This window comes from Lygodium microphyllum, chromosome 25 (assembly GCF_053477565.2).
Source record: "Lygodium microphyllum isolate KBCC chromosome 25, Lygodium_microphyllum_v1.1.10, whole genome shotgun sequence".
Lineage (NCBI taxonomy): Eukaryota > Viridiplantae > Streptophyta > Polypodiopsida > Schizaeales > Lygodiaceae > Lygodium > Lygodium microphyllum.
In genome coordinates, this window is record NC_141159.1 from 69,027,885 (window position 1) to 69,099,973 (window position 72,089).

At 37.5% G+C, this 72,089-nt stretch overlaps 2 protein-coding genes across 2 annotated transcripts; both read right to left on the minus strand.

The window, feature by feature from the left end:
• Positions 1 to 39,457: 39,457 nt before the first annotated feature.
• Positions 39,458 to 40,252, minus strand: LOC148014343 (uncharacterized). The gene has a single exon (XM_087666542.1). It carries the CDS (start codon positions 40,250 to 40,252, stop codon positions 39,458 to 39,460), a length of 795 nt encoding a protein of 264 aa, XP_087522668.1.
• Positions 40,253 to 68,644: 28,392 nt separating this feature from the next.
• Positions 68,645 to 71,600, minus strand: LOC148014344 (ras-related protein RABA1f-like). The gene is made up of 2 exons (XM_087667362.1): positions 71,191 to 71,600; positions 68,645 to 69,561 (listed from the first exon to the last, which is right to left on the minus strand). The coding sequence occupies exons 1-2, from the start codon at positions 71,406 to 71,408 to the stop codon at positions 69,129 to 69,131; spliced, it is 651 nt and encodes a 216-aa protein (XP_087523488.1). The 5' UTR covers positions 71,409 to 71,600; the 3' UTR covers positions 68,645 to 69,128.
• Positions 71,601 to 72,089: the final 489 nt, after the last annotated feature.

Below are 72,089 nucleotides of genomic sequence, written 5' to 3' on the forward strand. Positions count from 1 at the left end.
TCATTACAAGGGCTGAATTTGAAGAACGGAAAGAGGACCCAACTATATACATGATTTGAAGAACTTCAGAAGCAAATGGAGCCATAGAATCTTCAACAAATAGTTCCAGAAGAAAGTAGACAGCTTGCTGAATAAACAGTCCCTGCTGGACCAAATCTGCCATAACTTTTGATAGAAGTGTCCAAATGAGATGTACCACATATCAAAACGAAGCTCTTGAAGAGTACTTTAAGCTCATGTAGATAGCTCAATTCTAAAAATGAAGTACGATAAAAACTGTTCTAAAACAGTGTGCTGTCCTGAACCAGTCTGCATCAATACTAGCTCCATAAGCAATAGGCTTCAGCCACCAATGTATCCCTCAAGTATGGATACTCATCCAATATTGAATCAGGTCTCCAAGAAGCCTCTTCAGAGGATAAACCTCTCCATTTAATCAAATATTCCACAATAGAACGTGATCGAAGCTTCTTTTCATGCTGACCTATAACAGCCTCTGGGATGTACTGAACAAAACCATCTTCATCAATAGGTGGCAGCTCATCAACTAAATCCACTGGATCACCATAATAAGGCTTGAGCTGACTAACATGGAAGACGTTATGAATCTTTGTAGAAGAGGGAAGCTCTAGTCTGTATGCCAAATCTCCAATCCGCTTAAGGATCATGTAAGGGCCATAAAATCTGTGGGCAAGCTTATTACTGGATCCATCTTTCAATGTAGAGTACTTAGATTTGGGCACCTTCAACAAAACCAGCTCTCCTTCCTGAAACTCTAAAGGCTTCCTCTTCTCATCAGCATACATCTTCATCTGATCTTGAGCCTTCCTTAGATTCACCTTGCATTGCTGAAGAAGGATCTGCATTCTTTCCAACTCTTCCTTTCCATGAGGGTTGATCTTTTCATTAAAAATGACTGCGGGTAAGGGCACCTTGTAACCATACAAAGCCTCAAAGGGTGAAACTCCTATGCTCGCATGAGTGGAATTGTTATAAGCAAACTCAGCCAGGTGTAACCAAGAATCCCATGAGGTTTGGACATCATAACAAAAATGGCGAAGATAAGTCTCCAACCATTTATTAACTCTCTCTGTCTGTCCATCAGTTTGGGGATGATAAGCCGTAGATGGAGCCAACTTAGTACCCATAGATATAAATACCGCTTGCCAAAAGTTACTCATAAACTTTGAGTCTCTATCATGGACAATCACCTGCGGTAATCCATGTAATCTGAAAATATGCTCCATAAACTGGTTGGCCACTTGAGAAGCAGTAAACTGAATTTTTGTTGGGATAGAATGAGCTGCTTTGGTGAGTCTGTCAACCATCATATAAATACTATTCCACCCCTTCTTGGTAGTAGGTAAGCTAGTGATAAAGTCCATAGTAATATGAGTCCATTTACCCGTAGGAATAGGCAATGGCTGCAACAAACCTCCTGGCTTATGGGTGCTATCGTTATTTTGCTGACAAGGCATACACTTCATAACGAAGTCCTTGACATCTTTCCACACTCCTTTCCAATAAAAGCTCTTGCTGATCCTGTCATAAGTCTTGAAAACTCCCAAATGTCCAGCTAAAGGGGAAGAATGTAACTCCTCCATAATTTTCCGCTTGAAAGAAGAAGTAGAGGGAATAACAATCTTGCCCTTCCACCAAATAAGACCATTTTTAAGCTGGTAATGCGAGTTTTCTTCCATAAGACCTTGCTGTAATTTCTGAAAGATTTGGCTGAATTCCTCATCTAAGAGATATGCCTCTTGTAGCTCTTCAATCCAATCACTATGTAGTTCTGTCATGGCTGACACTTTGCAAGCCCACATACGAGAAAGAGAATCAGCCACTATGTTATCTTTGCCCCTTGTATGAGTGATGTCAAAGTCATAATTTTGTAATATTGCTACCCATCATCGTTGCTTTGGAATGAGATTTGACTGAGTAAGGAAATACTTGAGTACCCGATGATCACTATGTACTCTGAATCGGCTGCCATATAAGTAATGGTGCCATTTCTTGATTGCATGCAGGATAGCCAACATTTCCTGATCATAAACATTCATGGCCATCTCGTTATCTGTAAGCTTACGACTTTCAAATGCAATTACTCCATGCTCCTGAAGCAAAATAGCCCCAATGCCACGGCCACTAGCATCACACTGTATAGTAAACTCTTTAGAGAAATCCGGGCATACAAGAATAGGAGCAGAAGTAAGTAATTCCTTTAACTGGTTGAAGCTGCTATCTGCAAGAGCATCCCAAAAGAAAGCCTCTTTCTTCAACCTGTCAGTTAAAGGGGCTGCAATTGCCGCATAATGCTTTATAAATCTGCGATAGAATGAAGATAGACCAAGAAATCCTCTAAGAGAGATAGTAGTAGTAGGCGTTGGCCAATCTTTTATGCATTGCACCTTCTTGGGATCAGCCTGTATTCCTTTTTCACTGACTATATGTCCCAAGTATTCCACTTCAGTCTGCATGAAAGAACACTTCTTCTCCTTAGCAAAAAGCCTATGATGTCTCAACACATCAAAAACCTTCCTCATATGTGACAAATGATCCTGTAAAGTCTTGCTATAGATCAAAATGTCGTCAAAGAACACCAGGACAAACTGAAAGAGGAAAGATTGCAGAATCTTATTCATCAGGCTTTGAAAGGTAGCTGGAGCGTTTGTAAGGCCGAATGGCATCACCAAGAAATGGTAGAGCCCACGATCAGTCCTAAAAGCAGTCTTAACTTCATCACCCTCTCTCATGCGAATCTGATGATACCCTGATCTCAAATCAATCTTCGTGAAGAATCGAGCCCCCTTAAGCTCATCAAGCAAATCATCTATCCTGGGTATAGGATACCTATTCTTCACTGTTATCTTATTGAGATCCCTGTAGTCAATGCACATTCTGAAAGATCCATCTTTCTTTTTGACTAACAAGACTGGGGATGCATAAGGTGAAGAACTTGGTTCAATGAATCCCATTTCAAGAAGCTCTTTGATTTGCTTGGCTACTTCCTCTCGTTCACATTTTGATAGTTTGTGAGGTGGCTTATTGATTGTCTTTGAGTTGGGTTCCAAATCAATGGGGTGATCCACCGCTCTCTTAGGAGGCAATGAAGTAGGTACTTCAAATAAATCTCTATACTCCTCAAGAAGAGCTGTCAAGGCTGGATGGTTTGCTGAATTATTGGGCTGATCCTGTGTTTCTTTGTTCAAATGCAATACAAATATCTGTGAGCGCTTCTTGTACTCTTTCTTGAGTTGTTGAATGGTGATAAGCTGAAAATCAGATCTACTAGGGATTCCTTGTAAATGGATGAGCTATCCATTAGAGAAATAATCCATATATAACTGTGAGAAATCCATAGTAATCCTGCCTAAGGTCATCAACCAATCACAACCAAGTACAATATCTATGGGCCCCATTTCCAAAGTGATCAGGTTTACTTTGACTTCAAAATTTTCAGCCATTTGCAAAGAAACCTGTGGGCAAATCTATGTGCTGGTTTTCTCTTCACCATTAGCCACTTGTACTCGAATGGGCTGCTGTAAGTCGGTGGAAACACAATTCAACTTGTACATAATAGATTTATTGACAAAACTGTGAGTACTGCCACTATCTATCAAGATGAACACTGGCTTTCCACATATGCTTCCCTTCATATAAAGTGTATTAGGGCTCTTAGATTCCGTCCAAGCATCCATAGAGATAGAACAATTAGTGGCAACAGGCAACTCATTACAAAATCCACCAGGATCAAATGGAATATCACCGCCTGGATCAAAAGGAAAAGAGTCAGATGGATCATAAAAGTACTCCTGTCCACCATCATCCTCGAAATCTTCATTTTCAGCATTGATTGTGACTGCATTAGCTTCATCTATGTCATTTTGAAAGTCCTCAAGAACTAGCATACTCTGAAACTTTGGCTTGGCATTTTTGTATACACACTTTGAAGCATGGTCAGGAGTATACTTTTCTCCACACTTGAAGCATAAGCCTTTGTCCTTTCTTTCCTTGTAAAGATCCATGGGAATATTTTTGGAATTTGTATTGGCTGAAGTGGACTTAGGCTTATTGTCACCTCGCTTAAATTCAACCTTTGGACTGTTTGCTGTCCTGAAATTACTTTGAAGCCTAGAAGCATTAAATGGAGGATAAGTTGGTACTCGTAAGCTCCCACTAGGCATATGATTGCTGCCATAAATGTTACCAACTTGCCCTTGCTTTAAAACAGTCCTTGGCTGTCCATAACTTGGCTGAAATGAAGATTCTTTCTTATACTTCCTTCCATAGCGCTCTGCAAGCTCAATAGCCTTGAAAAGTGAAGTAGGATTCTGCGCCATAACATCAGCTAAGGATGGTTCTAAACCATACATAAACTTGTGTAACTTGGCCTCATCACTGATGTTTTCCACATACATAGTCAAGTTGAGGAATTGGTTTGTATATTCTCTTACACTTAGGCCCCTTTGTTCCAAACCATACCATCTTCGTTCTAACTTCTCTTTTTCAAGAGGTGAAACAAAGACTTCAGCCATAAGTGCCTTGAAAGCTTCCCAATTCTCAATAAGTACATTCTCTTTCTTGATATACCTCCACCAAGTGTGGGCAAATCCTTCTAAGTGCAAGGAGGCAAAGTGTATCTTCATATCATCAGTTTTAGGAAATATGTCAAAATAGGACTCCATCTTAGAGGTCCATTCCTCTAATTCTAATGGTGAAGATGATTGGCCATTGAATTTGGATAAAACAATTTTGTCCTTGAATTCTCTATCATGAAAGGGTTGCTGTCCTAAAATTGGCTGATTAGGATTTCTAAGTACAGAACCCCCATATTGAGACTGAAATCTTCCAACAGGTGGCTGAGAATTACTATGTAATCTTCCTGTTGGCAAGGCACCCCTGGAATTCTGAGTATGCAGTCCAAAAACTTGAGTATTGGCTCCATTCAAACTGCCCAAATAGTCATCATACCTTTGTGAAGCTTCTCGTACTTCATACTGACTATTTGGTATACCTCTTCTTCCAATGATCCCATCTCCATGACCATTTTGGTTGGATGACTGAAGTGGGACTGAAGGGTCACTATTTGAACAAGCCTTCTTATTGGCTTCTTTTGATCCCGTTTGCGACTGCATTAATTGAGAAAATTTTGCAATAAGTTGAGCATTAGATTCTACTAATTTATCAATGGAAGCCTTGGTTTGGGTAGTTGATTCCATCAACTTCTCAATAGTAGACTTCGTTTGACCATGAGATAGAATCATCTGCTCCATTGCTGTCAAAATGGCCTCATGACGTTCCCTATGTCTTAGTTCATGGACACACAGAGTATCATTGAGTATACTGATCTCTCCTTGTTGTTGAAGCTCTTCAGGGTTCTCTTGAAGTGTGCTTTCCATCATAGAATCCCTGATTTGCTGTGCATAATCCTCATGGACCTTATTTTTGCCTTTATATCCTGCCATACTAGTGCAGTCCTGCAGTACCCCCTGTCAGTAAAACGGCTATAATTTTGGCTAGAAAACTCCGATTGCAGAAATTTTTTGTGCAAATCGAAGCTAACAATGCCCTCTTCGAGATGAGCTATAGCACGCTATAACATGTTTAGGAAAGAAAATTCTGTAACTGAATTTCAGAGTCTGAACTGTCCAGTCCTGCACCCTGTTTAGACTTGTAAGTGCCCTGTTTTGACCCTGTAATGCAAGAGAGCAACCTCAAATGGCTACCAAACCCTGCAAAGGGGTATATAGGACCTGTGGGTACCCTGTAGTACTTGCACCTGTGCTTCAATAATGAAGGGTGTACCTGTATCTACCTGTAAATACCCTGTGGGTGACCTGTAAATTCCCTGTTTTACCCTATTTTAGTCTAGTAGGTACTTGAGTCGTTGGAAAGTCTTCAATCTTCAATCCTCCACTCGCTGTACCTGTGTGAGGGATAAAATGGCAGGACAGGCTCCCTACACGGGCTCCGAATCACTGGGAGGTGGGCAAAGTTCCCCCCGGGTCGGTTGGTTGCACCCCTTCGGGATCTTCGATAGTGAGGGAGGGTCACCTCTCTTTTGTCCCACTATCTCCCCCGGCATCCACCTTTTTCCTCGGTGGGAATATCAACATGGCAGAGGCTAGTGTGCTAAGCAATCAGCATGATATGCAATTCAAAAATATCCATTCAGCCTTTCATGAGATGCAATTGATTGAGATAAGAAAACTTGAGATGGGAGAAGGGTTTTACCTATGCAATTCAGTGACTCACTGATTGCTAGTACTTACCCTTTTACAATTTTCCAATTTAGGTAAAAGAGAATCAACCAATCAATTGGATTAGAGTAAACAAAGGCACCAATCAATGTATTCAGTCAATAAGATTCAAGTGTTATGCTGAAATCTCGGATTGAGGCCTTTAATTCACTGATTGAAGCTAATATGCATTAGGCAAGCATTGCATTCATGAATAGATGAATTCAAGCAAAGGTTGGCTGGGCTGAAGCTTTCATGGTTGCCCATGGACTATTCATGTAGGGTTTCAAGAGAGTGAAAAGCTGAGAAATATAGCTCTATTTTGGAGTAAACACACTAGAACCTTGAAGGAATCACTGCCAATGATGAATTAGAAGCACCATAGCTGAAGATTGGCTGAGAACTGAAGAAGAACAGGGCTGGAAAAATCAACGCAAATTTCGGGCTGCTTCAACGCAAATTTCGGGCTGCTGTCCAGGCCACGTGGCAGCTTCAACAGGGCATGAAATGGTGCTCTACTTGTTGCATTTGATGTCTAGAGTGCCATTATGCAGGCCATTGTTGATGGAGAGTAAAGATCAGTGAGAAAAGAAGAGATCTCAGCCAGCAAACTCCATGAAAGCTTGGGCAGAGCTTGAAGAAAGAGGAAAGGAAGACCTCTTTTGAAAAGTAACTGTAGTTTAGTCTCTAACTAAGCCCGGTTAACCATCCTTTACCCTAGTTACCTCCTTTTTTGCATGAAATTTAATGACGTCCAATCATTTAAGCCTTTACCTGCCATATCTGACCTTGGATATCTCCAGATGTAGTCTTTTGCTAACTGTAGATGTCCTGCAGCACTCCACTAGTCACTGTCTTGTACCATTTTTTTTTGGTCTGAAATTGGTTTTGAAATAGGAAAATGAGACTGAAAATGGAAGAAAATAATGGATCAAAGACTGAAGCTCTGATATCACTTGTCAGAGAGAGAACCAGGGAGAGAGAAAGAGGAGAGAGAAAGATTGCAGAGGAGAGAGAAAGACTGTAGGGAGAGAGAGAATAAGAGTGACGAGGAGAGAGAAAGACTAGATTTGGAGGGAGAAAGACAGGAAAGATGAAGAAGCCATGGAAGCTTAGAACAAGAAGGGAGAGAAAGATTGTAAATGTATTGATTTGTTCAAAAGATGTGGAAAATTATAACTTCTCTCCTTATATACCAATGTCTGTGTGACATGGCATATTATTAACATTCTAACTATTCCCAGCTTCTTACAAATTGTCAAGTATGATATGTCATACATTCAATGACATATTTCAACCTATAATTTCAGATCTATAAAGCATTCCAAAACTAAATTCTCAACCCCTTTTAGTCATGCCAAATGCACAAAGTCCAAGGCATATACATTGCCAAACATATCATATACTTGTATGTGCCCAACACAAGCATTTCAGGGCTGAATACTTCACACAATTTCAGGCAGGTACATGGGCAGTTTCAGTCTATTTACAATGGTTTTTAGGTTCAAATGGGGGTTGCTCCTACTGTGATTAGCCCCGCCTATAATGATTGATTTGATTAGCTCCTTACTAAGCTACATAACCTTCATCATATCAACCCTTCAAGCTGTCCATTTATCCATTCTGGAGCAGGCACAGATATTCCCATGTTTTGGGAAGTATTCTTGGGAGAAATGGGCATGGATGAATTCGTAAATTGGCTTTATGACAAGTTTATTGATTTCTTGCCTTTATCCATGGGCTCCATTTTGTTGGCTTTTGTAGAGTAGCTGCTTGCAACTATTTCTATTTCCTTTTCTTCCTCTTTTTTATTTTGGACAATGAAGGCTTGGAATTAGAGATGGGTTGCTTACTGTCGTCAATGTTCTCTTTTTATTCCATATCCTCCTAGGACTTCTCTAGGTCATGTTGAGCAATATTGTTTGACTATGATGATTCAACTGCCTCTTCATTTGGAGGGTCTAGATTTTCAATCATTTCTCTTCTATTAGGTGCTTCATCCATTGGTGTTGGTAATTGCTCTTGCTTAATTGTTGGTTCTAGGGATTTGTCTTTGTCAATTATGGCTTTCTTATCATTACATATTTCAATCAATGTTGCTACCCTCATTGGTTCGTCTTCTGGTTTGGCTTTTTATTTAGGTTCAGTTTTTCATCATCAAGGGGGACATTTGGTTTTTGTATGGTAGGACAAAGGTGGCCCCAGAAGCGGTTTAGGTAACCATAACCAACTATTTTCAACATATTACCCTTTAGCATGTAGGAGGGACTTTGGAAACCATTGTTGCTTTGTGCTAGCTCTCTGTTAGCCTTTTTGTCTAACTATAAGCATTAGGCCTTTTCCTTCATTCCTAAGAGCCCATTGTTGATTGAATTTGGTAGCTATAGAGGTCATGCTAAATGGTTTTCTCTATTAGGATTTATTTGTATACTCTAGTAGTAATAGAAGGCATGCCTACTTTTGCATAATCAACTCAATGACGAAGTATAATGGTGAAGGGTAGGCAAGTGAATCTTGCACACATAGCTAGCTCCTACCGTGCTATGAATGGTATAGGCTAAATAAATGCTTTCCTGATCAAACATACAAGTCACCCATCATATGACCTTCTCATTGCTTGATGGATCTCACCCTTGTTGTATGGCCTAAGAAACTCCTCAAGCTTTTCTTTGCTTCCTGCACACACTATCTTTTTGAGTTAGGGGGTTTCTCCTTGCCTTTTCCTCAAGGTTCAATGAGATTACACTTGCTAAAAATGGTAATTATCCTCATGTTTGGGAGTATAAGATGTATCCATTGGTCTTACATAGTCAACATTGCATTTTATCACTCACTTGAAAGCTCTACGAAGGACTATTTCCTTTCTCACATCTTTATGGTTTGGGAGTACATGGAATAAGATGGTCAAGCTTTCAATTTGAATAGTTATGAGGATTTTGCACTTTCCTAGGAAAGAATATGATTTTCTTGCCACAGGGATCAAGGGTTGTGTTGGTTAGTGTAAGCTTTAGTTGAACTATTTTAGTCCATGCTTCATACGTTCAGATATCAAACTCTACTCCTAAGATAGGTAGGTGGTATTAGCTCATTGTCTTTTGGGTCTAAGTCTTTGATCTCTTTTGCTTGAATGTGAAAGTTCGAATCCCTAGTTGCATTATTAGATATGGTATGCACATTAGAATCATGGCTTATTCATGCATTGGAGCGTGTTCAAGGTGAGGATTTTTGCTTATTATCTTGACATTTATCCCTTGAGAGTTTTGTATCTTGCTCAAATTGAGTGGGGTACAAATAAGATGGGCAAGTATTCATGTGCAATCTATTTGGTCTCAATGGCCAGCAAGGCCCACTAGAGTTCTACGGTCTCTATCTTTCTCATTTAGGTGTGGGGTTCCCGTTTTTTCTAATGTTTTTGATCCCTATTTGTGTATTCAATGATTTTAAAGTCACCTAGGTAATTTTACTTTGAATCCTCTTGAATTTTCCTAGTCTATAAAGTCTAAGTCTAAGGCTATTTATGATCAACTTTTCCTAAGCACTTCCTTCTTCTGATTTCTTTCTCTCCAAACATTGTTCTTGGTGATTGTTAGTCCCTTGTGTGGCTATATATGTCTTAATATGGCTTCAATGTTTAATGGACTTTGATTCATAAGATTATCCTTGCACCAAGAAGAATTGTCCCTAACCCTATCTCAAGGTTTTAGCTGGGATCAATATCCTTATGGGGTTGTGATACCATGCCACCTAAGATGTTGCTATTTATTTTCTCAAGGTCAAGTAACAATGCCTAAAGGTACAATGCTTTGTACTTGGTCAATGAATGAGTGTAACTCACTTAAGTTCGACTCAAGAAGACAAGACGAGATGAGATCAATTGAGTCCACCCTAAAGTTAGAAATATGGCCCTTGGGTTTGTGACAACATTGAACTTGTCAATCTCAATGCACTTCTAAAATGTGGTTTTCAATCCACTCAATCCTCTCGGCACATGAGTCTTCTTAAGGAACCAATGAACACAATGTCTTATTGTTCATAATAGTTTCGGTACTCTTAGGCCTTTGACTACTCATACTGAATGTAGCTAGAGGCCAATTGAATTGGATGGACCTAGAGGCCAATTGAATTGGATGGACTAGGGCAATAGTCTTAAAAGCTTAGGGGACTCTCAGATGTTTGATGGCTTGGATTGAGCGTAGTTCCTTGAGCATAATGCCATCTCTCTCCCTCTCTCTTTCTCTCTCTCTAAAAATAATTATTCAATCATCTACTCTATTTCAAAAATCATCCACTAATTGTACAATGGGGTCTATACAAGTCTTGACTTATGTGTGGCTACAATGTTTTCATGGCAAAGAGCTCCATGCCAAGTATATGAACTTAGGCATGGCATGGCTCTTATGTCTCACCTTATGTTAGTGTTAACTCCCACATAAGGTAAGATTTAACACTATGACGACAATAAAATGTCTTTGGTGGATAAGGTTTATTTCATTTTACCCATTTGTTTATTTAGACCTATCCCCAAGCAATGATTAACTTTAGCCTTTACATATGCTTATGCATGTGGCATCTAAAGGAGACCTAGCCCTTTCCCTAAGCCCAAGACATGTTGAATTCCTCTTTATATATAAGGAGTGTCCCATATATCCTCCATATATCCATTCTATGTATGCTATCCATGCTACTCTTTCGTGCATGATGCTTCAATTGGTGTATGGAGACAATCTAATGCTTATGTTCAAGTTATCCTTGAGTGTGAAATTACCTTGATACCCATATATCCATGTTATGTATCCTATCCATGCTAATATTTCGTGCATGATGCTTTAATTGGTGTATGAAGACAATCTAATGCTTATGTTTAAGTTGTCATTTAGTGTGAAGCTACCTTAATACCCATGGCCACTTGAAAAATTTTAATGTGGTTTTTGAATTCATTTTATAAAATTCTTTATCCTCACAAAATTTTTCCTAAAAATTTGAATTGATATGGTAGTGCCTTGCAAGAAAGAACAACTTGTGATGATGTCAATTTTCTAACATATGGGGAAGTGCTAATTAATTGTTCTTGAATATTAATGAATGGATAATTCCATTCTCTTTTTGATGTAAAATGACATGAAAACCGAAATTCTTACCAAGCATTACATTCTTAACTCATTTCCTAATAATTTTGTTATTAAAGTGCATCATAGTGAAAATAATATTGGGTTGCCAACTACTTGTGATGGATTAACTTTATTTTGCACTTATTAATGTGTCCAAGAACTACTGATTATCTGTGTCTTTTGAATTGCAATTTACATTATAGCTAAGGATTCAATGTTACGAGGGTATTTTTATCCATAGTTGAGAAATTTGCATAAATATCATTTTGTTTCTAGATTTATACACATTTGTACATGCATACACACACAAATACATGTATAATATGTACCACTATATATACACAAATGTGCACATGATACATTTGCACAAAAACACACAAAGAAAAATATATGTGTCATTTGTACATGTTTAACTATGCACCCACATATACATGTATATAAGTAAACACGTCAAATTTTGGTCACATATATACATACATTTGTGTGCTGTACAAATATGCATGTATACATAGATAGATAATAAATAGATATGTTTCCATGTATTAGGGTTACCTAACCACCTATGTTTATAGTTTCATACATCATACATGTGCATACATATATACATAAATATATTAAAAAATACAATTACATGTAGAGATACATACTATATATGCATATGCATAAGCACACTGAAAAATACACTCATACTCATATACACATTCCAAATACCCATACGCTTTTATGAATTTAGAGATGTGTGCATTTTTAACATAGCCATTTTTGGACATATACTTTTAAATTTATATTGATCTACTTCGTAAAAGTGAAAAATATTTTTTGAATAAATACATTTTTGTTGATGTTGTTGTTGATGATTATAATATATATATATAGAGAGAGAGAGAGAGAGAGATAGAGAGAGAGAGAGAGAGAGAGAGAGAGAGAGAGAGAGAGAGAGAGAGAGAGAGAGAGAGAGAGAGAGAGAGAGAGAGAGAGAGAGAGAGAGAGAGAGAGAGAGAGAGAGAGCCCACTTCTAATTTAAGTTAGGGAGGTTAGTTTTTGGTAGTCATCTAAAACCTAGCCACCACCATCCATGCTAACTTTGAGCATGCAGATTTAGATGACTAGGCGTTCCCTAGGTCTACCTTGCATGTGAAACATTTGGCCTCATTCCATGAGACTTGCAGATTCATGAAGTCACAACTACGGTCTCTAGAAGCAATCTAATATCAAACTTAAAATGAATGCACTTTGCGAATCACCCAAGATCAAGGTAAGCAAGCACCGCACCTCATTCAATGAGAGTGAGAAATGAGGGGGAGCTAAGCATCAGCCCCTCTACCCATAAGGCATAGTCGCATACCAATCCCCTAAAATGGTACTTATTGGCTCTACAATTGACTTATAGGAGGTTCCACCTCACCATCCACCAAACCAGTGGGTGATTTTGTCTCAAGAAATCATCTCCACCTGCTTCCCATTGAGATGTATCTTAGTGTTCTAAACAAGGCATGCTACCATGTTGTTATAACATATAAAAATAGGTTCCTTGATTAATGTTTGCAGTTGGTTCCTTGTCACACCCTTAATTTACAAGTACAAAGTAATCCATTTGAAAACACTTGTCCTTGATTTTTATTCTCATATATACAATTGCTTCAAGAGCGAACCAACCCAAAACTGGGTTACCACTCTTGCCTTGTCCATCCCGGGACTTTCAACACTAAACCATATTATGCTTGTATAGATTTCCAACCCTATCTTAGGTCTGGGAGAGAGACTACAACTTTAACTAGAGCCTCACTAATTCTTGTGTGTTACATGGGTGAATCTTCCTATATGGAAGACTGAGATGTGCATAGTGGTGGTAAGCTGCATTATGAAGTGTACAATACTCTAGGTGGTGAAGAGTATTTAAGGTAGCCCTAGGGATGGCAATACACCTCATTCTCATTTGGTTGCTTAAGCCATGGATGTAGTTAGTATAACTTTATCATATTTAAGGGAAATCACAATCAATTACTAATTTATCTATTAAATAAAAATTTCAAGAATTTTAGATAATAATAGAACAAATAAAAATTTCCATGATTTTACAATCACAAAATTTACCTCATGTGTGTATATTTTGATTTTTGTGTGTATGAATGCACCTTATTTCTATCTTTCTACATGCACAGGGAATGTTATATTCCAATGTAGAACTTCTAAAATTGATGTTGTGGTGAGAGCATTTTTCAATGTTTCACGGGCATGCTACATTTTCTAGTCCATTAAAAAACAATCAATAGCTTTTACTTGAGTGATCAATGCATAGTTTAATACAAACCATTGGTACTATCTTGTGTGGCCAAGGAAGCATTGAACCCCCTTTGTAGCTCATCAGTGGAGGTGGCAATTTGACAATGACCTTTATAAAACGATTCTTTTAATTAATGTTGATTTTTATTATTAATTAAAATTTTATCATTTTTGATAGTTTGGTTATTATTGTGGCTATATATTTTAACTTTTACAAGATAAAGACTATTTTTCTAATTTAAAGGAGTTATTATTAATAAAGTTTAATTTTGAATATAAAATAAAAATAGTATTAATTTTTAACATATTTTTTCTAAAAATTTAAGCAATTTTTTACCTATTTTTCAATAAAAATAATTAAATATTATACATCAATTGTAGTGATAATCAAAATTTTGGCATCATGATTGCTTGAGGATCTTGATACGTCGATGTGTCAACAACAAGCAAGGGGTCATGATGGATGAGAATGATAAGGAAAATATTTTTGGAATAGAGGGACGACACATGAATAATGTCTAGCTCCTTCATGCAGAGTTTCGTCATCTTTATCTTGTGATTATCGCTTCCTCATTCACTCACAAGAGTTGACTCGTCATTATTGTGTGTTGGAAATATGAAGAGGAATCCTCCTTTACATATTTTTTTGGGGAGGAGGGGAGGGTGGACGGGGGGATTTTGTCTTTTTATGAGGTTTCTTTTGTTTTATGTAAGAGAAATGAAATTTTAATCAATTTATTGCAAATTCTTTTACTTTTTTTTGTCTCTTATGAGTTTAGAGGGAGGGTTTTTATCTTTTCTATTTTAATCACGATCAAGGAGATGGCCCCCTTTTTTCCCTTTACCTGTTTTCTCTAAGGTTAATAAACCTTAGTGTGTGTTTCAAATTAATTAATTTATTTTTTCTCTTTTATGTGTGTGTGTGTGTGTGTGTTTGTTTACTTGTTATGACATTATTTCATAATATTTAAAAAAGTATAATATTTTTAAAAATTTATAAAAAATATAAGATACTATTAGGGATAATTTAGAAAATACGAGTTAAAAAAATCAAAAGTGTTTATGAATTGATTAAAATCTCAATAATTAATATAAAAAGCATAAATATTAAAAATAATTTTATAAATTAATCAAAATTAAAGAAGACTTTTTAGTTAATAAAATAATTTGTGAAATTATTTTTAAATTTATAAAATTTTAAAAATAAATATTAAGAGATCTAAATTAATTCATTTTAATTAAGAAAAACTTAAAAAGCTCTTAATTAACTATTAAAAATTTATTTTCATCTTGAAAAGATCTAATTGACTTGGTTTAATCACTTTTTAAGAAAAGCTTAGAAAATTCTTAATTAATTCTTAGAGATTTATTTTTATCTTGAAAAGTTCTAATTGACTTTAATCACTTTTTGATAAATCGTAAAGGGTGATTAGGGTTGATGGTTTGAATTAAGTATGTTTCCTTGTGAAAATTTCAGGTATATTACATTCTCTTTTCCTTAGAGAAATTGAGATATCCTCATCTTGAGAGAAATTTGGGGTGTTCTTTTTGAAGGATAGATTCCTCAATCCCAGTCCCATCTTCTTTTGGAAAGCCTTTCCATTGAATTAGATTTTCTTGTAGGGTATGAATTTTGAAGGGTTGCTCCCTAATTTCTAGGATCATATTTTGTTAGACTTTAAGGATTCCTTGAGCTAGTATTATAACTTATTCATCATCTCAAGGATGTGTTCTAGATTGGGAACATACGATTTGAGTAGGTTGATTTGAAATACATTGTGGATCTTAAGATGAGGAGATAGGGCGAATTTGTATGCATGAATTCCAGGGCATTTTATGATCTTTAAGGTCCACAGTATCTAGGACTCAGTTTTTGAAAATTTCCAAGAGATAGAGAGCTTTTCTTGGGTTGAAGCCTTAGAAAAACCATTTCGCCTTTCTTAAGGGTTTGATTTGTCATTTTTCAATTACTGTAGACCTTCTAGTGATCTTGTGCTACCTTTATGTCTTGTCAAATTGCCTTGACTTGCACTTGTATGCCATCTAACATCCTTTTAGAAGCTTCCACTTTTATGATGGGGTCGAAGAAGTTAAGAGGGGATAAGCCCTCTTATGTGTATAATACTTGGAAGAGAGTCCTTTCAATGCTTTGTTGGAAGGAAGCATCGTAGACAAATTTTACTAATGGTAGGTATTCAATCCACTTCTTTGATTCTTATCTACAATAGGCTCTCAAAATATCCTCCAAGACTTAATTTACTCTTTCAGTTTGCCCATTGGTTTGAGGATGGTATGTTGTACTGAAACATAATTGAGTTCCCATGGCTTGAAAGAGACTAGTCCATAATTTGGAGGTAAAGAGAGCGCCATGATCATTGATGATCCTCTTCAGGAACCCATATAGATGGAATATAACTTCGATGAGTATTCTTATGATGTTAGAGACTTTATGGATTGTCTTTTACTGAAATAGCATGAGCTACCTTGGTAAGCATGTCCATTATTACTAGGATAGTATCATAAATCTCCTTGAATAGTGGGGAAGCCAACTGTGAAACCCATGCAGATGTATTGTCATTTCATCTGGGAAATATCAAGAGGTTGTAGTTCACTAGGAAGTTTAATAATCTCAATCTTGATCCTTTTATAGTTTAGACATTGCATCATGTATCTAAGGATGTTTGATTTCATTCTAGGCCAATAGTAGATTTTTAGGACTATATTTAGGATTTTGCAATACCTTCAATGTCTAGCTATTGGGTTGTGATGAGCTTGCCACTAAATCTTCTTCTTCAGTTTCTAACTTTTTGGCATATAAAGCCTCTGATAATAAGGTAGCCCATCTTGTAGGATGTAATCCTTGAATTTGGCCTTTTCCTTTGGGGTTTTATTTTATAATTATATAATCCTCTTTGCTTCTAGGAAATTAGGATATTTAGGACCTTCGATAGCCTACTACCTCTAAAATAGAATTACTGGGCATTGAGATGAGGCCTTGCGAGACTGGGAGTGTTAGTTACCACATTTTCCTTGTCAGGATGATATTGAATCTCGATGTCAACAAACTCTTGTAGGATCTTTATTCATCTTCTTTGCCTCATATTGAGTTCTAGTTTGGGTGAAGATCTATTTTAGGCTTTTGTAATCGGTGATGAGGGTGCATGTTCAACCAAGTAGGTCAAAAACTCTATATCATGTCCAGCATAATTCTTCTCATAATGTATGAGCTTTCAAGAAAAATAGGCTATGGGTTTGCCTTCTCAGAAAAGTACACATCCTATTGCAATAATGTTGGCATCAATGTGACGACTTTAAATTCTTGGTTGAAGTCAAGAAGCTTTAATATTGGGGCAATAGTGAGGCATTCTTTCAGCTTATCAAAGCTTTTTTGCTTTGTAGGAGTCCATATTATCTTTGTTTGTTTTTTTAGAAGTTCAATTAAGGGAGTGGCAATAAGGACATAATCCTTGATGAAAATGCGATACCAACCTATGAGTCCTAAGAATCCTTAAATTTCTCGAACATTGTGGAGAGATGGCCACTCTTGGACATCCTTCACTTTTTGCAAGTTCAATTAAGATTCTCTCGGTTGAAACAATGAATCCTAGATACTCGATCTTTTTCTTGAAGAAGGCACATATACTCCGCTTTGCATAACGTTTCTTTGCCCTTAAGGTATCAAGGATGACTCTAAGGTGGTTTGGATAATCTTCGCTTCTTTGGAATAGGCCAGGATGTCATCAAAGAATATAAGGATGAATTTGCCAAGGTATGGTCTAAAAATATCCTAGACTAATTTGTTGAAAGTAGGCAGTGCTTAATCAATCTAAAATATATGTAGTAAATTTGAAATGGCCTTTCCTCGTATTAAAAATAGTTATTGAGATATCATTATCCTTAATCTAAATCACCTTAGGTCCATTTTGGAGAATAGCTTTGCTCCTTGAATCCTACTAAAAGTAACTCATCAATCCATGGGATCGGATATTTATTTCAAATGGTACATGATTTAGCCCACAATAATTGATGCAAAGCCTTAAAGTTTCATCCTTTTTCTTAGGGAATATTTTAGGAGAACCTCATAAGGAATAGGTTGGTCAACTAAATCCTTGTTCAAAGAGATGTTTGAGTTTTTCCTTTAAATCAATGGCCTGGTGAATAGACATTTTGTGAGGCCTTCTTGCTCTACTGGTTCAACCCTTGGAGTTAATTTTAATTTCATGGTTTACATCACGACTAGGAGGTAATTTAGCTAAATATTCAAAAAACACATTTGTATACTCCCTAAGCCATGATGGTTCTCTAGCATTTGTAGGTGGATTTGCTCTATTTAGTTTGATTAAATAAATGGGTAATCTCTTCCTTAGACCCTTTATCAGCCAATTTTCTTTTGTTAATTGAAGTCTAGGTTTCCTTACTTTTCCTTGAACTTGAACTAAAGTTCCGTTGATATTATTAAAAGTGATTGTCCCTTGCCTAAAGTAGATACTTGCCGGATTAGGACCTAGCTGATCTGTGCCTAAAAGACAATCGTAGGTACGTAAGGATAGAACCCTAAAGTTTACCTTAGTATATTGATTTCCTAAGTGTAAGTCAACGTCTTTGATGATTTGATTTGAGTACACATCTTTTCCATTTGCTAGTTTAACTATGAGTTTCCTAGTAGATTTAGGATCCAATCATAGTTTCTTAATACACTTAAGAGACATAAATGAATGAGTAGCACCATAATCAATAAGAATTCAAAAATGTTTACCTTGGTTATTTGCATAGATAGCCTTGTGATTATTGATGGTTGCATGGATAGTTCCTCTCTTCAATTCTTCATAGAAAGCAAGATCCCCTCCCTCTTCTTGCCTTGTAAAAAGAGATGCATCTCCACATGTCCCTTGTCCTACTCCTTGTCCTTGCCCTCAATTGTTGAAGTTCCCTCTTCTTGGAGGGTTGCGAGGAGGGTTAGCATTATTTGTATGAATGGGATATTGAGTCATAAAATGGCATAACTAGTTGTATTTAAAACAATGATGTTGAGGTCTTGGATTAGGATTTGCAAGGTGAGGGTTGTTTTTTGTTATTGGTTTGGCAATTGGGGGTGTCAAGGACAAGGTTGAGGAAACCCCAATTCTAATTTCCCATCTAAAGATTGAACTTAATCTACAGTTCGAGTAGAAGGGGGTAGCATGAAAATTTCTTCTTGGGAGAGATTCCATCAAAGGCTAAGCCCGTAGCAACACATCTTCTAGACAGAATTCAGTTGCCCATTCAAGGATGTTGTGTCATAGTTAGCTTAGGGTTTTACTTTAGAAGGGAAACAAAATGTGAGCAATATCCTTCCACTCTTAAGCTCTATTGCCTTAGGCTAACCTTAGGCTAACAATGTTATCCATTCTATGGATTTGATAAGCTCCAGTTAGGTATCTCCTTTGGACAACTACCTTGATTTATTCCCAAGTTTTGGATGTCACTGTGACAACCTTGTCATGACACCATTGTTTGCACCATAAGCGGGCTTCTCTAGTGAGACATAAATGGGAGATCATAGCTTGATTGGCTACCTTATTCAAGTAAAAAATAGTCTTCCATTTGTTCAATCCAAGTCTTGTTATGCATTTCTATTTCTATACCTCTGCCATTAAACTTGGGTGGTTTAACCTACTTTAATAGAAATTTGTTTTCTTGTTGATCAGCTAAAAAATTTTGTAGCAGGTGTACCTGAAAGGTGTATGCTAACCTTAGATAAGATCATTCAGGACAAGAATTTTTCACACCATCAAAAGCTCAAGTTTTTATTACTTTAGTATATACAATATGTAGCCCTTTTGAAGAGGACTTGTTGATACATTGAAAATGCTTTTAGTTGTTGTGAAACTTGAACATAGGTATAATTATATATATGTGTGTGGTTTTTCATGGACTATAAGAAGTTGATAATGGCTTGGTTGTTCGAGAAATCCCTTGACAATATAGTCATGCCATTTCAGTCTACCTAGGTGAGATATTCTCTTAAGAAGTAAGACATTGGTAACTCAATCATAGATATACCAATCTCGATGGTGGATACTTTTATCATTCATAGTTGTAATGGTTTTTACATGTGGTTCTTCAAACAAAAATATCTTGACAAGCTTAAGTTCTTCCATCCATTGAACTTTTTGAGATTTGTTTCCAAGTAAGTTAATCTCTCAACATCAATAAGGCAAGACTCACTATCAATAAAGCAAGATAGGTACTAGAATGGGAAACAATGGAACATGTCTTCTAGACCCATCCAAAGTAATAGCAGTTTGGGCCATTGTTACAGAATCGATAGAGTTGGTAGGCACTGAGGTAGAGGCACTTGCAGTACTGTCCAAAGCAGGAGCCAAACAACATATTGGACCTAATGGAAAAAGGGCTTGGCACTGGGACTAATCATTAGTGTCCAATCCTCATGACCTAGAGGGAGAGAAGGTAATTGTGAACATGGATCCTACAAACTTTCACAGAACCAATGAGCAGCTTCATCCCACCTATGTAGTGCCTACAAAAAATGACTTCTTGGGCCCTTCCAAAGCCTTCAACGAAATTGGGACCAAGCCTAACCACATCTTCCATGCTAGCCACTTGATTCCACAACAAAATAATCTAAGTCTCCATAGCATTTAGATGATTACACATCTGATTGGCAAAGTCAAGCTACATAGACTAGCATGCCGATAGCCTTTGCCTTTGCTCTTGGAGATCAACCGACTCATGACAAACTTCATCACACAATTCCCATTCTCCCATTGTATCACTACTAATTGCTAGTACCACACCATGTGAAGGTCTCGTTACATTGTAGCATGACATCCAAGGCCTTGGGTGATGTAAGCCAAGCATCACTGGGCATATTTTGGGTTCCAAAAAGATAATGTACGAGCTAGGATTAGGAGCCAACTGGACCAAGGTCAAGGTAGTAGGTGCCATTACACTCTAGACGATGCCGGTATAGTAGCAATTTCAAAATTGGATGGGGACCCATCTTGGTGTGTTTGATACATTGGCTGGAGCTCTTCAATAGGGCTAGTCCATTTTATTAGTGTTAGAGCTAGTTTGAGCACTAGATAGTGGGTGAGATTGGTCTTCTTTGGTGGATTACTCAGTTGAAAGAGCACAATCCTAGTCCAAAAGTTGCTCTTTAACTCTAGCAACATCTTGAACCATAGAAACAACCTCTACACTATTGGCTACCATCAGCATGCACCTACACAAGTGATGCTAGGAATGTTGGAGGTGTCCTATGAATCTTGCTACTTCATAGTATCAATTGGCCTTGCCACAAGAACTTGGCCATCCCACTACAGAAGAAGTTCCCTGATGCTCAGGAATACATGCTGCCAAAGACATTACGGCTCTTCCACACTAGGATGAGAGAAAATAAAATTTAGATGCTGACCAAGCTTGTTGCATGCACTTGTGGTGTGGATAGCCACACATTCAATCTCTGAATGTAGGTGCTCAAAGATCAAACTCATCCAATTGGGGCAGGGACTAGGAAGAAGAGGGAAGTCACCCTATTGGAAATTTTAAAAGACTTAAATTATAGATAGAGGGCCTCCATGAAGAAAGCACATCATGCTTATCTTTATGAACATCCTGCAATGTGCTCAATGAAATATTCTCCACTAATGGTGCACAAATCGATGTCGTATGCGTACGTAATGAGCACCAGAAGGTCCCCAAGAATAAAGAACTCTACTTTTTGCTCAAAATCCTAGAGAATAGACTTGCACGACATGAAGCAAGAAGACCAATTGGGTACAATCTCCCCCCATGCCTTATGTGAGAGCTCCACAAAGCATGTATTTAATATATTATTCATCTCCAAGTTCAAAAATAGTCCAAATTTACAATTAGCACACTTTAGCTTTTGTGTTTGCTTTTGTCTAAATAAAGAATAAAGCGGTTGGGCGCCCCAAGAGTCGGGCTGTGCCCAAATATAATGACCAACAATGAATATTTAAATCGTGCACCCATGCGCATACAAAATAATAAATATATGTCAAGCGCTTTAATAAATAAGCAAGTCAAAATAAATATTGGCACCACGCCTAAGATGCGCGCCCATAAAAAATGATAATTTCTTCTAATAACTTGAATACACGCTATCGCCCAGTGCTTCCCAGCGCCACCACCGCCTGCTCTACACATCAACTGAATCATTCACAATTGTTAGAAAATAATAAAATTAAACCGACAAAAGTGAATACCTAGTAGTCTTCAATTACAAAATAAATAAATAGGTTGGAACTCTATCCTAACCTTAATTTAATACGAGTGCGCACTTTAAACTCATAAATGACCATTAATTTAAATATGTATTTTGCAAAATCACCAGCTATGGAATCACCTACTTACACATTAAATTAACGTGATGCCCGAAAAGGACAGGCGTCCCCATTGACTTTTGGCACAAGGAATCCACCTTGTGTATGAGCCCCGGCAAATATAATTTTACAGAATCCACTGCAAAATCTCATGGAATCCACCGTGGAATATGCCTCCTGGCATCATACCCCCGGGGTGGGATGTCCTCAATTGCTATTAGCTCAATGTGGAGCAAGCAGTGAAGGCAAGCACCTCGGTCACGAGCGTATATCCATTGGGCCTCTTCAATAGGATGATTTCTAAATTTCACCAAATATCTAGAATATCTACATCCAGTTCTAATGGTCATAAAGTCGGTATCTAAAATAGTCTCAGGTAATTTCTAGTTGAAGGATTTCAATTTCTTCTTCTAACAAAGGAGGATTTTCATAAACAGGGTGGATAGGTAATTGGCATTTGAAAGGTCGTAACAAACTGATATGAAAAGTGTTGTGGATTTTCCAGTGTTGGGGTAGTTCTAATTTAAAGGCATTGTTATTTATTTTGTGAATGATTTTGAAAGGTCCATAAAATCTAGGAGCTAACTTTACAACAGGGTGTTTCTCAACACTTTGTAGTCTTCGCTTTTCAATTCGTAACCAAACATAATCATCAACTGTGAAATTCATAGCTTTTCTTTTCTTGTTTGCTTGTTTAGTTTGATTTCAAAAGGTGCTTTTTGTGTAGCTATATGTGGAGTGTTATTGTATGCAAACTGAAGTAAATGCAAGTGTGTATCCTAGGTTTGTGGTTTTGAAATTGTGTATGCACGTAAAAGATCCAAGATTGTGCTGTTTGTAGCTTCTATTTGTCCATTTGTTTCAGGATGAAATGTAGATGAAAAATCAATCTTTGTGCATAAGTTAGCAAACAAAGTAGTCCAAAAATTATTGCAGAATCTAGAATCACGATAAAAAATAATAACTTTTGGCAAACCATGGTTAGTGAAAATAGTTTTTAGAAGCAATTGAGCAGCTTGAGATGCAGTTAATGTTTTCTTGCATGGAATGAAATATGCATGTTTGCTAAATCAATCTACAATAGTCTAAATCATATTGTGATTAGCTTGAGTGTTAGGCAAACCAGTGATAAAATCCATTGAAATATGCTCCCCTGGTCTTTCAGGGATTGGTAAAGGCATTAACAAATCATACTGCTTACCATGGTGTCATTTAACTCTTTGACAAATTAAACACTCGGATACAAAGTTAGAAACATCGGATTCCATTTGTGGCCAATAAAAATCTTCAATCAAAGTACGTAAAGTGAAAATAATACCTCTATGGCCTTGATATGGGGGACAATGAATTTAGTGCAATACAAATGATCTAAATGGAACAGTTACACATAACCTTTTCTCATAAAACATAAATCCATCAGCATAAGACAATGAATCAATTGCAATCCAATTATTGTTAATTAATTGATTCCAATCAGCTTGAAAACTAAGGTCTTGATCATAGGTATCTTTCATAGGGATAAGAGAATCAAAAGATATCACAGAGATATTATGAATAGTTGGTCTTCTACTTAAGGCATCGGCAACAACATTTTCTTTTTCGAGTTGATATTGGATAAGTGGATGGAAACTTTGAATAAAGGTAGCCCATTTAATGTGTCGGTCAGATATTTGTGGCTGACTAAGGAGATGTTTGATACTTTTTTGTTCAGTTTTAATCATGAATTCAGATCCCATTAAATAGTGTTTCCATTGATGTAAAGCTTGTACTATAGCTAGCAATTCTTTATTGTAGGTAGAATACTTGAGTTCAGAGGGTTTAAGCTTGCAGCTGGAGTAGGCTATGGGATGGGAATCTTGCATAAGGATAGCTCCTATTCCAGATCCACTAGCGTCAGTGACTACTAGGAAAAATGGTTTAGTAAAGTCAGGGAGTTGCAATACAGGAGCATGGGTTAAAGCATGTTTTAGTAAATCAAAAGACTTTTGTTGATTTTCAAACCAATGATACACAATACCTTTCTTTAATAGATTTTTCAAAGGTAATGCAAGTAATGAAAAATTTATCACAAATTTTTTGTAAAAGCTAGCAAGACCTAAGAAAGAACGTAATTCATGCACATTTTTAGGTATCGACCGATTCAAAATTGCTTCTATATTTTTAGGATCAACCTTAATACCTTCGGATGAACTAATATATCCTAAGTATTCAATTTGTGTTTGGAAAAATTCACTCTTTTCAGGATTAGCATATAATTGATTCTCTTTTAGTAAATTAAAAACCAAATATAAATGTTCATAATGCTTGTTCTCATTCTTACTAGAAACCAATATGTCATCAAAGAAAACAATGACACAATGCTGATGCTTCAAAAATATGTGATTCATCATACGAATGAATGTAGCCAGTGCATTAGTTAATCCAAAAGGTATAACAAGGAATTCGTAAGGTCCAAATTGAGTTCTAAATGCAATTTTGAAAATGTCAGATGTATCTAGTCATACTTGATGGTATCCAGATTTAAGATCTATTTTGCTAAATATTGCAGCCCCTTGTAGTTTGTCCATAAGATCGTCTACCCTAGGGATTGGATATCAATTTTTGACAGTGATTTTATTTAGGGCATGATAATCAATGCACATCCTATAAGTGTTGTTTTTCTTTTTAACTAATAGGATAGGTGCACCAAAGGCCTAATAAGTCCTCGAGTTAACAATTCTTCAACTTGAGTTTGAATTTCTTTCTGTTCAATTTAATTATGTCGATAAGGTGCTTTACATGGTGGTTGAGAACCTAGAATTGAGTCTATTTTATGATCTTCAGGACGTGTGGGTGGTAAACTAGGTGGTAAGTCAACAGCAAAATAGTCTTTAAATCGTGAAAGAAATTGTGTGTGCCTAGGATGCATCTTTTTTTCCTTAACTTCAATTTCATTTACCTAGATTAAATAGGATTTGCTACCTTTTCTTAATGCTCGTTTAGCCCGTGTATGACTAAGCAATGCAAAATTATCAAAAGTGTGCATACCATGCAATGTGATTTGTTTCCCATGAGAATGGATCTTCATTGAATGCATGGAATAATCGATATCGGGATTATATTGATGACGCCAAGGCATTCCTAAAATAATGTCATCAGATTGCAGAGGCACATCTAAGAAATTTCCACGTTCAACTAAGTCACTAATTTTAATTTCTAAGTCATGCACTTCTTGTGTTCCATTGTATTTAGTGCCTAAGAATGTAGCCTTGATGCGATAATGAGTAGAAATAGTATGTAAATTCAATTCTTTGACCAATATTGCAGAAATAAAATCGTGTGTGCTCCCATCATCATGTAAAACAATCTTTTCTTTACCATGCACAAGACATTTCGTTCCTCTTGAAGCTGCATCATAATTAGGTCCAATTTTTGCTCCATCGTTGGTTCTGGTAGATCACCTTCAGTCATAAAATCTTCCAGATTTTGATCATTCATCCTACAAAATTTCAAACAACCTCACACACTCAAAATCCTGTTAACAGGATGAGCATACCTCAAGGTTGTTTACAAGGCTTGCTTTTTTTTTATAAAAAAAGTGGTTTTTGAGCAATCTTTCTTCTCACAACTACATAAATTGATGTCAGCCTTTTTCCAAGCGGATACGTCTTCTATATAATTTGTGTGTGATTCTCTGCTTGTTGGAATTCATCTCTGTCACAACGCAGGTGCGAATAGGGGCTTGCAGGGAGGTCAGAAACTAGTTTGGGATAAAACAAGTGTGAATGCTACTATGGGAGAGGTTGGAGCTTTGGAGAATTTAAACTTTAAAGCTTAGAAAGCTTTAAGCTTTAGCTCTTTAAGATCTAAATGAAACGTCTTTTGCTTGAATCAAAATGACCAGGACGGCAACATGTCGTCAACGGATTCGTCGCCGTTCACAAGATACTCCCGCCGTCGTTTGAAAAATTGATGGAGCTTAAGCTTATTTTAAGCTTTTGTTAAAGCTTAAACTCAAGTTTAAGTAAAATTATTGCTTGTTCTTTCTGAGAAGAAGAAGACTTAGCAAAGGAACTTCTTGGGTGGTCCTCCACCTCCAGAGAGTGGTCCCTCGCAATTTGACTGCGTAGCAGAAGGTTCTTCACTGCTAGGAATGTGATGGTATTGATGGACTGTAGAGCCTGTTCGTTCTAGGAGCTTCGCCTTTGCGCAAAATGGTAAGTGATTGGAAGTTCTCGATCTCAGCTTCACTCTGATACCACTGTGCACGAATCGGATGTCGTATGCATACGTAGCGAGCACTGGAAGGTCCCCAAGAACAAAGAACTCTACTTTTTGCTCAAAATCCAAGAGAATAGACTTGCACGACATGAAGCAAGAAGACCAATTGGGTACAATCTCCCCCCATGCCTTGTGTGAGCGCTCCACAAAGCATGTATTTAATATATTATTCATCTCCAAGCTCAAAAATAGCCCAAATTTATAATTAGCATGCTTTAACTTTTGTGTTTGCTTTTGTCCAAATAAAGAATAAAGCGGTTGGGCACCCCAAGTGTCGGGTTGTGCCCAAATACAATGACCAATAATGAATATTTAAATCGTGTGTCCATGCACATACAAAATAATAAATATATGTCAAGCACTTTAATAAATAAGCACATTAAAATAAATATTGGCATGACGCCTAGGGCGCGCACCTATCAAAAATGATAATTTCTTCTAAATAACATGAATACACACTATCGCCCAGTGCTTCCCAGTGCCAACACCACCTACTCTACACATCCAACTGAAGCATTCACAATTGTTAGAAAATAATAAAATTAAGCCGATAAAAGTGAATACCTAGCAGTCTTCAGTTACAAAATAAATAAATAGGTTGGAACTTTGTCCTAACCTTAATTTAATACGAGTGCACAGTCTAAACTCATAAACGTCTATTAATTTAAATGTGTATTTTGCGAAATCACCCACTATGGAATCACCCACTTGCACATTAAATGAACGTGACGCTCGAAAAGGACAGGTGTCCCCATCGACTTTTCGCACAAGGAATCCACCTTGTGTATGAGCCCCGTCAAATATAATTTTACTGAATCCACCGCAAAACCTCACAGAATCCACCGTGGAATATGCCTCCTGGCATCAACTCAACACACTCCGCATCTACTTCATGGATAGGCTTAACACTATCTCACACTTGCCTATCATTGCAAAAGGAATCGCTCTTAAATTTGTTGTCCATTGAGCTCATAGAGTGAGCCTGCCCCAATTGCACCATAGGCCCTTGGGTAAGTTGCTTCATGATTGTATATGCTTTAGGGTGAATGGTAGTAGATGTCCAAAGCAATTGGGTGAAAGGTAGCAAATGTAATGATTGCACCAAGTCCTCTAGAAGCTCCAATTTCTTGGGTAGCAACAAATGACAATGTCATAAGTGAGGATGTAATCCACCATTGTTGCAAAGATACAAAAAAGCAAGAGAACATGGCATTGGTGAAGGCAAGAAGAAAGGAGAGAGTGACAAGCACAATGCAAGGTGTTGCAATTGGGTGCCAAAAAGAAAGAAATTGGCTTTTGTATGTCACTGGAGGAACGAAGAAGTCATAAACTATTTCCACCAATGCATGTGTGCCATGTTAGCTCAAAAGCACATGATGGCTCATAAACATCACCTGCATCTCGAAATCCCATACTAGTGCCAATGTGACCCCCTGCACAAAGAAATGAGTAACTGCCCATGTCAACCAATTTGATTTGGACCAAAATACACTTGTATTGCAATTCATGCTACCATAAAAACTTGTGAGCTAGAGGGAGGAAGAGGGTTAGAAAAAACTATAGAATTGGGAGCCTCCACAAACTCATCAAAAGTCAGGAATGAACATGTTAGCTTGTTACCATGCTAATGCTATAGCTTGAATCCATTCATTGTATTTGGAAGGAGATTCCCCTATAGATCCATTAAGTTAAATGCATTGGATCCGAAATTGTGGAACACCCAAAATGAACCACTACTCTGGAACTTCAACTTGCCCCTTAGTGTTGAAAACTAGTATGGCTTGTTTGAGCTTAAACAAGCATTTTAAGATGTGCATTTGTTATTTCTACCTCAACTCAAGTTTTGACAAAAGGTAAATATTTCGGATCCACTCTTCATCCATTTGAGAAAGAGCTTCGAAATAGAAAGGTAAAGAATCCTTTGGAAGGAGACGATCCGCAACCACTATCCACATTCTAGGCACCAGAAATTTCAACAATGTAACATCTTCTAGACAGCAAAAGCTAGATTGCAAGAAAAAAGCTTAATAGTTACTTAAAAAGATGAATGATTTACCTATGGAGGGGTTGAAAGTTTGCTATCCTAGTCCTTCCAATGGTGCTTTGCCAGCTTAGTCCAGATCTCGCACAATGTTTTGTTGAGTGGACTCAACCAATCCATTGGCTTGAGAATAGTATGGTGAAGACTTCTTATGAATGATCAAGAAGAAGGTTGTAGGTCACTTGATGGATCGAGTAGAATTATCCTTCAAGGTCCATGCCATGACCCATTTGGTGTAGTAATTAATTATTGTGAGGATATATTTATTTTGAGTGCAGGTTGTGGCATGCTTGAGGAATCCCACAAAATCCAAACCCCACTTGTGAAATGGTTCCAATGAAAGAATCGCGTGGAGACATAGACGAGATCCCATGCAAGAGCTTGGCCCAGCTATTGGCAAGAATCACATTTTTGGGTCCACTTTGGAACATCATCATACACATTGGGACACCATAGATTAGCTTGTTGAATCTTACAAAGTATTATCTTAGTAGAGAAATGGCCACCCGACAAACCTTGATGAGCTGCTTCCATATGCACTTCTTGCTCTTGGGAAGCACCACTCTATGCAAGAATTTGGATAAGATCCTATGATATAGCTGACCCAATATGACTTCAAATCATTAGCTCCAAAGAGTGAACCACTTTTTCTGGTTCATAGGAAGATGATCCAAAACTACTCCCATATTAAGAAAAGTAAACATCTCTTTGTACCATGTACAAGATAGATTCTATGCCTCGATTCAAAGAAATGATCATCACAAACAATTGTACATGGGAAAAGTAATAATTAATGCTCTCCAAAACTTCCCTGTAATCTAGATGAGAATAAAAGTTTGCAATCACATATTAGAATAAAGGAAAGAGAGCTTTTTATGCATATGAATGTGAATATACTTTGTGTGGTGTAAATTTAGGTCTATTATAACAAGGGATTAGGCTTGTAGATGGCCATATAGATGTATTTCATGAACTTTTTAAGAAACCTTACAAGTATTTCTATACTCGAGCTTATGTTAAAATACATGGCTCTAAAGTTGCATGTAATTTTCAAAGACAAAGCATGATTTTAGATGCAGTACTTTTATAGGTAGCCTTATTGAAATTTAAGCATAGTTGTAAATGTACGTATAAATGTTTTATATCTTGTCATTAAAAAACTATAGAGCTATTGATGGTAAAATTGCAACTCCATTCTACAACCAATAGCTTCTTGGTTTTTTTCATTTAGTTATTATTATCAACCACATCGAACAAAGTGTAACAATAAAATTTAATTAAAAATTTCTTAAACTATGTATTTGTAAAATTACAATGCCAAATAAGACTTGCATTATAGAAGAGTTTGCACAACATATATATCAATATAGAGTAACAAGGATCTCATCTTACATCTCATCTATCACTTTTGCCCTCGACCCTTCTTTTTTCTTATTTATCTCTAAATAAGATTTTAAATAAAAATGAAGTGATAGAAGGTTTGAACATTTTTATGTTTTTAGTCTCGTTCATATGTACATTTAATATCACATTATAGCCCAATTTTTATGCACACTATAGTCTAATTTTTGTTATGGAATCATATTTATCACATAATTACTAAAATTCAATATGAAAATAAGTTGATTTTATTCTTACTTATCGTGGATTCTATTTATTTATCATTGAATTCCTAATTTATCGCATGAGGCATGCATGTGTGATATTGGTTTTATTATGCCTGGTAAATAGATGGAAGAATACTAATGTGTTTTGTGATGTGGCAAGTAAATTATTACATAAATAACATGTAGGTGAATATATATAGTAAGTATACTATATAACAATATACATATACATTTTATTATACATTATCAAATTATTAATTTATTTATGAATTACAAGTTTAAGCTTCTTTTGTGGTAATATTAAATGAATCATTAGTATTCTTTACTAAATTATTTGATTTGATATCTTTAATATAAATAATATTAGAATAATAGATTTAAAATAAACTTTTATTATAATAAGCTTTCTTTATGGAATGCTTTGTTATTTTATTTATGTGGTTCATGCTTTCCTAGCTTTCTTTATAAAAGTAGTAGGATCGTGTGCAAAATAGGAGAATAAGAAAAAACTTAGTTTTTTTGTTTCTCCCTCATATAAACTCAGAGTTTAGAGTTTTTGGAGCCGTTTTGGAAATCAGGCCATGTTTTGGATACAATAATGATGTCAAAACATCATGATTTGACATAGAGAAATTTTCGCATCAATTGTAGCAAGCTACAACAAGTCTCTTAATATACAAAACTTTGTAGTTAGATTTATATGTGTGTGTGTGTGTGTGTGTGTGTGTGTGTGTGTGACATTAATATGAATAGCTATATAATCAATATTTCATAATAGAGGATGGCAAACCATGGCTTTTGTCATAGGAGAGGTTGGTGGGCCCCATCGTGTGTCATTCTCTTATTCTTTGTGAATTTGTTAACTCGTTCAAATTCTTTTATGTTTAATTCAATTGTTCATATTTAAGATTTTAGATGCAAGATTTGACATGTGGTCCACTTTGCAATAATTTTTATGCATGTTAAGTATGTATTAAAACGGACATTAGGAGCTCTCTACTATTTGCACTGTTAAATGAGATGTTGCATGCTTTGGTAGATGCACTCATAAATGCATGTTTAGCAATCATGTCTATGGTTTAATTGTGTTGTAATATATGACATTGTCAACTTTGGAGGTCATAAACTTAAGGATCATAAGTTATACGTAATTTTCTTTTGATATAAGCATGCAAGATATTCATTTAGTACTCTTTATATGTATTTTGTGATCCATATGTAAAGGCACGAGAGTGAAGCCTGTACTTTAAAATTTATACACGAGTAGGGCTAGTATTCATACACTTAAATATATAGCATTTTAGGACTGCTTTAATATATTCTAGGGTTCAGTGTGAAGAAAGTAAGTAAGAGAGGAAGAAAGCTTTATTAATATCATTGAGTCCCCTTTAGGTGCTTTCTCCCTTGAGATCTTCCCATATTTCCTTACCTTGACAATTATGACAATGCCTTATGTGCCAAGCTCCTTAAAGTGTAGGAGATCCTTTGCATTCAAAAAGTAAGCCATCGTATGGTGTTTGTTATGAAATTGATCTTTTGTCACTTATGAAAATTGTAAGTACTATGAACATTTCTAGGGCACTAGCTCACCCAAAACACCATCTAACAAGACTACACAAACTATTCATACACCAAGAGTATAAAATAAGCTATGTATGCCGATGCCAAAGCAAGCAAAAATGGTCAATAACCCATTACCCTACCATCACATGCTACGTTGTCAGGGTGATACAGTTCCCATAATCAAAAAGCTTTTTCCTACACATACATACTTAGAAATGGCATAGTACAAAGCAAGCTCATCATCATTCAAGCTTCATGTATTGATGACATCTAGGAGAGAGGAATCTAGAAGAGAATTATACTTGGAAGCTCTTGAACTCCATAACATAAATACCACACTACTTTGTGAGGTTCGAGCTATTTTGCATTGGTAACTTGTCAACTTGATCCGCGTTAGCTTTGCAAGGTTTATGAATTTGTTACAAGCTAGTTAACGAGACTTTCTTGTAGCAGCAATTTTATACATTTCCAATTCACACCTCTTTTTTTTGCAGTGTACTTCAGCCGCTTCCTTCTCCTGCGTATTAGTTGCATTCTTTAGTCAATGTTATTCGATCATAGCATTATCAACTAAGTTGTTGGCATTTGCTTTTCGTCTTCTTCTTTATTATCAAATTCATCATCTTCTTTCTGCAATCATACTTTGTTAGCTGTAAGCTCTTAGTTGAATCAATTGTACTCTAACTAGTCATGCTTCCATGTACATGCAGATGTGCAACCCAAAACTGGCCTCCATACTTCAACACATCAATTAGTAGCCCCCACTCTTCTTTCTTTTGTGCAATCCTACAACTCTAGCCCAATTTGATTTCCACTTGCAGTTGTAACCTCCTTTCTCTTCCTCAAATAGTTGTTTTCCTCTAATTGCACTTCCAACAATTAGTACTCTTCAAGACATGAAAAACCATTCTTGGTAGATCCAGTAGTCACGCTGACCAAAACATGCTCCCCGGACTCCATAAGCATCACTTCCTTTCAGCATAAGCTGTCATCTCTTCCTTGTTGCTGAGCTGCTATTGAGCCAAAACACACGAACAGTCAAGACTTTGGACAAACTTCTATTGTTTCAAAAGTTGCAGCTCAGTTTGGGGACAATCTCTCACCTTGTCTCTCAACACTCCACTCTAACTAACTATGCATCCTCCTCTCTAAACCAAGAGAGCAAGAACATAAGACTAGCTTCCAGGTGTAGTGAACTCACCAACTTATCTTCCCTCATGGTAGTCTGAAAGCTTGAAGGCTCGATGATGGTTCCACGACCATGATCAACATGATTCAATGCCATCACTTCTTTGCATCCACCAAGCACACTAACAAGTTGAGAAGCTAGCAGAGAAGAAGAGAAAAGCAAGAAGACGACTTAGTCTCTCACTCAGCACACCTCTCACTCACTCACTCTCAACGATGGAGACAAGATAATAGAATAGAAGAAGAGAATAAAAAGCTTTAATAGTTGCATTGATAGAGCTTCTGTAGCATGTATGCACCAAAAGGGTTAATACAATTGAGATTTCCCACCCTTATATAAACACAAATTAGGATTAAGGTTAGGTCACCTCTCTAGGATAGTGCATCATTTTAGGGTTAGGGTTTGCACTCTCTTTTGGACATCCTACCCACTTTTTGGGATCTACCACACTGGCTGGGAATTGCTTTTGATTCATCGTCTACACTAAACGATCTTACAATGTAGCTAAAGTGAGTAATCAATTGAGACTTATGTTTTTCTTTGTTGATGGAGAGCGTATCAGTTTGGAAAATAATGAAGTCATGGGGCACTTGAAGCTTTCCCTAGGTCAATCAATCCTCATAGCATGCTTGAGCCTTAACCTAAATAGACTAAGCCTACAGTAATCTAATCACAAACACATGTGTGCAACCCACGCAACACTTATGTGTGCGACAAATACAAATGCGGGTGATAAATACAATGTACACGGGGACTGACCCCAGCTCTCACAAAATAATATCCATGAGAATCTAGTGTCCATGAGTACAAAAATATTACACAATTGCCTAAAATAATATAATAAATATCCACAAAGTTATAATCCTTCCAAAAAATAGTAGTCAATACTTGCACTTCTGTAGTTGTCTATGCCAATCTAATCACAAATACATATGCGCAAGCCACACAACACTTGCAGGTGCGATAAATACAACTATGGGTGATAAATACAATGTGTGCGAGAGTGAGTATGACTTTCATAAAATAGTATGTTGGCATGATAATCAGGCATCCATGACTACAACAATAACACACAAGTGCCTGAAGTAATACAATGAAGCTCCATAAAATTATAATCCTTCCAAAAAATAGTAGCTGGCACTTGCACTTCTGCAACCTTCTCAAAATACCATTAACATTAGTCCCCTCCTAGACAAGTGCCACTCCCATGGAACTCATGTCATAGGCATGCTTCGGCATGCACTAAAGATGCGGAATGCTGGAAACAATCGATGAAGAAGTAGTCTTGATGGAGGAATAAATGTTGTGGATGAAGAACTTTGCTGATGAAGAATGATGCGCCTCATAAAGAAGAAAATGATGCTTGTGCTAATACTATAGATGATGTCCAAAAGATGAGGTAACTGCTAGAAGATGATGCATGCACGAAGAATCACCGATGGCATATCAAAAGAAGAGAAACGAAACATGGAAGGTTGAGGATGCAAAGGCCACCGATATTGATGGGGCTTCATTCTCTCAAATGATCATCTACAAAAGTCATGTAAGCCAACTTGCGCTCTCTCTAAGGGGTGTGTCTACTTATATGTATAGTGACTTGTGCACATGTAGGTGGAATTGGGAGATGGGTCAAAAGTGTTGTCCCATATGTGAGGATCCAAAACCATGAATAGGCTATGGTGTAAATATTATGTGAGTGCATGTGCATACTTGGGTGTGACGCCTATGTGCACATCTCGAAGACACAGCGTGACAAATTTGAGGCGGCTTCCCGATGACAGGTCTTTGTTGGCTACAGTTCCTAGTCCCAAGGTTATGACTTGTATGATCTCGTGAAGTAGGATGTCTATACGAGTTGAGATGTGCAGTTCGTGGAAGTTCCGGCCACAGAAGGGGGTGACGAGCACTCCGTACTTGGAGATCCAAGGGAGAGTTGGCTCCCGAGATAGTTCCTTTGGAGCCAGAGACTCTTGATAAAGAATCTTCTTTAGATTCCGAATCTTCTTTAGATTCCGAATCTTCTCTTCCACTGACCACCCCAGTGGAGATTCCGCCGGTGGATGTGCTTGAGTCTTAAGTAGATGGAGAGCAACGAGGAGAGATCCAGCCTCCTCCTTGTTGGGCTTGTGACACCCTCCGAGATTCAGGGATTGAGGGGGCCCCTGAGGAGTGGGAACCACAGGATGGACCACGGAGGTCACGGAGGCACCAGGTACATTCTACGGAGCTTGTTTGCTCTAACTATTGTTTGATGTCCCGTGTTATGCACAATCAAGAGCCTACATTAGTAAAAGATGCTTTACAGTCTGATCATTGGCGGAAGGTAATGGAAGCCAAGTTGGAGGCTATTCAGTGGAATGGCACTTGGTTCCTTGTGTCAGGTGCCTCTCATAAGAAGATGATCGGTGTCAAATGGGTTTTCAAGACCAAGTACCATAGTGATGGCTCTTTGGACAAGCACAAGACTCACCTTGTTGCTACAAGTTTTTGCACATCGCCTAGGTGCTGATTTCCATGATACTTTTGCCCCTACAACTTGCATGGAGACTATTCATGCTATTCTTGCCTTGGTTAGTCATAGGAGATGGCCTGTTTTTTAGTTGGATGTAAAGTCGGCCTTCTTGAATGGTGATTTGAAGGAGAATATCTATGTGGATCAGCCTCCTGGCTTTGGCCTAGGTACTAGGTGTGCAAGGTCCTTATGATGTGACAAAGTGTCTCCTAGGCCGCTTGACCTTAGTTTGTACAAGTTACTCAGTGAATTCCTAAGGAATTTTAATGCTTCTTCCAACAAATTCATTTTTAAATATACAATCTTCAAGACACTTGAGACACTTTGAACATATAAGAGTGAGATGTGCAAAATCAATCTTTCTTTTGTTCAAACAATATGCATGTGTGCAATAATTCCTCAAATCATCACAATCATATCAAGCTAACCTTAGAGGAGTGGAGATATGTGTGTGTGAGTGAGTGTGGGAGGTATGATAGAAAGTAGTATGGAAGTGTAAATATAGACGAGTAAACCCTACCCTCAAGTAAACTCAAGACAAGTAAGTGTAGATGAGTAAACACTAGGCAAGTAAACTCAAGATGAGTAAGTGCAAATGAGTAAACACTAAATAGGTAAACTCAAGATGAGTAAACTTAAGACAAGTAAACTCAAGACAAGTAAGTACAGACAAGTAAACCCTAGATGACTAAACTCAAGATGAGTGAACCCTAGACACGTAAACTCAAGATAAGTAAATGCAAGATAAGTAAATCCTAAACGAGTACTCAAGATGAGTAAGTGCATATGAGTGAAGCCTAGACGAGTAAACTCAAGATGAGTAAGTGGAGACGAGTAAAACCTAGCAAAGTAAACTCAAGATGAGTAAGTATAGATCAGTAAACCCTAGATGAGTAAACTCAAGACAAGTAAGTGTAGACGAGTAAAGTCAAGATGAGTAAGCCTAATACAAGTAAGTGCTAAGATGAGTAAACCCTAGATGAGTAAGCCTAAGATGAGTAATTACTAAGATGAATAAACCTTAGATGATACAAGTCCTAGGTGGGTGGCAAGTCATGTTATGAGTATGATGATGATATTTTCGTGCTAAGGAACTCTAAATCTAGGTGCAAGGATCGTAACTATCAAGTAACAATAAGCAATAACCAACTAAATAATGAAACAATGGTCATGTATTTGATTCTTGCATTGTGTGTTTTGAGTTTTGCTTACTCTTCTTCCTTCAATACTCACACTATCAATCATCCATAATAAGAAAATTGCATCTACAATATTGATGCACGAATTTGTCAAGTAAAAAGTTTGAGTCTTGAGTTTTACATTTTTCATTTTGCATTTTGCATTTTATGTTTTGCATTTTTATATATTTTTTGCTTCAATACACACATGACCCAACAAGCATGACAAGTATGACGTATCTTCAAGCCACAAAAATGTCACACGGTTTACTTAAGCAAGAAAAGTTTGAGTTTTTTGTTTTGCATTTTGAGTTTTGTATTTTGCATTTTTGTATTGCTTTCACTTCAATACACACACAATCTAATAAGCATGATGTATCTTGAATCCAGAAAATATCATATGGTTTGTTTAAACAAGAAAAGTTTTAGTTGTGAGTTTTGCATTTTATATTTTACATTTTGAGTTTTTATGTTTTTGAGCTTATGTTTTGTATGTTCTTCTACTCTTCAATCTCAATCTAATGAATCGGTTCTTTTCGATTCGGACTTCCTAACCTAGCAACATAGGTTTCATAATACTAGCCATAAATGCATAATAAACATCAGCTGTATGGTGACTCAAAGCATCCGTACTAACTGTAGACACATCATCGGTATGGTAGCTCAAAGCATCACTAGGCACTGCATAAGCATCACCTATAGGGGCATTCGCTGCATAAGTGCTCAAATCCTTAGTAAGCTCATCAAAAACATTCATAGCAGGTCGATGCTTAGCCTTGGTAGCAAGTAGTAAAGCCTAGGCAAAAGCCTATACTTCCTCTATACGTTCTTCATGCTTTGGCTACATCTACATCCTTAAATCCTCTTCTTGCCACATTTGATATGCCTTTTATGTTTGTCTTCTTGCTTCTTCGTCTTTCCACCTCTTTTTGTTCCTCCTCTTGTTGTTCCCATTATTGTTGTTGATCCTTATATGCAGCAACTAATCTCCTACATAAATTCTCAAATTTCTTCCAAAGTTCATAAGTGACATAAGTTACATATCCAAGTTCACTCATCTATATACTAACATCCAGCACTTGCTGTATCTTTTGCACACAAAGCATATGTTTATCCCTAGAATCATCATGTGTCACCAGGGACTTCTAAGTTGCAATGAGCATCAAACATATAACCAAACGTTGTATTTCAACTACATCATCTATGAACTTAAGCTCAAGCAACTATTTAAGGTACTCCATGACATATAATATTTGCACATGTACATTCATACATGTATCCATACTTGACCCTTCATCCCAACCTTCATGTCGGGGAGGCAATGTGCCCTTGATGGCCAAAAGACGCAGGGTCTTGTGAAGCAAGCACAACAAGTAGGGAGTTGGAATCTGTGAAAAATAAGCTAGGAAAGCTAGAGAAAACACTAACAAAATCACACCTTGTTAGTTCACATATACCCAAATCACCTGCTCACACAAGAAACATAAGAAACACATTTAGTTAGCCCTCCACTTTATCCAAACAAACTATTGCTTAGGAGTGGTTGCAACTAATTCAAAAACTCTACTTAGCCCTCCACTTTGTCCGAGCAAACTGCAACTTAGGAGTGCTCGCAACTAAGCCTCTACATAACCTTAAACACAACACATCATGCATATTTCCTAACACGAGATAGATCTCATTGTCTATTTATTCTTTCTTCCCATCATTAGAAAGATTTTTCTTGCACATATATAGCTAGAAATGGCATAGTACAAAGCAAGCTCATCATCAATTCAAGCTCCATCTCTTGGCTAAATCTAGGAGAGAGGAATCTAGAAGAGAGGCAACTTAAACATGTAGCCCGTCATGGCAACTTCAAACTGACAGCACATAAGTTGGCACAATTCCATGTCTGCCCTTTGCTCGAAAATCACTTCTCGTGCAAAGTAACAAGAGCTCTAATGAGCTTAAGCCTGATCATGTCTACAATGGCAAGGAATTGTGCATTATCTTTTATTATACTTGGAAGCTTCGTGAGTGGCAGTTAGTGCAAACTCCATGACACAAATACCATACTACTTTGTGAGGTTCAAGCTATTTCGGCGGGCTGAGGATAGATATACATAAGGGGCCTGCCATGCCCCTTTACGTGTAGGTTTTTCGAATCGGAAGCACCGGTTTTCAAAAGCAGGGCCTAAATTTGACGGGTCCCTTAGATCTTTTTAATGACAGGCAAATGTTAAAATTTCCTTTCACATGACAGGTGATATAAAAAAGTTTATTAGTCAAATGACAGACAAAAAACGTGAATGACAGGTGACATAGAAAAGTTTTTAATTAAGGTTTTAAAACTATAAATTTGAATGCTCATAGGATCTAAAATCAATGTTCAATCCACCTTGCATATGACAAATGAGTTTTCACTACCTAGCAATACTCCATCATAAGAAGATAAATTTGAAATGCTACAACCTATCATAGGAAAATAGATTCAAAATGTAACAACCCAACATGAGCCACAATTCATCATAAAATAAATAATTTAAAATTCTCCATGAAAATTGCTAGCACAAGCAATAAGAAGATGCATCCATTTGATCATTCGAGTGGCATTGCCCTTCTATTCTTTGCATCCATCCAAATATCCCAAATATATTTCCAATCGATTTGGGAGCTATCACGTGCATCAATGGATAATAGCATCAACCCATCTAGTGTGTCAAGACATAAGTTGGATCTCAAGTTATTTTTAATAACATTTTGTCTAGAAAACCCTCGCTCACAAGATGATGTACTTGCTAGAATGACTATGCACGTTTGCCATAAACGCATCATCCCTGGATATAAATCCCACCAAGTCTTTGTGCTACTACAAAACTCCCAAGCATCATACATGCCCCTATTTCTTGCGACACGATATAGCATCCCAACAAAATCCTCTTGTTCATTCATGCATCTTCGAATATCAACAGTTTGACTATCAACATTAACTTTGTTGATTAGTCTTTCCAGCCATTCTTGGCTCCTTTTGTCTCGATCAATATCATCCATGGGATATGAAGAAGGATTAAATATCTTCAATGCATTGAAGACTGGTAGATCCTCAAATCTACTAGTCAAAGCATTCAAAACATTTTGCACCTATACTCATGCAACACCAATGCATTCCGAAAGAGAACTTGTCTCATTTCCATCACCTTCAGGAATTGTGTTTAAGTCCAAGTCCTCATCTTCTTTTTCTGAATCACTTGTATTCTTAGCTCCTTTTTTTTTTGACACTTTTGGAATTGCAACATATTTCAATACATGTGTATGTGATATACCATTACCATCTACAAAAACCAACTTTTCATTTTTTGTCATTTTCAAGAATGCCGAGAGATGCTTTGAACCAATACCAAATTGGTCATCATCACACGTGATATATCTCCTATTGAGCTTCTCAAATGTTAGATCAATAAGGGCACCAATCGTTGTTACATCGATCTCTTGCCTTTGAAATTCAGAGTTGAGTTTGTTCAACTCTCTAAGCACATCTGCTAAAAGGTGTATGATGAATTGTACCATAAATGTTATAGCATATTTATACCATTTTTTCTCATGTCGTTTCCACTGCTCAAGAATAGCAGGCATAATCTCAACAAACCTTTCCATCACCTTGCCCCTTGAGAGCCACCGAACTGCATGCATTTGCAACATTTTCATGTCCATAATGTCATACTCATGCATTATTTTCCAAAGTTCCATATGTCGGTTTGTTGATCTTCCTAGCCATGAATATACTTCGCTTGCAACCTTATCCACAAAGGCAAATATATGTGGATGTGTTGCAAATCCATCTCTGGCTGCAAGTGCTTGTCGATGGGCAATACAATGTATTCCCATGACACGTGGCAATGATGCTTGAAAGCGTGCCACAACTCGTGTCCTATGCCCTGTCATAGCCAAAGCTCCATCAGTTGCAATAGCAACTAAGTTTTGCATGTCTAAACCACTTTCCAAGAAAAATGCATGTATAGCATCATACATGGCCTCAGATGTTCCATTATCCACTGGCAACAACTGCACAAATCTACAAATTGCATGTCCTCTACCTCCATCATTGATATATGAAACATAGATAATTAGATGCTTTTCCATAGTGCGGTCAGTGCTCTCATTAATGAGCAGTGATAAGAAAGGACTAGCACGCATCTATGCATACATCTGCTTTCGAACATGGTCCCTTATAGCCAACATCATTTCCCTTCCTGAAACTGGATTTACATAGGATCCATACTCATCTGATGCTGGCATATTTGGAGTACAAAGCTCCCTTTGAAACTTGCATAACTGTGGATATCATTCAATGCTGACAATTGGATGCTTTGAGAGCCTCCTTGTGTATAGGTATTCACTTTGCTGGCATCTTGACACCATTGGCATTTCACCCTTTCTTCATTACATAGAGTTTTACCTATGTATGCCCATGGATGCAAAAGAGTCCACTGATGTTGCCACTTTGGTTTCACCTTTTTAATAGAAGCATCAACATTGGAAGAACTCTTTGTTGCATTTCCCACATTCACACTTACATTTTCTGTAGCATTTGACATTGCTGAAGTCATTCCCTCTTGCATGCTAGAAACATTTGCATTTAGTGCTGACATTTGACCCATAGTTTCATTGGCATCTCTTGATACCAAACCCCTTGGCCTTACACAAGCACTTTGGCCTCTTGATAAAAAAGAGGCTATAGAAGGATAAGCCTTTCTTTTCCTTGCCAAACCCTTTTGAGATTTAGATGGATCCATGGTCCAGCTACCTACAATACATAAAAAGATCACATAAAGTAATATACTTTATGCTATGATTATAATATATATGCTTTTGAAAGGTTGTTCTGTGAAACAACAAAAGGATTTTTTCAACGTGTACCTGAAGGCTAAAAGCTCAAGTCGATATATGTTGGTGAATTGGATAGAGATTTCCAAGTCCCAAGCCTCCCACTCAATCTCCAATAGTATCTATTGTCACACAATAACTATCAAGGATACTCACATCCATCAAACATTGAATCATTGTGCATATTATACTTCGAGTATAATATTATAAGTATTGCATATTAAGCACCATTGGTAAATTGAATCATAATGCATATTATACTTTGAGTATAACATTATGTTTCAAGTATTGCATGCTAAGCACCATTAATAGGATGTACAAAATTATGATCAAGGTAACCACTTGGTTGCATTCCAGTCTATTGAAAAGAGTAAATAGATGATAGGCCCAAGGGCACATTACACCTGCATTTGTATTGTTCACATGAATCTTCATTTTCAATATAGCTTCATCTCGTCCATTCTCCGTATACTTTTTAGACTAGCAAAATTAGTGTGCATATTTGCATATGGTTTAAAAGTCCAAAATATCATCTATGATGGATTAACAGAAACAAACCATAAATTTTTAAAAAAATCCCCCCCTCTCCCATTCGTAACCACGCCTTCCCTCCTCTCTCTCCTCCCTCTTCTTCTTTCTTCTCTCCCTCTCTCTTTCTCTCTCTTCCCCTCTTTCTCTCTCCCCCGATACTCCTTCTCTGCTCCTTCCCTCTTTCTCTCACCTGCCCCCCTCTCTCTCTTATCCTCCTCCTCCTTTTTCTTCTCCTCCCTTACCTGCCGTGGTTGTAGTCGCTATCGCTGCCGCCCTCGCCGTTGCCTTTTCCCACCCCACCCACCAACTCCACCCGCCCCCATCCCACCCCTTCCTCGATCTTCACCACATTAGCAACCAGACCGACTATCGCATCAGCTGCTGCCCATATCCATGCCCTTGTCCCAACTCCCGAGTCCTTTCGAGCCTCGATCCAAGCCTTGCGAAGTTGCACGTTGCACGAAACTGTATGTAGCACTGTCCAGACTCCAGTGTCGCCTCAGGCCTGGACCTTGGTGGCTGGTAGTAGGTACCTTGTGACTCGCGAGTTGCACTATTACTGCAGCCTGCGGCCAACTTGCCAAGCTCGCCACTCGCAAGTCGCCTCCAGGCTCCAACCTTAGCCCTCAAGCTTAAAGGGCTAAGGATTTAAGCCTTATGCTTCAGCAAATCATAGTACATATCATGCATGATGCATTAGCTCGCGACTCGCGGGAGAGAGACGTAGCCTGCTGCCTTACGCTTTAGTGTTGTTCACGAATCGTGATGTGCATTGTGGACTGGACAGTGGACAGTCGAGATGAGTCAGACGACTCGACGAGACTCGAGAGTCGAGAGTATCTTCTTTGAAGTTCGTATCTTCTTATTTAGAGCCTCCTTGTAGTGCTCATGCCATGGATGCCATATGGTAAATGAGAATCCACACAACAACATCTAGTTTCATCACTTGATATACAATGAGGGCCATGCAATTTTGTTGCCATCTTAGATGACAATACCGATGTAAAGTAAAGTGAAGGTAGTGAGGATGAGGATATGGCTTAGGGCATGGAATGCCTCCATTTTCATCATGCCATACTTTCCATGGCCTAAGCATGGAACATGTAGTATGGTAGTAATGAGATGCGTGTGCCTATGTGGAGATATTTTGTGCATGTGAAATGTGACATGGTAGGCCTCCTCTCCCTATGTGCACAAATAAATAGGCCTATTACCTCTCCTCGCCACATGTCACTACCTAGCATCCATGAAAAACCTTCTTGTTGGCCAATATGGTAACATTCATGATAGTTTCTTTGTCATCTTTAGGTAAATCCAAGAACTTAAGATTTTGAAAATAAAGCAAGATATAGAAATTCAAACTACACTAGTTGCCATTCATAAAGTCTTTATTGAAGAATTGTACATTTTTAAAATATTCATCATCAAATTTTGGTCTAGTTGCAAAATGAAGTGCTTCTCAAATAATATGAAGATTTTTTCGAGTGCGCAAAGTTGACCTTTGACAAAATAAAGCTAAGGGATAGCTAATTATACATATGAGGCAAAATATTCTAAAAGGAGTATATTAAAAAATAAGATTTCCATATAACCCTCTTGGAGTACCTCCAAATAAAGAGGGCAATACTTTTTTAGACCAAAATTCCAAAGCAATGTCACAAAATTTGAAACATCATAATGAGTGTGCAATAGAGCTAGCTTGATGTATTGCTAGGGGATGAGAATTTTCATACACATACATAATAGATGTCATTAAATCCATTCAATTATGCAAGCTTTATAAAATACATCACCAATGCAAAAAGAAAAGAAATATGGATTTATTGAGTGGATGGTCTCACAGAGTACTGACAATGTGAACATTTAGTGCATCAATAGCACTAAAGATAATTAATTTAAACTACTCAAGGCCAATCCACATGGACATACATCCACAATCCACATAGAAAGTTGCATATTTGGATGTAGACTTCTACATAGGTCTTGGCTCAAAAATTATTGAGCAAGCCCTCTTATGAGCATGCCATTTATGGAAGTGAGAGTGTAGAGAGAATGGAGAAGCTATATTGAGTAGAGGGGCTTCTATAGACACACACAAGAGGAAAAGAAGAAAGAGGAGAGGAATGGTCACATTACAGAGTTAGTTGTGCCTTTGGTGGAGGTTCCATGAGGGAAGGAAGCATCATTTAGCATAGGGGAAGAGAACAAACTTAGAATCAAAAGAAAAACCACAATTGATTTTAGAGGTTTTTGTGGCATAAAGAACATGGAAGAAAAGGTTGATGGATCTTCTAAGAAGGTAGTATTGATGTTGATGAGGCGCATGCAATAGTGTCTCGAGTGTACTACTAGGAGATTCTTGTTTTCTTCATAGAAAAACCCCAAAAGCAATGGACACTACAACTTGGGTCAATGCTATTCTTAAAAATGATTGAATGATCGATCATATATACTATGAAGGTTAGAGGTTTTTTGAAGTCATTTTTTATAAGCAGGAAATACAAAAAGTGCTTACTCAAGATGTATGCTTCTAAGGGCTTGATCTTATGTACATCAATGAACATGAGGAAGCATATCCTCAAGAGGGATCATCGAGTTTGAATGGATATTCCATTAACTACTTGTGTATTTTTACCTAACATTACAAAGGGGTTAGATAAGCCCCTCCACATTCCTTCATTAGCTTGTCAGGCTTTTTGTCTTCTTTGGGATATGGAGGAGATAAAAGTAGAATGCTTAGATATCAATGCATAGGGAAACCCAAATTTAAAATTGTAGGGCAACCAGACCTTAATACAACCATCTAGAGTTTTAGAATTCATAACTTTTGTATCTTGCGTTATTTGTTAGAAAAGATATGCCATATATAGAAGAACAAAAAATCAACACACATAACTAGTAGAAGAAAGCTCCAAGTTTGCAACATTATATTCACTTACAAAAAAAGTTATTATGAAGTTCTTTCTTGCACATTACCCCCCTTAATGAAGATCACAATGAATCCTCCATATGAGTTGTGCTTAATTGGTTTTTTTGCATTTGAATTATGCTTTTCATTAAGAAACTTCTTTCACAAATAGTAGTGCAATTTGACATAACAAGTTTTGTTATTCTCTACATAAAGTTGGGTTGAAATTTATGAGCCTAATCTCTAAGGGCCAAATTATTTCGAGATCTAAGGAACAATGAAATTTAGAACTTTGAAACACCCTTCTCAAAACCATAGCATCAACCACACCTTCATACACATGACCATCTAGAGTTCGGGTGGATATTCTCCTAGCTACTTGTGTACATACAAAACCTTTTATCTAACATTGCAAAGGAGTTGGATAAGCCCCTCTACATTCCTTCATTGGCTTGTCTATTTAGAAATAGGATTTGTCTCCTTTGGGACATAGAGGAAAGCAAACTAGAATGCTTGGAGATGCATAGGGAAACTCAATTTTAAAATTGCTTGGAGCAAGTTTGCTAGTGTTTGCTTTAAATATGGCATGTGGAGAAATCATTAAAGAGAGAATGTGAAAATGGCAAAGGATGAATAAAATGTAAGATATTTTGCTAACATGGATCTTGGGTGGAAGAGGTCAAAGATAATTAGCAAACCAAGGGAAAAGGAACTAACACAAAAAATCAAAAGAGTGACAAAGAGGAATGCTAAAAAATTGCTAGAAATTTCAAGGGCAAAGGCATCAAGTTAGAGTAGAAAAAAGTTGTGCCAAACTAACTAAGTTTTCACAAGTCAGGAACTCTTTGAATGAGATTGCCATACTAAGAAATAGTGGAGCGAGAGTTAATGCTTTTACTCAACTTAACATTTGAGTGCCCTTGGACCAAAAGCCCTTGGAATACCTAGGCATGAATGCAAAAATTCAAATGGCATCTAGCCTTAAAGGGTGTAAGCAATATGAGGTGAAGACCCATGGCTAGATTATAGTCTAGATTAATGTCAACAAGTTGGAGAAACAATATGGCATTTGGTCAATGCAATATAGCCTTGATCAACAAAGGAAAATTGATGGAACAACAAATTAGAATTATTGCATTCAATGTCAAGGGCCTTGATGGAAATGTGAAAAGGAAGCTATCATGGAAAGTAGTCATTGGGACCTTAATGTCAAGTGATAAACTTCAAAAGAGACTTTCTATGTATGAAAGTGCAATTATGGTGGAGATGAATCTCTAAAGCATTTATTTTAGGATGGTTGTTTATTTTGCAAAAGGAGCACAAGAAGAGGTCATTACTCATATTGGCATCAAAGGAGAAGATCAAGAGCAAATACACTTTTGCATCCTCTAAAACTTAAGGATCAAAAATAGTAAATGCAAGGAGTTTTCCTGTCCACCAATCATTAGAGCTTTTACTTTGTAGGCAATACGAGAGGCTAGTGTGCAACTGGTATTTGTAAGGATTAGACTAAAAATTATGTGGGTAGATGTAGCATGTAAAGGCAAATGTTTTTGGGTTATTGCTTGTAAACGGGGCTAGTTTGGGGGGAAAGATCTAGCTAGGGTCCATAAAATGCTAGCCTAGTCTAGACTTCCCGAACTTTTGTATTTAAGCTTATTTGTTAGAAGAGGTATATCTCATTTGTCTTTTGGCTTATTTGTTAAAAAATGCATACCTATATAAAAGAAGGAAAAGTAAAATTACTTAAGTGGTAAAATGAAGCTCTAAGCTTACAATATCACATTCACTTAGAAATAAGCTATTGTGAGGTCCATTTTGTGCACATTAGTCCCCCTTAAGGAAGATCACCATTAAATCCTCCATATGATTGTGCTTAGTTAGTTCTTATTACATTTTAATTATGTTTGCATTGAGAAACCTTTTTTTACAAATAGTAGTGCCAGATCATTGTAGCAAATGAGATTTGGCTTAACAAGTTTTATTATTTTTTGCATAAAATTGGATTGAAATTGATAGTTGCCTATTCATTCACTATTTGACTTCTTGGGTTCCCTCTTTCACTACTCATTATTTTCTAATGCCTAATAGTTGTGATTCTTTTGCTTTTGTTGCAAATTTGCACATTGTATCAGACAATCGGTATTGGTAGTTTTGGTGCATTGTGCCTAAGTCCAGTCTCTAAGTGCCAAATTCTTCAAAAGTAGGGAACCATGCAATTTAAAATTGTAATATTTCCACACAATAAAAGTTAGTTGGTTAGTTAGTCAATTAATAAGTTAGTAAGATTACTAACTAAAGACTAACTAAAGTAAAAACTAACTAACCTTAATAATTAAGTATTTTTATTTAATTAAAATATGTGTTTAAAAAATCGAGAGTCATAAATCTGAGATTTTTCTCAGATTGACAAGGACTGTAGCTACCCTTCACGGAAGTTACAACGTGAACAAGAGAGATGAGCTATATTGATCACTAATGTTAATGTGTATAGTAAGGATTGTGAAAGATGCGGGATCTAGGACATGGCAGTGAGTTATGGTGGATGGAAGGAGAAGTGTGGACTCATGATGGAGAAGACAAAGACATTGTTTGTTACACAAGTGAATTAGGTTCCAAGATTGAGACTTGGACTCATAAACACAATCTTGTGTATGTGGACAATGACATTGACACTTCACTGAAAAGAAAAGAGTACTATCATTGCATTAAGAAAAGGAAGCAAGTACAATGCTTTATAGGAAAGTAGGAAACTGCAGTAGGGCACCACTGTGCATATGGGATAGGTTAGCCTGCATGTCCTTGGCCCTGAAGCTCCATACAAAGAGGCTGTCAATGAGTGTGATTGCTGAATCTCAACAAGGATGGTCTAAAAATATTAGATTTTTGGACAAGACTAGAATATTTTAGATATTTTAGATATTATCCTAAAAAGATATGGAGATTTCTAGAACTAGATGTCATTTAAAAGAAAAGACAAGTGATGTTTTAGTTAGTCTTAGAGATTTTATAAAAAGAAAAAAAAAGAGAGGGATTTGAGAAATCGCACACACCGCAATTGCAGTCTACAAACAAAAAACAACACTTTGAACAGAGAAAAGAAGAAGGAGTGAACTGAGAGGTTTCTAAACAAGTATCTGGAGGTTTTACCCCCTTTTGGAGCCAATGGAACCATCAAATTTATGATCTGAGCATCAGATCGCTAATCTTTCCAAGATCCCCCTCTACAAAGAACTCCTCTTCTCAGCCACAAGCCTTTTCTCTAATTCACTATAAATATGAGGCATGGGGAGGAGCAAGAAGCATAAGGAGACCCCGAGAGGCTGCGAGAGAGAGGTAGAAAGAAGGAGACCCCTCCAAGAGATTGTGAGAGGGAGGTTGAAAGAGAGAGAGAGAGAGAGAGAGAGAGAGAGACACCCCGAGAGGCTGTAAGGAAGAGAGTTAGCTCAATTCCCTCTATTTCGATCCTTGACTTACCCATATTCTTTTACGCTCTCCCATCTGAAATCTATTCTGCCTTCATAATCTCTTGAGTCTACTTGCGGACGATGCCCCCCAAGCAAAGAATGTCACGTGTGAATGGCAATTCCATAACCAACAATGAAGCTTCAGACGAAGGTATCACCGTTAATCCAATTGCGATACTGGTTGTAAGTAATATATTTCCAAACTAGTAGATGCTTGTTTTGATCCTTGTATGAGATATGTTAGGCCCCATACTATGATGTACGAGTATAGGTAATTTCATCTCATGTACTCAAAAGATCGAGCTTGCAAAGTGCATGTATCAAGGGAAGTTAATTGTACCTAGTTACATATGGTTTGTTTGTTGATAAAGCAATTACAAGGAATAATCAGTCAAGGGTTATGAATAGCATAATCATGACATTAAAAATTGTGCATACAAGAGTTAAATAAATTTTACATAGAATCACTCTTTGATCCCAAGGGGAAGAGCAGATATGCGATGGAAATATTATCGCGACAATTCTTGCATTGTTTGGGAAGAACACAATTGGTTTTTTTGTTAGTTGATTGAACAACATCCTAAATGCTTTTACATTCAGCTCGTTGTTAGTTTGTTGTTTGGATAATTGTTCCAAGTACTTGTGATTCATGCTAAATGCATGGCAAGGGTTTATGATGACAAGTTGCCATGGGGATAAAGGAATGTTTTCCTAGAAATTGATATTAGGGCTGAATGCCTTGTTGTGCTAGATTCTTAAAGAATTTAATTAAGAAATGATATATTGCATGGGTGGATCACCTCCATGATCACACCGCAGATTAACTCAAGAGGGCACTCCTCAATTCATGGGCTGAAGTTCAAGTGGTGAAAAGGCCAACCACAGGGAATGATGTTTCGCTCCTAGACAACTTGCAGGTCAGGTGGAGCTCTGGACACCCCTTGCTAGGTCTGGAATGGAGTTGAAGACCTCCATGGCCCCCAACATCTGGGAATGTTGAAAGATCCTATTCTAGATAAAGGATTGAATTTGTGGTGCCATGTAATTTGGACCAGTTACTTTTGCAGGGCAGAAGGGATACTTCTCTTGGACAGAAGGGATACATAATTTCTCCTGTATGGGCGAGAGAGAAAGATTAACTTGAAGATAAGTTAAGAAACTTGTTTGAACTTGTTTGTCAATAGGTTGCTTTGCTCTGTTTTCGTGTCTATGCTATAAGTTATGCGAACGAACCCTGTTCCATAAAAGGCTTAATTAATGTGAAAGGTGAGAAGGATCAAAGCTTGCTTGGAAGTAAGCTATGGTGGAGAGCAAGAGCAAGAAGAGAGAGAGACACAAATGGGAACTCCAATAGTCACAATGTGTCACCGAGCCTTCCTTTATTCAAACTGTGACTAAAAGAATAAAGAATAAAGTGACGGTGACGGGCACCTGCCACTTGCAGTATGCAATGGTGGGTACTGTCAATGTAGTAATACACGGGCGGCTAGGCAAAAGTGCCTTTATCCCCAATAGCCTCCCATTTAAAGGTGAATGTGCCCCATTGAGGAGTGAAAAGAAAAAGAAAAGACAGTACAATGTGCACATGTACAACAGAATGAGGAAAAATGCCATCTCATCCAACGCCCATCAATCTCCTGAGGAAGGGCGCAAAGCGCTCAGTAGTGAGGCTTTTCGTGAGAAAATCTGCAAGATATTTTTCAATTGAGATCTTGACAAGGTCAACAGACTTGTCCTCCACGACCCCACGTATGAAGTGATACCTCACCTCAATGTATTTCGTCTTCGCATGGAAGACCGGATTCCTTGCTAGCTGAATAGCACTCATAGAATCTAAATGCAGTGTACATATAGTATCAATCCCAAGGTCATATACATCCAAGGAGCACATAAGGCATTGTGTAATACATCCCATGACTCACTTAGACCCCCAGGCAAAAACAAGGGAGTAACCTCATTATTAAAGGTAATACCCTGCGAAGTCAAGTTCTTGAGAATAGCATGGAACTGGCTCAAGTGAGCAAACATTGTCTAATTCTCCTTCATGCGCAGGTCCATAAGTTGCTTCAACCAATACATCTGACTTGCTGGATTTTTCTTGTCATAGAGGTTTTTAATTTTATCCCAAAGCTACCAAGCACTCTGTGCTTCCTCAACCACATTGTAATGCACTTGTTCAGTGAGAGACAAGATGAGGGTGGACTTGCATAACTCATCAAGCTCATCCCACTTGTCATCAGTCATAGTTTCAGGATGCTTGCCATGCATCCTTAGTGGCTTTATCTGCGATTTCTGCACCAATACCTACCAAACTTGGCTTTTCCAATAGGTATAATTTGTAGCATCAAGCTTAGTGATGTTGAAGATAGCACTATCAATGGAAGAAGAACCTATAATGCAGTCCAAAACAATGCAGACAGTTCAAAACTGCTTGCTGTTTTCTGTTGTAAACAACCAAAAATACCACCAAAACCAAGGCAAAATGACCACGAATTGATAGCTAATGATGTTGCCCACCAAGTACCATCAAAAGTACATAAAATCGAGATGATTCAGCATGAAAATTCCACATTATTCCATGCATAACAACTTGCTGTAATAAATTACAGCCAGGTACATTGAGAGCAAACTGTAGGCAAAATCAATGCACCAAGTCAACCACTAACTGTCAAAGCATAAACAACATCAAGCGGGCATAAATCAACATATGACAGTCATACGGACATCGAGCAAACACCCAGGCATGTCAAACAAATCCTTAGTAAGCCAGCACACCCCCTGTGTAGTAGGGCAAAGTATACACAACACTGGCAAGACCTAACAAAGAGGTGTATGGTCACGGAGTGCAAAGCCCAAATCAGTCCAAGTACATGTATGCAAACCACGGCATATCAACCATGCAACATCCAAGTGAAGAAGATCCCAGTCTCACAAGATTCAAAGCTCAATAGCATAAACCACCTTCTCAATGTTTGTGAAACATCCAATGATGCTCCCACTAGCACAAAAGCCGTATGGATCAAGCCAAGAAGCTCAAGAAGGGCATATGAGAGCAGCAGTGAATGAAAGATCCAAGACCAGATATCAATAAGACATCATGAGCATATAGGCTCTGTAGCCTCCAATTAGAGTATCCATAGACATCAATTGTATCCCAAATACAACTCTGGCAAGCCAAGAAATATCCCAAGTAAGTTTCAGGAAGCCAGATGCAAGCCAAGACAAGGCACTAGTAGCAATTGGCTTTAAACAATGTAGGTAGCATGTAGTAGTGGCATAGGCCAAGCATGTCAAGACTAGTTAGACATAGGTAACATACATGCCATATGTACATCCAAGACGGAGCATCAAATGCATTCCAAAGCCGATCAATGTCAAATGAAGATCCGAAATCAAAGACATGTCATACCCCGAAGGTCAATACCTCATTGCATATCCCAAAGACATAGCCCAAAATCAATAGGCATTGAGGTAAAATAACATGTCAACCAAGGTAGCATAAATCCCAACCAACAACGAAGTATCCGCATCCAAATCAAGGCTCAATAGCTCTCAAATATTTCATATGTAGGACCATGTAGAGCTCTTTGGAGAAAAGTTGCCATCAAATCTTGCTCTCAAAGCATCCAACAAGAAAGAGAAATCATTCTTTTAAAATGTGATAAGTAATATGAAAATCTTCATGTATGGCACATCTATGTAAATTTTAAGTCCATGAAAGTAGTCCCACTTCATGGAAGATCTTGAAGACGTTAAGTAACCTACTCCAAGACCATGTGATAAGTAATATGAAAATCTTCATGTATGGCACATCTATGTAATTTTTAAGTCCATGAAAGTAGTCCCACTTCATGGAAGATCTTGAAGACGTTAAGTAACCTACTCCAAGACCATGCTCCAAAATTGTGGGATCTTACTCTCATTATTCTAGGCATTTACATCAAACAATTGAATCAACAATGAATTCCAACTCAATGACACCCATACCTACATCTGTAAAAATTTATACAATTGTCACATCAACCATATCTATTTGAAATGTGCAACTCAAATGTGAAGCCAATTCCAACGAGCCAACAAGGAAATGCACATTATACACAAACTCAAGCATGAAATTTGATCATGAAGAGAAGGATTTTCAATGCATAGAAACTTGAAGGCAAGGTCAAGAACCTCATTGATATTAGTATGAGTAGTTTGTGTGGACTCAACCACCTCCTTTTGTGAATGTTCATCACACAAAGGGTAGAGCAATCAAACTCTTCTTTTAATAACTATAACACTTGGATATATGTTGGAATCCTTTTATAGATGTACAAATCTTATGTAGAAGCATATTTGCTTTATGACAACAATCACTTCCTTTCATTGAATCTCAAGCACACAAATGAACTCGATGAGCAACACAAAATATAATTGGTAAAAAAGGCATTCGCATATTTTGTAAGACTGCAAGACCATCTCTTTCCCTACCATTATGGAAGACCATTTGATCAAAACTTATCATTTTTTATACATCTACATTGTACTTGCTATATAGTTCTAATAATCGAGCATGCAACCCTTTTGATGTCTCATCCTACACATCCAACAATTGGGCAAAAGACAATGTAGCTCATTCTTTCACATGTAGCAGAAGATAGATTTTTTTACTCGGGAGTGGCTAGAATGTTGGCAGGATCATCAACACAAAGCATCAAAAGGATGACTACCTCACCTTCTTAATTATGTCATTTCTCATAGCTATAAAGTGCACAAATTTTGTAGCACTCTCATCATCATCATCATTTTTGTTCTTATTCTTGTTCTTGTGTGTGTGTGTGTGTGTGTGTGTGTGTGTGTGTGCGCGCGCGCGCGCGTGCGCGTGTGTGCACGTGTGCGCACGCGCACCTGCGTGTGCGTGTGCGTGTGTGTGCGTGTGTGCATGCCTGTGCATGCACACATGTGGGTTTGTTGAAAAAGATCCAATGATGGGGAAATTTTGGTGCTTTGCAATTGAAGTATGCAACAATAAAAAGAGAAAAAACACTACATCCAAATTATCTTGTTACCTTTGTAACCGTTGCTCAAACAATTTTCAAGCTTTCCCTTAAACATACATTGCAAATTTGTGTGTGCCAAAATCTACATGGTATTTCATAGCACTAAGTCACATACACCTTAGAATCTCCATGCTATTTGATAGTGCTGCCTAAGCTCCACATTAGTAAAACCAATAGTGTTACATTGACCATTACATTGACCTTCTCTTTCTTGTTGACGAAATAGGGCAAAATACTTTACCCCCACGGTCTTCTCAAAATGAACCTTTCAAATAGTATCACCCATTGTTCACTATGCAATCTCTTTGCTCTCATTATCCTAATGAACTTTTTTTCCCTACATTTTCAATATATATTATCAAATAGCTTCAAAGTTATTATATGCATTATTATCAATAATGCATAGATCTTATCAAATAGCTTCAAAGTTATTACACTTACCTTCAAGACTTTTCCACTTTTAGTTTTGATCATTTTGACCTAGGTTTAGAAAAAGGGTTTAGTTTTGCACATTTTCACACTAATTACATTTCATTTTCTACAAGCAATACAATATAAATAACTAAGACATTTATTATTAATCACCCCACCCTTAATATGTGCGCGCGTGTGTGCGTGTGTGTGTGTGTGTGTAAGTTTTAAGGTATTTTAATTATTATTGGAGCCCCAACACCATTAACAACTAGCTCTAGAATGAAGCTACAATGGTGGTTACTCAAGCTTTATCAACATATGAGAAGAAGTAAAACACAAATGACATTGATATAAAATTATATTCCAATTACTGTCATAACTACAATCATAACATAGAATACTAAAGTATGCTTAGCTTAGAAAAGCATTAAAAGAGTGTGATAAACACTTTTGAAAAAGCTGCATAATATTTTATATTTAATGCTCCCATGAAGCCTTCCCAAAAAGGGAACAATAGATGATACATGTGATACCTTAAGATTTTCAGTAGGGAGGCTAAACATTAGGAAGAGGTGATCAAACAAGAAAGAAACGAATGGGAGCAATGAGCAATGGCTAGGGTTTCACCCTCTCACACACACCCAAACCCAAAGTATAGGCATACAATGTTGGAAATCAAATCTCTCTCTTTCTCTCTCTCTCTCATCCTTTACATTTTTTGGCAATAAATTCCAAGGATTAGGATTTTGAAATGTCAAAGAGTAGAGCAAAGTGAAGGGTCATAAATATGACACTAGACTGGGTAGAGGGAGGTCACGATAAAAGGCATGAGTGGGGAGTAGGGAGACGTGGATGGAGGAGATTTTCAAAGATTCAAATAGCTTTGAGATTGAAGAAGTCCCATTCCTTTAGAAGTGGTGTGCTTATGGAGAATATCACTTAAGAACCAAGAAGTTCATTTACAAGTGCAAGTGGTGTGTTCATGAAGGACACTATTTGAAATGCCTATGATTGTTTCGGAGACAAAACTCAATTTTGACAAGCATGCAATGGATCAAAATGCTTTTAATAGGTCTATGGTCTAGAGTCACATGTGTCACACTTCATAATGTACTTGAAAAAAGATGAGGAAACCTTTACACTCAAATCGGCAATAGTATTATTGTGCTATTCTACAATGGAATAAAAGGAATGTTGTAAAACCATGTGTAAAGGATCCTTGTGTGCAAATTTAAAGTATATGTATGCATGTATGCATATGTATTATGGTGTGCCAATTTGATACATATGTATGCTTGTATATGTGCATATTGTGATACACAAGCTACCATATTATGTCGATTCATAGAAGTGTCCTATAAGCTAATGTAGAGGAGCCCCACATGATTACTTATAGTTTATGTATGAATAATGCATGCATATATGTTGTGTTTATTTATATGCATGTATGAATACATGCTAGTGGTTTCATCCCTACATATTTACATGCAATCACTTTTGTAAAACCAAGTCTCATCCAACAAGGAAAATGACCTTCTCATATAGAGAAACTAAAGATCTATCTATTTGGATTTCTATGGCCTAGTTTAGAAAAATCACAACTAAAACTAAGCATCATGTTCAATGCTTTTTGTAATGAGTAGCTTTAGGGTTGATCAAAATGTTTTTGAGAGGCAAAGAATATAATTGAGCTTCTCATTATGAACTATCATAGCATGTGTACATCATCATATATGACGCTTATAAAGCTAATCTCAAACATATGATAGTTGTAAAAGACATAAATCAATAACAAAGTAAATGTTTAATCACAATCAATATTCCTTTCTTGACTCTAAGTTGTCTCCATTAAATATTTTATCTAGTGCTTTTTATAATGTCACCATGCCTTATTTATGATCAATTGGAAACATAACTATAGGAATGAGGGACTTCTTTCATTAATAAAACTATTAGTGTTCAAAAGAAGGTTTACTTATTTAGATAGGGCCTTTGTCTATATCTTCAATGGAAGCAAAGTGATGCATAACCATTGCTAGTTTTAGATTAAGGGTTGACGCAAGTGATTGTTGTCATAGTATATGTTCAATTAGGTTCACATTTTGAATGATGTAGCTATATGGCATATATATGAGTGGGATAGAGATGTTGTGAAGAGAGAGATCTACCATCTACGACCCTTCAATGTGCTCAATGTTGCTTAAGGGGGCAATTAAAAGCTATCTAGAAAAGAGAGAATTTAGGGTTGAAATCAAGATTGCTTGTCTAATTTAGCATCACATGCATTCCCATAAGTTCACTTTGTGTTTATAAGCTTACCAACAATTTTCTTTGGAAAATTCGAAGATATAATGGTTAGAAATGGGGAGTGCATTCCTTTGGTTCTTTTTAGAAGGTGAAATGTTGAATATTTCCTTGTTTTTCATAAAGCATTTAGCTTGTCTCCTTAATGGAAGTGAAGTACTACATAAACATCATTGGATACAATTTACAAGTTTCCAAAGCGCTTGCTATTGTATGATGTATTCAAGGAGAGTCACATTTTAAGCCATTTAGATGCACAACACATTTAAAGTCATTGTGCAAGGATATTTGTATTTTACCTAGCCGAAACCCTCAAGCAAAAATATTGAGTTTAATTCATTTTAATGCTCACATATTTTTCGAATAAAAACACTAACAAGACTACTTGCGGTAGCATTTCAAAAGTGTCATCACTTTCAATTCCAAGGTCTCAAAGTTTTCGACCACTCAAAATTTGATTTGAGCATGTTTCTTGGTCTAAACTTACATAAAACATGATATAGCATCTCAAAATGAAGAATATGTGTATTTTGGTTATACATAAGGTGACTTTGAATGCTAACGTTGATATCTTTTTTGGATAATGTTATTGACTAGTCTTTTAGGTATTGAAGGACTGTGGTATGACTTTTCTTTACTTTCTTGATTAATTTGAGTAACTTGCAGTAAAAGTCTCATATATAAACAAGCTTCCTCTTAAATGCCAAAGTTGTCTTTAAAATGTTGTCATCATTTATAAATCCTATAGTTCAATTGTGGATGTAGAAATTGATTACCATATGTTTTGGAGGGGCTTTATTATATGAATATGTTTGGAAAGATGTGCTAATATTTTCCAATATTGACTAGTTTGTGCTTATATTTTGACTCCCGTCTCTTTAAATCACAAGTTTTACCTTGGAAAATTCAATTCCTTATTGTACAAGAAGATATCTAGCATGGTTGAACTTTAAGGCCTCCCTTTTACAGACTCAATTACCAGTTGCCCCCTTAAAAGAAAGCATCTAAACAAGTAAGACACTTTTCATGGAAATCAACACAAGTTTCACTTGAAAACAACACACAGAATTTTAGTTAGCTTCTTTATTATTAGGAGTGTTTTGCAACACCTTAACTTTTCCAAGGCCTACTTCGGTTTCTAAATCAAAACCAACAACAATTCATAATGGCACAAGAACAATAATATTAAGATTGAGTCTTAGTATAAAAGGAGGTGCTTAACCATTAAACATCATCTTTCAATCTTTAGCTAATCGTTTTGAACATAAATTTGAATTTAGTTTAGTTTTTAACAAGTTTGCTCTATTGAAATGGGGTATACTCTAGGCATACTATAAGGGTTGGGGAAATTTGATTCTTCTTGAGGTAAATGTTACCCCCTAATTAACACTAGTCTTGTAACTTTCCACAAAAGTGGCTACAAGCAAGTTATGTAACCTAAGCCCTACTTCACTATCTCAAAATAATAGCATGTTCAAATGATACCAAAGCTTGATGGGACTCTACTAATGTTATTAAAAGGTTGTGAATAAGTTTTAAGGGAACTACATTATTTATAAAATTTGACTTTTCAAAATAATATGAAAATTGATTAAACGCGGCCATTTGAAATTCTCTTAATCAAAATGTTTTTGTATACACCACAATCTTTTTCATTAAAGTTTCAGTTTGAATTTTCTATTTTGATATAGTTCTCATCAAGCGCACACGCGCATGTGCGTGCACACACATACACACACACAAAGAATACTTATACGATTACATATGCACTCTTGTAGTACACTGATGTGGGATGAAATTAACATGGTGTTTCTAAAATTGTAGGCATGAGCAAGCCTTCATGAAATATGCCAATGGGCTTGCAATCAAATCAAAAGTACTTCATTTTTTCTTTTGAAAGGTTGCATAAAGCATGTTATATGCTACTTCAAAACACATTTGGAATAAATGCATTAGAAAGTCAATTGGGTTGAGCCCTTATGGCTTCCCATTTTGATTGTACCTTCCATTTTATATTGTGTTCTCCCCCATTTGATGTGGAAATAAATGAATAACAAAATGATATTATCATTTAAAAAATTTATGGCATCAAAAGATAAGACTTATGTTAATGACTAGCAAACTTAGATGCCTTAGGAAAAAGTTTGTAGTATGGCTCAAACATGTCTAATAGACTTGAGAATTCTTAAGCATCCTCCATGAAACTCCTGAAGTTATTGCTTAAGCATTTGTAGCACAGAACCATGTAATGGACCAACGAATTTTTATGTAACGATGTTTATAATATTCCACACTTTGAAAGATTTTTCATCCAATCTATCTCAATCCATGAAGAGAGCCATTGACTCTCTTACCAAATCTAGACTCACGGATCCAATTGAATCAATTCCAAAAATGGTTTGAGCTACATACATTCCTAAAGAATATGGGAGGGTTGGTTCATCAACTCCCTTGGTGAAAAAAACACAAACAAGAAACACATTCGTGAACTTCGTAATAATGTTATTGGGTAGGAACTTTTTCATGGCAAAGTCTCCAAAGGACGAGGTTGAGTCTATTCATCAAGTTGCCCTCCAAAATCACACTACCCTATTGTTTAGGATGATTTAGGCTTGGAGTGTGAAAGCTTTTTTTTCTTCTAGAAGCTACGTGCACATGTAAAAATCTCGTTATTTTTCTTCACCAAGTCACCTCTCTTTTCTACACTATCAAGGGGCCTTTTCTATGAATTGAAAATTAGCCAAGCATGTTTTCCAAACATCTAGATAAAATCCTTAACTTATCAACTCTCAAAATGCAAAGGAATGCGACAAATTCAAAGATAAAACACTATGATGCTATTATTACATTGATCATTAAGAAAGGTCTTAAGTAGGTTTTAAACATGAAGATGAGTCTCTTTATTGTCTTCCAATGGAGTTGGGGGCCTTGGCCATAGCTTCACACTCTCCAACTACATCAACATGATTGAATTCCCTAGATTTTATTGTTTATTTCAAAATCATTTCACCATTCATTTTAGATTTTCCATTGGTTGCCATTAAGACACTCTCTAGATACCTCAACAATAACACATAAGATATCTTAGAGGATAACACAAAAGACAAAATGTAGCCAAAAGTGGTTTTTTAGACAAGCAAGAAACTTTGAGGGTAACCCCAAGAGTGCAACCTTCAAAATTAATTACCTTGTATATACAACCTTTTGTGCTATAATGCAAAATAGAAATCCAAATTGTTAATGGGTCGTGGCAATAGGGAGTTGTTGTTGGACACAAATTCCATCCACCCCAAGACTAAGAAACTATGAATTGAAGACAATAAAGGGCCATGCCTCATAACAATGTTCTGTAAATTAATTAGCTTTGTATAATCTCTAGCATTACCTTACCATCATTTCTTGCCACACCATTCAACATATTACCACATATAATCAATTACATTTCATTATTTCCTCTTTCATTTTCAAATCTATTGTATTGTCTCTAAAACAACCTTTGACCCTTTGGTTTGTGTCTCCAACTACTCATCTCTTAACATCCTATGCCTAAACATAAACTATCCCTTGGACCCATTAACTGTGTCAACACCTTAGCATACCAGCCCATTGCTCACTATTAGCATTACAATCAAGGAGCGATTGAGCCATTCTACATATTGAGTCTATTGACCCTTGCCCTAAGGAAGAGTTTTCATGTTTTACTTAGCGTAAAAAGTTTTTGTTACATTTTGACTAGTGAAGTTGAAATATCTCCATTTTGATCATGTACATTTTAGTGCTTGTGTGGCATATTTTGGGAACACTAGCACACCTAGAGTTTCATCCATCCATCATGCATATAAATGGCAATATTCTGATGCTGTGGTTGAGGCATCACAAGGCAATGTGACCATATTAGAGTCCCCTCCCAACAACACTTTGTTGAATGTCCAAACTTCTCAAGAGCTACCACTGTCTACATCTCGGTCTTGAGTCATTGAGCCCATACATATTAACAATGTCTGCTACGTCTCCAACCCATTCCATGGTTACCACCAGAAGTCCACCATCCTCAACATTAAACTTGAGCCGCAAGTTACAACATGATTTTATCATTGTGATACATCCTGATTCACCACCTCCCAAGCCCGCAAAAAAGCAAGTAAAATCTCCATGCATCATGCAACAGCCACGTTTGGCATGTAACTTGTGTTCTTAAACTATATTACAGGAAAAACCCACTTGGGAGGCCCATCTCCAAAAAAGGCACCTCTAGCCCTCACGTCCTTAAGCATGGTATTAAACCACACAACCACCGTCATGGACTTCAGAGGCTTCCCCGGGAAGAACACCGGCATAACCCTCATGTTGAATTTCTAATGAGTCAAATGACTGCAACTTGCCCTCTGTCTGCAGGCAGTAACTCTCTTGTGAATCAAAGGAATGCTCCGCCACCCGCTTCTTACAGAGCCTCTTTGCTATCTTTGCTACATTAGAAAGCACTGTAGAGTGAAAGATTATGAGCTAGACACAAGTGCCTCGCACTTGTTTTGAGAGCTTTTGGGATCTAATATCTTTCGGTGTGCCTCGTGAAAAATAAAAAGGCAAACTGAAGCACAAAGTGTAGAGTTGAAATCAAAGGGCTTAAACTTAATGTAAAACCAAACCATCCAATATTCTACACGAAAGATCAAAAACTTGCAAAACCAAATGTATAACATGTATTTCAAGGGAGTAGGGTTTCCACCTACATTGGCGACACTGCCTTTATTCAATAATCAAGTGGGACACCCTCCAAGGTTGAATGTAATGGGACTATTTTCATTTGCCACCTGCAAGTTAGTGTGCAATGCTTCCTAACAAGGTCTCTAGATTCATATTTTCACAAGCAAGGTAACACTAATTGTCTAGCTAGATCGATTTATCTAGTCCTTTACTTTTATTGAGTGTTCATATGCACATTTCATTTGTTCTAACGAGAGCAATGACGTTTTATCAAATTGGAAGTTTTGGGTTTGAGATGAGCAATCTCATGTGGGAGACTAGCGTATTTGAAATTCTCTTTCCATGGTTAAGGATTTCAAATAGTAATTACTAGTGTTTTTCATAATAGAGACCTACACAATTTCATACATAATGGTGATGACCCTCCCCACCCTAGTGCTTCAATTCTTGTCAAACTTAATTTGTAGTTACTCATCCTAAATGATACCTGCATAAGAGGTAAAGGAGTTTCATGCAAACCTTAGAAACTGTGAGAACTTTCAATTGCTAATTTGATGTGTTCCAAGATAATCACAACATGAAAGACCTAGACATAGTGAAGTCAATCTTATTGCAAGAATTCAATGTTGATGGCCCTGCTGGCAAGGCCTAATCAAGGCCAGTAAATGATGATATGCAAGATACCCAGCCCCTTTGGCAACATTCAGTGCATAGTGCATCAAAGTAAAACCAAGGAGTGCTAGCCCATGTGTTTTACGAAATATCACCTGCAACTGCAAATACCTAACAGTTGCAAGCCCATATTTCAAACAAATGTCAATTTTAGGTGCTAAGAATATATGAATGCAATATCTCCTTTGAAAGAGTTCCAAAATGTTAACTCAGAATTCTTAGTGCGTACGAAATGCAACTGCTTTGACAACCACGAAGCATGGTCAGACCCTACAATAGTTACCTAAATCTTGTGAAAAAGATTCAATATTGTCACAACTTAAGATGGGAAAAGGCTAATTAGGCAGTTTAAACCATGCTAGACTTATGGCTGCTTGCCCACAGGTTTATGAAACATAGATAGCACAACTGCTGCCAAACTGGCATGTGGCCTAACACCCCCACCTAAATAAAGCTAGACTTTCAAGCCATTACTCATTTGATCATCCTAGAAGCTTTGAATTTTTTAAACACCCAAGTTTTTTTAAAACTTTACATATGTTATACAAGCTATTCTACAAAACTTGACTAATGAAAAAAATAGCTTTCACACCTAGAAGAAAATGTGGAGGCACTGCAACAAAAGCTTTTTCATAGCCGAGAGTCCAACATACTGGAAGGCACTGGCCTTTCCAAGCAAACAGTATTTACCTTTTGAATAAGACAGTAAAAAAGCTATTCTACAACCCCATTTTCTGTTGGGGTTGATTCAGTCCGGAATGTGGCGATGCTCACGAGGTGGACGAGATACAAAGTTATTTGGATGCACGATATGTTTCTGCCTCTGAGGCGTGTTGGCGGATCTATGATTATGCATTGCACAATGAAAATCCTGATATACAACGTTTGCAGGTACACTTACCTGGTGAGAACTATGTGGTGTTTCGGGATACAGATAGTATATCAGATGTTGTGCGGAATGAAGACCTCCAGAAAACTACTCTTACTGAATGGTTTGTGTGCAACCGCATTCATCCAAAGGCTAGGACTATTCGTTATCAAGACTTTCCAGTGTATTGGGTGTGGAATGCACGACATAAGATGTGGACTAGAAGGAAGCGTGGGAATACATGTGGTCGGATGTATTTTGTGGCGCCTACCTGTGGTGAGCTCTACTATTTCCGGATGCTTTTAACAGTGTCGGGGATGTACTTCTTTTGAAGATTTGCGTACTGTTGATAGCATGATCTGTGATACTTTTAGGGATGCTTGCATTGCAAGGGGCATGTTGGAGAGTGATGATGAATATGTTGTGTGCTTAGAAGAAGCTGCCTCTGTGCAAATTGGTGCTCAACTCCAAACTTGATTTATTGTAATTTTGGTCTTTTGTGAGCCAGCTCGGCATGGCCATCTATGGGAAAGATTTTTGGTGCCAATGGTAGAGGATATCATGTATAGATTGCAGCTACAACACGTGCACGCCTCTCTTGGTGTTCTGCAGCATGAGGCATCTAACATGGCTTTGTTGCATCTGCAAGACCTTTTACGTCATGTAGAACGAAGACTTTGTGATTTTGATGGGTTGCCTGAACCTCATCAACCAAAATCACAATTGCATGCTAACCCTCTTTTGCAAGATGAATATGCATACAACATATTAGAACAACATAGGGTTTCTGAATCCATGGAGGGAATGTTGAATAAAGGATAAAGAATTGCCTTTGGTGTAGTCATGGATGCTGTTGATACAAATACTGGGGATGTATTCTTTTTGGATGGTCCTGGTGGGTCTGGGAAGACTTTCCTATACAAATATTTACTTGCGAAGGTGCGCAGTTGTGGTCGCATAGCGTTGGCAACAGCATCATGTGGCATTGTTGCCTTGCTTTTGCCAGGTGGTCGTACAGCTCACTCGCGGTTTAAAATCCCAATAGAATTAAATAATCGATCCACTTGCAATATTCATGTTCAAAGTGACCTTGCTCGGTTATTGAGATAAACAAGCCTTATTTTGTGGGATGAGGCTCCTATGACCCATCGATATGCCTTCGAAGCGGTTGATAGAACTCTAAGAGATGTTATGAGCTGTGATAAGCCATTTGGTGGAAAAGTTGTTTTGTTTGGGGGGGATTTTAAACAGGTCTTGCCGGTTGTGGTAAAGGGACCACATGAGGATATTGTTAATACTGCATTGTGTTACTGTGATTTGTGGCATTACATAAGGGTGCTAAGGCTATATGGCAATATGCGAGTGTCGATAGCTGGTAGTGTAGTGGACAATGGGTTCATCTGTTGGATTCAAGGAATAGGGGATAGAGTGGGTGTTACCGAAAGTTGTGATAAGTTGTGTGTCCCACCTGGCATTATATTAAAAGGACACTCTATCGAAACACTGATTGATAGTGTCTACAGTGAGTGTCCAATGTGGGTGACTACACGTCGTATTTTAGTGAGCGAGCTATACTTGCCTCGTGGAATACAGAGGTGGCTACTTTGAATGATCGTGCATTGCAACTAATGCCAGGGGAGGTCATGCAATATTATAGTGCAGATTCAATTGCAGAGACCGACGACTCATTTTTGTACTTTGTTGAGTATTTAAATACATTGGACCTTGGAGGTGGATTTCCTCCTCATTTATTGCTGCTGAAGATAAATGCACCTATTATTCTTCTTAGAAACCTAAATCCAGGAAGGGGTATATGTAATGGTACGCGATTGATATGTAGAGCTTTCAATAGGAAAGTGATAGATGCTCAGATAATAACATGGACAAATGTGGGTGAACGGGTTTTTATTCCCCGGATTACTTTTGTTTCGAATGCTATACATTTGCCATTTACTATGAAGCGGAGACAGTTTCCCATCCGGTTGGCATTCGCTATGACAATCAACAAGTCACAGGGGGAGACTTTGTTCATTGTTGGGCTTTATCTAAAGGCACTAGTATTTACACATGGTCAGCTGTATGTTGCATTTTCAAGGGTAAAATCTTCGCATGGTGTGAAAGTGCTATCGGGTGAAGAGGATGGGGGTATGACCACAAACATTGTATACAAGGATGTTCTCCGAAAGGTGTAGTAATATGCATTACTTTCTTTGCGGAGATGTAGTTATTGACGACCATGTAGGGACATCGGTTTTGCATATATGTGAATTACTCTCTGTTGCTTTCTTTATGAAGATACAGTTATTGATGACCATGCAAGGACGTTGGTTTTGCATATGTGTGAATTCCTCTCTATGCCCTGTTTGGTTGGCATATACTCTTGGAAATATAATTTTTTCATATTTCACTATTCATTTAACTTTTGCAGATACCTATCCTAGAGTGACACTATTATCCAGCTTCTGACTATCAAAAGGAGCTGCAATGCACATTACTCACTATAGCTCCTGATGATATTATAAGGACACTTGCAAGGGTCATCGAGCATTTATATGATGATGTTAATATCGACATCAAGCTCCCAATTTTTATTGAAGTTGTACATTGTGGATACATGCAATGTTTTCGGGTGCATATGTATGAGGTTGACCATAAGAAGAGATTTCAACACTCCCATACTGATAAGATACCGAGGCATTGGTTCAAGTATGGATTCAAAGATTTGGGTTGTTTTGTGACGCTGCATCAACGTTTGTGAGTACCTACGAAGTGGTTCACAAATGTTCGACCATGTATTATTATTGTTGGGATGGAATGATCTTTGTTAGTTGTTCCATGTACTTATATTGTAATTTTTGTTCTAATGTAGGTAGTGAAGAGAGAGGTAGGACCGTTGCATCGCCCATGCGATTACCAATGGAAATTGTGGGGTCGTTCCCTGCTTCACCTTCACATATTTTGCTCAAGGAGGAGGATTTTGTTAATGATTCCTCAAAGAAAATGAATATTTCTTTCCATTAGGCGTCTTCGAGACATTGTCTTTTTTTTATAGGCATCGGTCATTTGCCTATGGTACTTGGAAACATGTCGGTGCCTTATGCTTGGCCTTTGTGGCTTCATTTTAACTAGGTCTCTTATAGAAATTATTTTTGTGGTGCTTAGTCTTTGCCTCAATTATGACCCGCTTTAGTGTAACATTGTTGTTCCACGTACTTATACCTTTGCATTGCCCATGCGATTACCAATGGAAACTATGGAATCATTCTCGGCTTCGCCTTCTCATGTTTTTCTCAATGAGAAAGATTTTGTTAATGATTACTCAAAAAGCTTTGTTTCTATTAGGCATCTTCGAGAAATTGTCTTTTTTTGTTGGCATCAACCATTTGCCTATGGTGCTTAAAAACACTTGCATACCTTATACTTGGCCTTTGTGGCTTCGTTTTCAGTATTACGTTGTTGTTTCTAATTATCGCGTGTACAAGCATATAATTGCTTACATTGATGTCGAGAGGAATATTTGTAAGTATGGTGTATGGAAAAGATTGTTTTTATGTCTGGCATTTTGTGTTACATTGGTTTTAAACTACTTTTAGTTTTAAGTTTGGTGTGTGTGTGTGTGAGACAGAGAGAGTGCTTAGAGAGAATTAGGGAGAGAGAGAGAGGTTGAGAGTGATTGAGTGAGTGAGTGTGGATACAGAGGGGGGAGGTGTAAATGGGATCTGAGATAGAGGGGTTGTGAGTAGAGGAGAGTAAAGCATGTGATGTTTTTGTGATAGCATCACCCACTGTGCGATAAGGAAGCAAGATAGCGTTCCTTGCACGCGAAGCCGCCAGGAATGCTAGTTTTGACTAGTGAAGTTGAAGTATCTCCATTTTGATCATGTACATTTAAGTGCTTGTGTGGCATATTTTGGGAATACTAGCACACCTAGAGTTTCATCCATCCATCATGCATATAAATGGCAATATTGTGATGCTATGGTTGAGGCATCACAAGGCAATGTGACCATATTAGAGTCCCCTCCCAACAACACTTTGTTGGATGTCCAAACTTCTCAAGAGCTACCACTGTCTACATCTCGGTCTTGAGTCATTGATCCCATGCATATTAACAATGTCTACTACTTCTCCAGCCCATTCCATGGTTACCACTAGAAGTCCACCATCCTCAACATTAAACTTGATCGCAGGTTACAGAATGATTTTATCATTGTGATACATCCTGATTCACCACCTCCCAAGCTCGCAAAAAAGTAAGTAAAATCTCCATGCATCATGCAACAGCCACGTTTGGCATGTAACTTGTGTTCTTAAACTATATTACAGGCAAAACCAAGCCCATCTCCAAAAAAGGCACCTCTAGCCCTCACACCCTTAAGCATGGTATTAAACCACAACCACCATCATGGACTTCAGAGGCTTCCCCGGGAAGAACACCAGCACAACCCTCATGTTGAATTTCTAGTGAGTCAAATGACTACAACTTGCCCTCTGTCTGCAGGCGGTAACTCTCTTGTGAGTCAAAGGACTGCTCCGCCACCCACTCCTTTGTTAACGCTTCTTACATAGCCTCTTTGCTATCTTCGCTACGTTAGAAACCACTGTAGAGTGAAAGATTATGAGCTAGACACAAGTGCCTCGCACTTGTTTTGAGAGCTTTTGGGATCTAATATCTTTCGGTGTGCCTCATGAAAAATAAAAAGGCAAACTGAAGCACAAAGTGTAGAGTTGAAATCAAAGGCTTAAACTTAATGTAAAACCAAACCATCCAATATTAGCAACACTACCTTTATTCAATAATCAAGTGGGACACCCTCCAAGGTTGAATGTAATGGGACTATTTTCATTTGCCACCTGCAAATGTGGAATGCTTCCTAACAAGGTCTCTAGATTCATATTTTCATAAGCAAGGTAACACTAATCGTCTAGCTAGATCGATTTATCTAGTCCTTTACTTTTAAAAACAAGCCAATTATTGAGTATTCATGTGCACATTTCATTTGTTCTAACGAGAGCGATGACGTTTTATCAAATTGGAAGTTTTGGGTTTGAGATGAGCAATCTCATGTGGGAGACTAGCGTATTTGAAATTCTCTTTCCATGGTTAAGGATTTCAAATAGTAATTATTAGTGTTTTTCATAATAGAGACCTACACAATTTCATACTTAATGGTGATGACCCTCCCCACCCTAGTGCTTCAATTCTTGTCAAACTTAATTTGTAGTTATTCATCCTAAATGATACCTGCATAAGAGGTAAAGGAGTTTCATGCAAACCTTAGAAACTGTGAGAACTTTCAATTGCTAATTTGATGTGTTCCAAGATAATCACAACATGAAAGACCTAGACATAGTGAAGTCAATCTTATTGCAAGAATTCACTGTTGATGGCCCTGCTGGCAGGGCCTAATCAAGGCCAGTAAATGATGATATGCAAGATACCCAGCCCCTTTGGCAACATTCAGTGCATAGTGCATCAAAGTAAAGCCAAGGAGTGCTAGCCCATGTGTTTTACGAAATATCACCTGCAACTGCAAATACCTAACAGTTGCAAGCCCATATTTCAAACAAATGTCAATTTTAGGTGCTAAGAATATATGAATGCAGTATCTCCTTTGAAAGAGTTCCAGAATGTTAACTCAGAATTCTTAGTGCGCACGAAATGCAACTGCTTTGACAACCACGAAGCATGGTCAGACCCTACAATAGTTACCTAAATCTTGTGAAAAAGATTCAATATTGTCACAACTTAAGATGGGAAAAGGCTAATTAGGCAGCTTAAACCATGCTAGACTTATGGCTGCTTGCCCACAGGTTGATGAAACATAGATAGCACAACTGCTGCCAAACTGGCATGTGGCCTAACACCCCCACCTAAATAAAGCTTGACTTTCAAGCCATTACTCATTTGATCATCCTAGAAGCTTTGAATTTTTTACACACCCAAGTTGTTTTTAAAACTTTACATATGTTATACAAGCTATTCTACAACACTTGACTGATCAGAAAAATAGCTTTCAAACCTAGAAGAAAATGTGGAGGCACTGCAACAAAAGCTTTTTCATAGCCGAGAGTCCAACATACTGGAAGGCACTGGCCTTTCCAAGCAAACAGTATTTACCTTTTGAACAAGACAGTAAAAAAGCATATACCCATCAAACCTGAGAAAACCCTTAAAACATTGCTTAAGATATCCAACATACCAAGGAAGTATACTACACATAAAGAGGCAAATGACATACATGTGAAGGCAATTCTGCTTGACACGATGGACTGGAAAATTCACTACACAAAACATCCTGCAGTGCCATGGCTCACATAATTATATGAGTTAATTAATACAATGAACAGTAAAGTTAGCAAAGCCCCAGCCACCCAAGACATAGAAAATGAAAATTACTGCTCAAAGAGTGAGCCTGCACCTCACATAAGAGTCAATGTTTTTCACCCCTGAGCAACCTAGAACTATATATGCACACAAGAAGCCAATGAAGCAGAGGACATTATTTGACCTCTGCATTATAAAAACCGACTAGCAACTGAAGAAATGAAGGAACGACGTCAAAATATAAGCATCTTTGTGCAAAAACTGTATGAGTGAAAGGCTAAAATCACCTAACAGGATTACATGTAGCTCACCTAACAAAATAATGTATAGCTGAACATTGCAGCCAGTGCTGCTGTGCAATTATTCACCACATACCAGAAACTTGAACTATGCAGCCCTCTTAACATTTCCAGAAAAAGTTGTGGGATAATGTCTTCGTATTGCTTCTGTGAAGTTAAAGCTCTTTCCAATGCTGTAGCAGGCTCCAGAATGAATAACTGGAAAAGCTAAAACCAATCCTCCAGGCATTTCAACCTCAAACATATGCTCGGCCAAGCCAGTGAAGCGTGATACAGAAGCACTGATCCTCCTTTGTAAACTATCAATACACAGGGTAAGGCGTAAAATTTCTTTGCCATAAGTCCCACTCCAGTCAGAAAACAAAAATGATGGCCAATAATACAGGTGATAAACTTCCTACGTTGAACAGCACCCAACTTTCTTTGTTGCCGTGGCATCATTACTGTGAACGCTAATAGGTTCACCTTGCCTAGGACCAGGAGCAGGATCCTCTCCAACATCAACAGCCTTCTTGCTCACAACCCTATAGATTTGTGTAAGTATCTGAGTAAAAGCATTCTCTACATTTGTTGACTCCAAAGCAGATGTTTCCATGAAGTACAAATTCTCTCTTTCTGAGAATGCCTGACCATCATCTGTAGACACAGCTCTCAGGTGCCGAAGATCTGACTTGTTTCCAACAAGCATAACCACTATGTTCGAGTCTGTGTGATCCCTTAGTTCTTTCAGCCACCTCTCAACGTTTTCAAAAGTAACATGCCTTGTAATATCATAAACTAAAAGTGCACCAACTGCACCACGATAATATGCACTGGTAATTGCTCTATACCTGGATTGCATAAGACAAAATGATAACTCTTTTTGGAGATATTAAGTACAGAAATAGATTTCTTAGCAGCATTCAAAATCTTGAGTTATGAGAAATATAAAACTTTATATAACAAAACAAAAGTTTGCCAAGAACAGACAAAGCATGTCCTAAACTGACAGCCAAGCTGTACACATGGAAAACACAAATAATATGACGGATTAAGGAACTGAAGCAGTATGCTTGCACCAAGGAATCCAGCCACATTATTATTGTCCTGACTCGTGATCCACCAAATAAAGGGACAATTTACCTTCTTTTGGATTTTGGATCCCTTGCTATATGAAGTCCAAAAATAAGTAATAACTACAAAAATGTATCAGTATATGATCTTTTCCTTTCAAGTCGGTGAATCGTTAGGCATCATGCTCACAATGAACATTGCTTTCAAAATCTTCTGCTTCCATCTTTTCCTATATCACCATTATCTGATCTGATCTACAAGATTGCACATTGACAGCCCATTTTCCCAGACAACAAAGTACAGATCACCTTTTGAAATGCACTTCCAGCTGCCAGCCAGAGAGCTACATCTTTGTGCAGGATAAATCAATACCATGCAAGCATATTGCACATTGAAAGTCCATTTTCCCAGACAACAGAGTATAGATCACTTTTTGAAATGCACTTCCAGCTGCCAGCCAGAGAGCTACATCTTTGTGCAGGATAAATGAATACCATGCAAGCATATTGCACATTGAAAGTCCATTCTCCCAGACAACAGAGTATATATAGATCACTTTTTGAAATGCATTTCCAGCTCCCAGCCATAGAGCTACATCTTTGCGCTGGATAAATCAATACTATGTGACCATACACATCAAAAGTGCTGTAAGGATAAGATAATTGCTCTCGGACCTGCTTTTGTAGATCTAAGCAAAATACTACCGACCACAGAATCAACTGAGAAATGAAACTTTTGACCATGATCAACTGTGGAAGGTCTACTGAGAGTTCCGCTTAACTATATCTTGACAGGATACAAGTTCTTCAATGAAAGGGAACTTATCCAAAGACCTGGCAGCTTAAGAACACTTACCATAAATCTGTCAAATTGAACCATGCAAAGCACTGATAAGAAAAGACTTGAAAGGATCTAAAGGTGGTCATCGCTATTGGACTATCATATCTAAGTCCATTAAATACCTATAAAGCAGAGATCTCTGCATCAACATCAACCACGCTACCTACAGAGCAGAGAGGAAAGACACATGACAAATGATAAGCACATAAGGAGCCTATCTGTCATTGATTTATCATCTTGCTCCAAGCATCCTTGACTATGATATAAGCACTTTTCATTTAATTTTCAGATGTGTACCGTCCAAGCACACGAGATCCAGGATAGACTGCTACTCCCATATCTGGACCTGGACAGGCAGATCGGCCTATACGGAAACGGTAACCGCCAAGCATACGTGTTCGTCAAGGATCAGTCTAGACAAAAATACTAATTCCTAGTCATCCCAGCTACGAGTTGCAGAACGATAACAGATCAATGCTGAGTGATGGCAGATCTCTACTGTCAAATAGAAACACAGATCTGGCGAGAGAGAGCAGTAGCAGCGGGCAATGAGAGAGACAAGGCACCTTTCCTGGCCCGCCGTGTCCCAAATCTGAGCCTTGATCACCTTCGAGTCGACATGGATGCTGCGAGTGGCGAACTCCACACCGATGGTGGACTTGGACTCGAGGCTGAACTCGTTGCGCGTGAAGCGCGAGAGGAGGTTGGACTTGCCGACACCAGAATCGCCTATCAGCACCACTTTGAACAGATAGTCGTAGTCATCTTCGGATCGGTAGGCCATGGCCGGAATATGTATCAAACCAGACAAGCATACGATGGGGGGGGGAGGCGGATTGGATATGGCAGTGAGGACAGAGATAGATAGACGAGAGAGAGAGAGAGAGAGAGAGAGAGAGAGAGAGAGGGCCAAGCTTTCGACAGAAGATGGCGATTCGGCAATGGAGGATTATTATTTAGGGTTAGAGAGAGAGAGAGAGAGAGAGAGAGAGAGTTTTGAACTTTGAAACTGGTTGGGTAGAGAGAGAGAGAGTGTGTGCGTGTGTGTACGGGTTGCACTCCCTTTTTGGCAGTGGACCGCACCTTTGCTTCGCCTTTTTCCTCTAAAGGATCAAAAGGACCTTTTTCTCCTTTTCTTAACATTATTTTAACAAATTGGCCTACTGCTTATCAATTATTTTAAAAATTTTAAAACCACTAATGGCCATGACATACGCAGATCAAATCAACCTTTTCAAGTTATAGTTCAAACCTGAAGATGTCAATTATAAATAGATGCCACTTCGCAGCAGTCTCGTTGTTTCGAAGCGACAAGCGAAGTTGTCGTGTGATAGCAACTTCGCTCAACAATCGATTTCTCATTTTTCTCTCTTTGTTTTTATTTTTTTTCTTCATCTTCTCTTTCCCTCTATTCTTTGTGTTTAATTTTTTCTCTCTCTTTGCTTTTTATTATAGTTTATTTTTT

What these genes read in the sequence shown, in the direction of transcription:
- LOC148014344 (XM_087667362.1), bottom strand. Translation starts at nt 71,408, where the DNA reads ATGGCCTACCGATCCGAAGATGACTACGACTATCTGTTCAAAGTGGTG. An exon ending in GACACGGCGGGCCAGGAAAG is followed by an intron (nt 69,562 to 71,190) that starts GTGCCTTGTCTC and finishes TATGCAATCCAG; the next exon opens with GTATAGAGCAATTACCAGTG.
- LOC148014343 (XM_087666542.1), bottom strand. Translation starts at nt 40,252, where the DNA reads ATGACAGGGCATAGGACACGAGTTGTGGCACGCTTTCAAGCATCATTG.